This window comes from Littorina saxatilis, linkage group LG4, assembly GCF_037325665.1.
Source record: "Littorina saxatilis isolate snail1 linkage group LG4, US_GU_Lsax_2.0, whole genome shotgun sequence".
Taxonomy (NCBI): domain Eukaryota; kingdom Metazoa; phylum Mollusca; class Gastropoda; order Littorinimorpha; family Littorinidae; genus Littorina; species Littorina saxatilis.
Window position 1 is genome coordinate 41,376,158 of NC_090248.1, and position 72,089 is coordinate 41,448,246.

General features: G+C 41.3%; 1 protein-coding gene across 3 annotated transcripts; it reads left to right on the plus strand.

Moving 5' to 3' along the window:
- Window positions 1–1,159: 1,159 nt before the first annotated feature.
- On the plus strand, window positions 1,160–46,999 carry LOC138964754 (neuroglian-like). 3 transcript variants are annotated; one of them, XM_070336796.1, is made up of 26 exons: window positions 1,160–1,411; window positions 13,614–13,713; window positions 14,057–14,162; window positions 15,174–15,250; window positions 16,027–16,145; window positions 18,477–18,651; window positions 18,938–19,066; window positions 23,190–23,292; window positions 24,213–24,403; window positions 26,886–27,017; window positions 27,813–27,971; window positions 28,481–28,662; window positions 29,959–30,144; window positions 30,879–31,071; window positions 31,854–32,014; window positions 32,720–32,929; window positions 34,613–34,850; window positions 35,862–35,995; window positions 36,968–37,181; window positions 38,123–38,245; window positions 38,995–39,177; window positions 39,709–39,828; window positions 43,074–43,232; window positions 43,840–44,028; window positions 44,746–44,839; window positions 45,435–46,999. In XM_070336796.1, the coding sequence occupies exons 2-26, from the start codon at window positions 13,653–13,655 to the stop codon at window positions 46,027–46,029; spliced, it is 4,233 nt and encodes a 1,410-aa protein (XP_070192897.1). In that variant the 5' UTR covers window positions 1,160–1,411; window positions 13,614–13,652; the 3' UTR covers window positions 46,030–46,999. The 3 variants fall into 3 exon arrangements, with proteins under 3 accessions (XP_070192897.1, XP_070192900.1, XP_070192899.1); XM_070336799.1 differs by having other exon boundaries at window positions 43,840–44,013; XM_070336798.1 differs by lacking the exon at window positions 1,160–1,411 and adding an exon at window positions 11,921–12,053.
- Window positions 47,000–72,089: the final 25,090 nt, after the last annotated feature.

Here is a 72,089-nt window from a genome sequence, read left to right on the forward strand (position 1 = left end):
TGCCCCCCTCCTTGTGTGAAAGAAATGTTGTCGACAGAAGCCAAGATAAGAAATTCCAAATATGCAAGCATTGAGCAATGTGGGTTTTTGTCTTTTTTTTCCAAGCAAGCAATCAACCAAGTCTCTAAAACATTGTTGGTCGCGTCAGCAACTATAGCCGAAAAAGAGAAAAAGCCTATCCTTAACGCAGCGGATCCGACTGCGCGTGTAATGATTGACATTAAAACGTTGTGTTTACTGTTCATTCAGGCCTGACAAACGTATGTATGACGCCAAAAACTATATTTATTTTTCAAGGAATTTCCTGCTTCAGAAATACCTAAGCTATGCATACACATAAAAGAAGTAGCCCCCCCCCCCCCCCGCACCTGCTTGCCCACTCCTTCTCTCCCTTTCTTTAAGCCACTACTCCCCACTAAACTGACCACTCCCTCGAAAAATTGATAATAATAAAAATAAAAATAAAATTTTTAAAGGGGAAATAAAAGGAAGACAACACAAAAAAGTGCACGCACACATACGAACATACACACACACGATCATACACACACACACACACACACACACACACACACACACACACACACACACACACACACATGCAAGCACACACCCACAGACACACACACACACGCACGCACGCACGCACTCACACACACACACACACACACACACACACACACACACATTAAAAAAAACTCGACTGATTATCAAAACCCAAAGACAAGGCGCACGCACGCACACACACACACACACACACTGGCCGTCACACGCACACGCACACACACCGCCACACGCACACGCACACACAAACAGCACACATTGTGACACACACACACACACATACACCGTCACACACACACATACACACACACACACACACACACACAAACGGCACTGACAAACCCCAACCCCCTCTCACCCCCCCCCCCCCCCACACACACACACCAACATCCATAACCAGTAACCCAGTTCTACAGTGACACAGATTCATAAGAATAGCTTAATGGGCTTTACCAGTGAGTAACTTGTTTTCAATATGGCGACAACCGCAACGGTTTGCAATACAAAGTGAGCTGGTGCAGAGACATATCTTTGCCGCAGCGGGTGCGATAATGTACCTTATCTGCGCATGACCAGACGCCATGATTACATTTATCTCTCAGTTCTTTTCCAGCCCTGACCCGAGCAGGTGTGTTTCATTGGATATGCAACAAGTAAAAAGTGCGGAGACAAAATCGGTGTTTGACTTCTCTTGTTGTGGTAACGTTAATAATTATATAATTATTCGTTGAGTGATTTCACAAGCGAGTGAAGGTACTTGGATAATTGCTGGGAAATATTCTTCTGTCCTGCCGCTACCTGCAAAATATGACATGCAACGTTTTCCTTTTTGAAAACTTTAACTAAGGTAAGTTTGCAAAGTTAGAGAAAGAAACCAAAAAAAGCCGTAAATGGGTTTAAATATTGAAGAAAAACAAACAAACAAACAAACAAACAAACAAAACACACACACACACACACACACACACTAACACACACACACACACACACACACTAACACACACACACACACACACACACTCACACACACACACACACACACACACACACGCACACACACACACAAATACACACACACACTCACAAACAGGCAAACAAACACGCAAACAACCAGACTAACAAACGAACAATCAAGAAAATCCACCCTGCTTGCAAAATTCTTTTTTAAATTATTTTGACAGGTGTTTTCAATGTTGGTGAATTGATATTAATGAATATTTTTGTTCATATAATAATGTAATTTCTTTATATTTATGCATTGATCTATTCATACTATGTTTTGTTAATTGGCTTTTAATTTAAGTTATTTAATTTGATTCATTTTACATGTATTCTGTTTGACACTTTACTGAGTCGTTTGTATTAAAGTAACTAAAGTGCGTCTTAAACAGCGAGGAGAAAAAATCTCTCATTCCTAAGAATAATAAGATTATTTAGTTTGTATATTTGTGCAAAATAACTAACATTCTAAAAGGAGACAACATAACGTCATCACGACTTGCATTTTTCTCGGATTTTTTCTCTCCATTTAAATATTTAATCTATAAAAAGACCTAGACAGGTGTTTGTCAAAAGGAATAGCGGAAAGAACCTGCCTATCGACCACCAGACCGGCACGGTTGGCCTAGTGGTAAGGCGTCCGCCCCGTGATCGGGAGGTCGTGGGTTCGAACCCCGGCCGGGTCATACCTAAGACTTTAAAATTGGCAATCTAGTAGCTGCTCCGCCTGGTGTCTGGCATTATGGGGTTAGTGCTAGGACTGGTTGATCCGGTGTCAGAATAATGTGACTGGGTGAGACATGAACCCTGTGCTGCGACTTCTGTCTTGTGTGTGGCGCACGTTAAATGTCAAAGCAGCACCGCCCTGATATGGCCCTTCGTGGTCGGCTGGGCGTTAAGCAAACGTCCGCACTGATAGGCGTGTGTGTGTGTGTGTGTGTGTGTGTGTGTGTGTGTGTGTGTGTGTGTGTGTATGTGTGTGTGCGTGTATGTGTGTGTATGATTGTGTGTGTCTGTGTCTTACTGTGAGTGTCTGTCTCTCTCTGTGTTTGTGTATCTGTGTCTGTCCGTCCGTCCGTCCGTCCATCCGTCCGTCCGTCCGTCGGTCTGTCTGTCTGTCTGTCCGTCCGTCTGTCTGTCTGCCAGTCCGTCCGTCTGTCTGCCAGTCCGTCTCTCTCTCTCTCTCTCTCTCTCTCTCTCTCTCTCTCTCTCTCTCTCTCTCTCTCTCTCTCTCTCTCTCTCTCTCTCTCTCGTGCGTACGTGCGAGCATATGTACGTGTACGTGCGCGTGAGTCCGTGCGTATGTGTGCGTGTGCGTGTGTGTATGTATGTGTGCGTTGGCGTGCGTGCGTGAGCGAGCATAATATATATATGTGTGTGTGTGTGTGTGAGTGTGTGTGTGTGTGTGTGTGTGTGGTTTGGTACAGAGACTATTCACGTCAAAACAAAGGATGACCCGAGCAGATAAGATAAGCAGACCTGAACAGAGTGTGTCAGTCAACAGCAGATGATTGTTAAGCCGTGAAAATCGATTGTAAGCCTTGCACATTAATACAGGGCAAAAATATCACGTTGACAGTGATTTCAACATAGCAGCCGTGCATCCGTTATCAGTTATCCATTTGATCGTATATCACTTTTCAAGAACGAAAAACAAAGCACAAACACGTTTACCCTGAACAATAACATAGAAAAAAACAAGAGGCGAAGCCTTCAAGGCTCACGTAAGAAATCGACAAACAGTAACACAAACTCAATCACTCCGTCACACACACACACACACACACACACACACACACACACACACACACACACACACACACACACACAGGAAGCATAGGTGACACTGTGCAAGAAAGCGAGACACTAGATCTAGATCTGTCTGTCTGCATGACTACTTACAGGGACACGACTGCCAACTAGTCTCGGCCCGCTCAAAATAACAATGACCGAGACTTTCAGTAATTCCTTCGCGTGACGTCTAACCCTCTTACGCCATAATGTGACGTCTTCAAATGTTAAAGTTTCTATCACATACACACACACATACACACGCACAGACAGACAAAGTTTACCATCGCATAGGCTACACTTACGTGAGCCAAAAAAGAGAAAAAAAGAAGAAGATAAAGCAGAGTCAAACAGAACAAAAATAAAAGAGAATAACATAAGATAAGACAAAATGAAATGAAATTAAAGTAAAGGAAAGAAACAAAATTAACTAAATTAGAGTAAAATAAAAAATGAAAAATAAAAGAAAATGAAAGAAAGGAAAACAGGGCAAGGGCCCCGAACATGGATAACTTTTTGTTTCTTGCTGCTAAATAGCTTTTATCTCGCGAAGAAGTTGTGCCTGGCTGTTAGTCTCTCTTTATTTAACCGTTCTGCCTATTTAGAGCAAATGAACATTGGTAGACATTCAGCAAACATGTATAACAGAAAAATTCACAGCCGGCCTGACGCCTAATATGGCCAAATGAAGAAGCCATCACGAATCATTGTAAAAAGCCTACCATATTTCAAAATAACATAACTAACTCAGTCAAAATATTCCAAACATGAATCAGTTTTGGATTTTTGATGAGAACATCATTTGAAGCACAACAAGAAACAAAAGAAACTAATTAAAACAAAGTGCTTGACAGGTTGAATACTATTGTATTCAAATTAAATGTTCGTGGAAGAGGATGTACTCAAATACGAAAGCATTCAAAAAAATAAAAAAACGGCTGGACCCGAGTACTCTTCAGACTGGCTCGCTCCCCCAGTATGAAAGTTTTTGTCTTGTGCACGTGGATTAAAAAAAAAAAAAAAATTATTTATTTTACACAATTAAAAAAATTATTAGAGTAAAATAAAACATTAAGAAGTTCATAATAAACAATAGTAAACAAGAATATATAAAAAAAAAAAATAGACCACCCATGCCGGGAATCGAACCCGGATCACTTTGGCCATAGGCGGACGTGCTTTTGTCTTGTGCACGTGGATTTAAACCAAAAAAAAATTATTTTACACAATTAAAAAAATTATTAGAGCAAAATAAAACATTAAAACGTTCATAATAAACAATAGTAAACAAGAATTAAAAAAAAAATTATTTATTTATTTTATACAATTAAAAAAATTATTAGAGTGAAATAAAACATTAAAACGTTCATAATAAACAATAGTAAACAAGAATTAAAAAAAAACAAAAAAATAGACCGCCCATGCCGGGAATCGAACCCGGATCACTTTGGCCATAGGCGGACGTGATTCGCACCAGCTAGCTGGCTGTTCCATTAGCTGCACGGCAGTTGTACTCCCACCGCAAAAACTCCCCCCGTTAAGAGTCGCTTTTGTGATTTATTTGGCATTTAGGTCCCAGGTAACATTATGAAGTTTTAATACGATCAATCGGACCTATTATCAAGTTAGTGTATCAACTTTTGAACGAACTGCGCCCAGTAGTTTCCCAGCAATAAGCTGTTAAGTCGAGACAGACAGACACACACACACACACAGACACACAATTAAAGTCTGCAGGACCCTAATAATAATAATAATAAAGTGTATTTATATTGCGCCTATCCCTTACAAAAAACAAAAATATTTGGCTCTAAGCGCATTACAACATGTGAAGGACTTGGTACAATCAAGTCTGACAAATACAACAGCACAATATACAGTCGGTCTCTTAGGTAAAAGCAGCTTCGACAGTTAAACACTTCTACTAAAAGATCCTCTAACAATTTACAAACATAGTTAAAGAACATCGAGTTAATAGGAATTAAAAAAAAAAAAAAGGTTCTTATAATAAGACTATCTAGCGAACGACGAAGAAGAAGAAGAATAAAACTATCAATGTCAATGTATAACTGCGTACTCGGGGATAAAAAGAACGGTGCTGTGTAGTGAGTCGGCAATGTGCGGTATAAACATGATGAATATGCATGATTTGCAGACATTATTCGTACTCTGTTGGGCAAGCCAGGTTACAACAACCAAGTTTTGAAAACTGGAAATTGATACGGAATAACAATTTCAAGTCACTCACAACTGCGACAATGAAACAGTGTATTGGTCTTAACCTTTGCCGGATGCCGCTTTTGACTACACACGCCCGACGATGCGGGTTTGTCTGAACCCATACATTTGAAAGAGGGTTTTTACCGTTTATTTCTCTAACGACGGGGTGGGTTCAGGGAAACCCACAGCGCTACTTCAGTGGGTGCATCGAGTTTCTCCCTTCACCGACTTCTTGCAGGGGAGGGAGAGGGAGAGGGTGTTTGGGTGGCACCCACTTTCAGTTCGTGCCCCTCAGCACTGGAGTCAAAAGGCATTGCAAGGCTAAAGCCAATGGAAGAGCAAAAAGCTAAATTGTTCCCTCGGCCATTCAGCGAGAGAGTGAGGAAAAATATGTTCCAGAATTGGTTGAAAGCTTAACAGTGCTCAACTGGGGTTTCGAGTCGACCAAGTGTCGGTTGTGAAACGACGGGCGCAGTGGCGTGGTGGTAAGACGTCGGCCTTCTAATCGGGAGGTCGTGAGTTCGAATCCCGGTCGCTGCCGCCTGGTCGGTTAAGAGTGGAGATTTTTCCGATCTCCCAGGTCAACTTATGTGCAGACCTGCTGGTGACTTAACCCCCTTCGTGTGTACACGCAAGCACAAGACCAAGTGCGCACGGAAAAGATCCTGTAATCCATGTCAGAGTTCGGTGGGTTATAGAAACACGAAAATACCCAGCATGCTTCCTCCGAAAGCGGCGTATGGCTGCCTGAATGGCGGGGTAAAAACGGTCATACACTTAAATTTCCACTCGTGCAAAAACACGAGTGTACGTGGGAGTTTCAGCCCCTGAACGCAGAAGAAGAAGAAGGTTGTGAAATAACAAATCATCTTCTGACAATTTTGTCTCAACAACTTTAGACCGAAAGGTGAAAAAAATCGGGTTGAAGTCGTCTGCCTTATGAGTTGCATGGAAGATGTGGGATCAAAGACTGAAGTAAATCTATAACTCACGCGATGGCAGTAAATGCTGTGACAGAACAAAGATGAGACGCATTGTTTGAAGACCTTACCAAGCCGAGCTAGCATGAATATTCATTTTCAAACAAAGCTCAATTTCAAATCGAATCAATATTTATCAAACTTGAGTTTGAATATTATCAGCTAACGCAGCTAAAAGTTGGCTCAGGCTACACTTCACATAAATCCATTTATCTCAAAGGGCAAAGAGAGCGAGATATATAGAGAGAGAAGGAGTGAGAGAGAGGGAGAGAGAAAGAGAGAGAGGGGGGGGGGGGGGGGGGGGCAGAAACACGGACAGTGAGATAGAAGTCGAATTCGAATTCTTACTATAATTTAGTATTATAAGATTTCTGCGATGTTGTTCGGAGTTTTAAGTATTTTTGATATTGGTATAGAAAGTACTTATATATGACACTGATACAACTGTGCATCCTTTCTTATGCTATAACCTAAATATATATTGCTGATGTGATATTGCTTAAACCTAGATTCACTTTTAAGCAACTTTTAACGTGTATTAATTCCATGCGCCTATAAACCCGCGCGTCTGCTTGTGACGTTAACAGCTATTGTGTTTTCAGCGTAGCAATAGGGTCCGATATTTAGACGAGACAAGTATAATGCCGATGAGTCGAAGACGAGTCGCATTATACTTGTTCGAGTCTAAATATCGGACCCTATTGCTACGCTGAAAACACAATAGCGATTATATAGCTGTTATGACCTTGATTTGTTGTTCCAAACTTACAAAATGACAGTTTTTGCGTCGATGCGTTGATCTCAGGTTTTGATAGCAGACAAACTTACGCGCATCATGTTCGCGCAGACATGCACACCGCTACACGCTTTCTGACTTTGGAAGAAAAACTGACTCCAAGTGCATTCGACTTCACAACACAGTTGTTGAAACAGCTTTTTAAGTTGTCAGTGTATGCTGTTGTCAATAGAAACATCGCCGTGGTACAGATGGGTAAAGCGGAATCATGCGTCGGCCATTTTTCTCAATATGCTTTTGGATATTGAGTAAAATGGCCGACTTCCGCCGCATTATGCTTTGATGATCGGAAGAGACCATCCAATCACAGCCCCCGAATTCCCCCACGTGTTCATCAGAATAGCTATATAATGTGATATGAATGGAGCGAGAGAGGGAGAGAGAGTGATAAAGAGGGAGAGAGAGAGAGAGAGAGAGAGAGAGAGAGAGAGAGAGAGAGAGAGAGAGAGAGAGAGAGATTTGTCTTGATATTATCATCCTAATCTTAATTATTATGAGTTGAATATCTGCGCCTCGATAATTTAATTATGTTCTTACGTTGTATGTTGTATATTGTAATGCTGTGATACACCACACCTGAGTTTCTCGTTGAGATAAGTGTTCTATATTTATGTCTATGTCTAATAGTTTATCGTTTGTTGATTGTAGCGTTAGTTCCTGTGGAACCTTCTTCCAGCCACTCCTAATTTTTATAATAACATACATGGAAACAGCAACATCAAATCAAATCAAATCAAATCAAATCAAATTTTATTTTTCGAGGGTTGTGGCATAGGCAATACAACGAGTTTTTTTCAACCAGTCCTCGCCCAGAGAGGGGATTAATCTAATCACATATTTACACTGACAATCACGTAGAAAAAAAGGTAGAGAAAAACAACAACATATGAATATTTACACATTACAGATTATATACACATATCAAGCGTCATATATATGTAACGTAGTAAGAACAATGCTGAATAAACATGCATGAGTAAATGAGTTATCAAAACTGTGTGTTTTTGTGTGGATATAATGAACACTGATGCTTTGGACAAAATTAAATCTTTCTCTTAATGGGAGAATCTTAAATTTCTTATAATCATCAAATACAAGAGAGAGAGACAACGACACTGAAAGAGAGAGAGAGAGAGACAGAGAGACAGACAGAGAGAGAGAGACAGAGAGACAGACAGACAGACAGACTTACAGACAGAAACAGAGACAAAAACACTGAGAGAGAGAGAGAGAGAGAGAGAGAGAGAGAGAGAGAGAGAGAGAGAGAGAGAGAGAGAGAGAGAGAGAGAGAGAGAGAGAGAGAGAGAGAGAGAGAATGCGAATGCGAAAGTTTAATTGCTAGGCCATTGGCCCCTTGCAATGGGGAAGGAGGGGAAGGGAAATCGGTGTACATATATTTTCGAAACCATGAATCGTTTAACAATGCACCGATCATAGGGATGGTTCACAATGTTCATCCCTTTCCCGACATGGTAGTTTCCGCGTCAGTGTTCGTATTGTCCGTTTGTTCTGTGTAATGCAAATTACACTGTTCTCCCAAATGTCAACATGAGAACAAAAGTCCCGAATTACACCCACAAAATCGATACGATATCCGATATCAAAAAGCTTTGCTGTCAACCGAGGTAAAATTTAGTGACATCCCGGAGTGCAGACAGCTTGACTAAATGTAGTAATTTCGCCTTACGCGACTTGTTTTACCATTTGTTTTAGGCTAAGGAGGGGGGGGGGGGGGGCGGAAACCCCGGAAACCCCCCTGGATCCGCCCCTGAGTGAAACAGTCAGACAGACAGACTTATCAAAAGACAGTTGTGCAAGTCACACTACACCATGAAACATTGCACCACACCAAATTGCAAACTAAAGCCACTATCAATCCCTGATATCCGCCACAACGTCATCACCCCTCCCCCCTTACCCCCAACCTCGCTTCTCCCACAAGCGCTCACAATCCAGATAGTGTACACTGAATAGTTTTGCAACGTTAATCTATATCGACCAACAGTTACTTTAAAGGCGGTTTTGTTTTTTGTTTTTGATAGCTGGTAATCTGGTGCAACTGGAGTGGTTTCTGTTGTGTGCCCCAGGCTGATTGAATAATCAGTTTGCAGCCATTTTACATTGTCATTCCGCCAACAGGATACGAATTTCAGGTGCATTTTTTGGTGTCTTTCTTAGGGGCAGATCCATCGAGAACTTTGGCCGTGCATCGCGAAGTGACAGACAGACAGACAGACAGACAGACAGACAGACACACACACGCCCTATATAGATATAGATGATATGTTTGAATTAAAAACACGCTCAGAAAGTTAAAACGAAGCGTACAGAAAAGCGTGCTATGCAGCACAGCGCAACCACTACCGCACTAAACAGGCTCTTCAATTTCACTGCCTTTTGCACGAGCGGTGGACTACGGTCATTGTGAAATAATGCAGTGCGTTCAGTTTCATTCTGTGAGTTCCACAGCTTGACTAAATGTAGTAATTTCGCCTTACGCGACTTGTTTTAACTTTCCAAATGCCAAACTTTAGGGCAGTGTTTTTGACTCACCTATGTACTGGTGAGTATTAGGATTCACATGTGTCCATCCCCATGTCCGTAGACAAAAAATCTTAACGTTGGGGTTATCTCTGATGTTTTTCAAGCTAGACCTCTAAAACTGTGCACACTTTTAGGGTGTAATGATCTCATCTTGCTCTAAGTAGGGCCAACACTCTCGATGGTCTGCATCTCCTCAACTTGGATTTAAAAAAAAAAGATCAAAGTGTGCGCTGATGTTCAAGTGGAAATGGCAAGACTCAGAATCAGAGAACAGCCCTTGGTTGTTGTTAACCACCTTTTCACCATTGGCTAAGGTTACCTCTTCCTCTCTGATTCTTGTGCCAATTAAGGTTCAGTCTGCAGTGGGCTGGGACAGCGTCCAGGTACTATGCCACAGTTCAGTCTGTAGTAGATATAGTGACACAGCGTCCGATTACTATGCCACAGTTCAGCCTGTAGTGGATATATACTGGGACAGCGTCCAGGTACTATATCACAGTTCAGTCTGTAGTGGATATACTGGGACAGCGTCCAGGTACTATGTCACAGTTCAGTTTGTAGTGGATATACTGGGACTGCGTCCAGGTACTATGCCACAGTTCAGTCTGTAGTGGATATACTAGGACTGCGTTAAGGTACTCTGCCATAGTCTTTGAGGACATCTTTTCTGTTTTTGTGATAGTTGGGGCGGAACTGTCAAGTAATCTTTGGCTCAGTCGGGACTTTGATATTGCATTAGAGCTAGGTAGCTTGAAAATAAGCGAATAAGTTCGCTCATTAAATTGTCATCAATAACAAATATTTCATTACAGATTCAAACATTACTGCATTGTACTTCTTATCTTTTTCTGATTTAAAATATATATACATATGTAATGTTTACTTTAAAAACGCGTTCAGAATTAAAGAAAACAGGTGGAGTATGCTTCGCGGAGACGAGTGTGACCCGTGACGGTTTTCGGGTATGGTTAACCAAGACTATCTGAATTTAGTCTCGCCGATGACTGTTTTTTTGAGTTTATCCTTCAATTTGATGCCTATAGATTGACTACAGGTTGATATATCGCTTCACGCGACTTGTTTTACATTTCGTCAAGTTATGTAAGTTCAGAATTGTATTATTAAATTTGTTACATAACATTCTAAAAATTGCAAATAATAATAACACTTTTGATTACAGATTCAAAAGTCATTGTATTGTATCCTTTCGATTACCTGGATCCCAATGTATAAACAGATATGTCATGCTTAGTGTGAAAATCTGCTCAAATGAGAAAAATCGCCTTTTTTGTTCATATGCATCGCAGAGGCAACCCGTCTCGGTCTTCTGCTTTCGGCTAGCCAAATCTCACTAGCATTGTTAATGACTCGTCCCTGGTTCCAATGTTGATCTTTTAGTTTCAAATCAACTTAATGTTTTATTATCGCTTCACATGACTTGTTCGGTATTTTTTTCGCTGTCATGATGTCACCATTTAGAGGGTAGGGTTACATTTTCAGGTATTTATTTCTAAGAATATGCAACTTTTTTTCCAAGATCGTTTTATTTTCATTGGTCAATGATTCTACTTTAAAAAAAAAAAAAGAGAAATGGAGTGCAATTAACATTGTTACTTTTTGAAGGTATGCTCATGACGTGCATCACAGCGAAATAGCAGTTCAGAAGAACGGAATTCCCATAATTAGTCCTTATTTGCTGCTTTTTTCACTGAGCTCGGAAATGATATTTTGCTTGCATTGTTATTGCTTAATTTATTAAAGCCTCTGGACAATATTCTTTGAATAAATGGTTATCCAATTCTGTTTAAGTCTATCCCTTTGTTTGATAGAGTACTGTAACAAGATATCACATTATGTCGACAAGAATGCGTCTGCATACAAGTTTTTGTCTTGATTCCATCCAGGAGGATGTAAGGCTTTAATAAAAACAGTATTTCAAAGGTCTCTGTCGAGATTGATTTTGTTGAAAAAAAAGGAAGTCTGTGATTGAAGATTGTGAAACCTGCCTACAATTAGCTGGCTCTTGACACTTCAGTAATACATGTAGACGTTTTCCGGAAATGACTCTGTCAGCATTTGTGTGCGCTTTGGTGTGAGGAAACCAACGACAAGCCGACGACCAGCGAAGTCCATCGATGAAGCTGATTCAGGCGATTACGGTGAATACTTAGCTCCAATGTGTATGTTTTGCTGTTTTCGCTCAATATAAAGCAAATTGGGATCTCCCATGTTCATATTCTTTGGGGGAAAGAGAATCCTGTTGAGCGGACATTGCTTGGGACACATATTGGATAAATAGAGAATACTACATTGCTTGCTGTGTCGTACCAGATTTGCACGAGCTACTTTCTTAAATATTGAAATGCGAGCAAGCTGAAGACGCTTCTCATGGAACCTCGATCTCTCCCAAAGCTTCGTGCAATCTTTGACGTCAAAGCAAAGAGACGTCACTCTAGAAAGTAAAGCGTGACGTGTTAGTTCTACAAATGCTTCCAGGCGAAACAGTAAGCGCAAAAGTTGTCCAGAATGACGTTTGTCTCGGTGACTTTGGCATCATGAGCGGTGGAAAAGCAGGTCCCTGCCAGGCTAGTTTGGCACGACCTCATTTACATGACATACCAACGTGTGAATTAAAAGATATTGTTATCTCATGAGTGGTCACTCTCACATATGTAGGATAACTAATTATTTGCTGCGATGGCATTGATCACTCGTCTTCACTGGTAGGCGTTTGCCTCACTGTCAGGGGCGCAACTCTACACAGCAAACACAACCCCCGACAGAATTATTTCCGAATATTTTCTATTTAAAATGAAGCTTTGTTTCGTCATTTCACTATCTCATGTATCTAGACTATCCATACAGAAGAAAAATCGCACGGAATGACTCAAACCATTAGACACTATGTGTGAACAGAAATTCAAAAACAGATCTTCTTCTTCTTCTTCAGCGTTCTAGCGGACAAAAACCTCGAGAACAATGTTGCTTAGTTTCACCTTTTATCGCCCCTCTCTCTATCTTTCGCGGTCTGTCGGTCTGTCGTTACGTGTGAGGTCGTTTGCCCATTTGGGTTCCCCAAACTATACTCTGAGAGCATAGTCAGCTTCACTCCGCTTTAGTTGAGTAGGCATGCTGGGTAGTTACGTGTTTCCATAACCCACCGAACTCCGACATGGATTACAGGATCTTTTCCGTGCGTACTTGGTCTTGTGCTTGCGTGTACACACGAAGGGGGTTAAGTCACCAGCAGGTCTGCACATAAGTTGACCTGGGAGATCGGAAAAAATCTCCACTCTTAACCCACCAGGCGGCAGCGACCGGGATTCGAACTCACGACCTCCTGATTAGGAGGCCGACGTCTTACCACCACGCCACAGCGCCCGTCAAAAAACAGATCGAATGCCAACGTTTCAAAATTTTAAAAAAAAAATATATATATATATAATGGTATGCTATTGGAACGTTTAATTTATGACAAAACAAACCGTTACAATCACTGTACTTTGACCCAGCAGTATTTTAAGTGGAGAGACAGACAAACACGCATGATACAGATCTATTTGAGAACATTTTCTGATAAACTTGCTGGGCGGACGTAAGCGAGGCAATTTAAAAACAAACGCTGGGTCGAAACACAATAATTGTAACGTTTTGTTTTGCCACAAATGTAACGTTCCAATAACACACAATGTTTGTTTTTTGATTCTGTGTGTAAATAGGTTGACTTGTTGAGGATGGAGTGACCTGACCGCATCACAATGGAAAGATGCAGCAGCCCTTTAACATTTGTTCTTGCTGTCCTGGCTACAGTACAGGCAGGTGAGTGACATTCTTATCCTTAGCGGATTATGACTTTATTCAGTTATTCTGCAGAAAAGACAAATGCTGGAGAAAAACCGTTCTTTTCTGCAGCATTTCTGCATAATGTTATCTTTCGCCGAAGCAGCGTTTTTTTCTGCAGCAAAACATTTTACTGCAGTAAAATTGAAATCAAGAATGCTGCAGTAAAACGGTGTATGTGTGTGTGAGTGTTTGTATGTATGTGTGTGTGTGTGTGTGTGTGTGTGTGTGTGTGTGTGTGTGTGTGTATTTTTTTTTTTTACAAAAATGAGTTTTCTTTCCGCTTATGGCTGTGAGATCTGCTGAACCTTGTCTTTTACAGTTACCAGACCTCCAGGAATTGTTAAGCAGGCAGATTTCGATACGTACTACAAAGCTGGGGAGACAGTAAAAGTGGACTGTGAAGCAGTCGGGACACCAAACCCAACGTGAGTGAACATCATTACGCTTACTTTAGCTTATTTTAAGTAGAGAATTAGAAACTGATTTGTTGCTTGTGTGTAAAAGGTGGTGTTGGGTTTGGTTTTAATATATTAAGCGGGAGAGTGAGTGTGTGCGGGGGAGAGGGTGGTGGGAGATCATACATTTCCATTGTTTCTTTCACAATTTTGATATTTTCTAGATATACTGTGAATACGTCATAAGCGAGACTGCGGGAAAAACGTTGTCATAAGGAAGGGAGGTCACCCTTTTCTCTGTGTGTCTTAGCCACTTACAAATCGATGTGTGTGGGTTTGTTTTTTTAAGAAGCAAGCACACAAGAAGGAAAGGAAGAGGAGGGAGAGGGGGTGATGTAGAAAATATATTTATCCCCCCAAATAATGGTGAAAATAAAGAAAACAATAATGACAAGCCTATTTTGCATAATCTTTTTATTGAGTCACTTGAGAAAAAGTGACTCTATGTAATCGGTCAGTGTTAGTCTGTCCGGCCGGCCGTCCGTAGACACCACCTTAACGTTGGACTTTTCTCGGAAACTATCAAAGCGATCGGGCTCATATTTTGTTTAGTCGTGACCTCCAATGACCTCTACACTTTAACGATGGTTTCGTTGACCTTTGACCTTTTTCAAGGTCACAGGTCAGCGTCAAAGGAAAAATTAGACATTTTATATCTTTGACAAAGTTCATCGGATGTGATTGAAACTTTGTAGGATTATTCTTTACATCAAAGTATTTACATCTGTAGCCTTTTACGAACGTTATCAGAAAAACAAGGGAGATAACTAGCCTTTTCTGTTCGGCAACACACAACTTAACGTTGGGCTTTTCTCGGAAACTATAAAAGTGACCGGGCTCAAATTTTATGTGAACGTGACTCATTGTGTTGTGAATAGCAATTTCTTCCTGTCCATCTGATGCCTCATATAATATTCAGAACTGCGAAAGTGACTCGATCGAGCGTTTGCTCTTCTTGTTTTATTTGATATTCTCATACAGTTACAGATGGACAGTCAACAAGAAAGAGTTCAACCCGAGTGGCAACGACGCACGTGTTGTGCAGCTGGCCAACAAAGGTGAGACAGAACAAAACAAAATGGCGTGTTAACTGACTAATATGCAAAACAAGAGAAACAAAAGAAGAAAGAAAAAAAGAAGAAAAGAAGAACAAATACAGATGAAAATTAATGTTTGTGTGTGTGTGTGTGTGTGTGTGTGTGTGTGTGTGTGTGTGTGTGTGTGTGTGTGTGTGTGTGTGTAAAAATTAATGTAATACATTAACTAGCATTTTTCTTATCTCTCAGTATCTTTTGCAAACAATCAATCAATCAATCAATCAATCAATAAACTTTATTAATCTCTAAAAGAGAAATTGCATTGCTGAGCTTTTGTGTCCGTAATAAAACATACATAAAACATTCAAAAATAAACATTTGTTCTTTGTCATTCATACATTCTTGTGTTCTTATACATTTCTTCAATTCATGCATCATTATTCTATCATAATTATGTAATACATTTATTCTCTTTTAACAGTCTGAACAAACCATCAAGCTGATAACCAAATGCACAAATAACAGCTGCTGTTGCATCGAAAATTGTGTCGTGTATGACGCACTCACGAAAGGGCATGAAACTGGAGGAGGATAAGCCAAGACGTGTCCGTCTGCCTGTAGTTTTCGACGTCACTCACCCTTACGCGTTCAAGAGACTTGGTCCATATACACACGAAGTGTAGATTCTGTCAAACGTGTGACATAAAAAATATACTTTCGATGACGTCACACGTACACGCACAAACGTACACGTTCAGAAAAAAAACACCACTTACTGGACCTCTCTGTTGTCTCAGGTACCATTGTGTTTAGCAAGCCAGAGGACAAAGACGAGGGCATATATCAGTGCAAAGCCACCAATGACTACGGCACCTCACTCAGTATCAAGTTCAACTTGAGGGAAGCCAAGCTTAAAGTGAGTATACCCAAGGCGCCATTTTGGAAGTTTTCTGACGATTTGGGACTTACAAAGTTCAAGCAACATACGCTGTACTGTAATTTCGAAACACCTGCAATGATTTGCTCCAAACTGCTCCAAAACTATGCCAAATCATTAAATGAATTTTAACCAGCGAACGGTTTGCTTCGTCTAGGATTTTTCGCTAGATGATATCACTTTAAGATATAAAAAAAAAAGTGTGACTAAGGGGAAAGCGGTAAACGTTTTTTTTATTTACAACAACAACAACAACAACAACAACAACAACAACAACAACAACAACAACAACAACAAAGCAACTTTTATATAGTGCCCAGAACTCAAGTTGTTCGAGGCGATTAAAACTATATGTTGTTGGTCGGTTTTGCTCTGTCTTGGTAAACTTTTGATTGACACGACCAAAAATGGGTAAATAATAACCCAGGAGAAGCCTCAGTCAGTGATGCGCCACACTGACCTCTCTCGGAAGGCAGGTAAGAAGAAAGCACATCCATGTCCTATACAGGCTATTAATTAAGTTACGCCTCTTAAGGACTAGTATATAGGGACATGTTAAAAAAAAAAATTTAAGTACCTGCAAGCCTACCCTACCAGGGTAATGTTGAGGTTATGATTTGATAAGGCCAACAAAAAAAAATAGTCTGTTTACGGTAACCCGACCGACCCTATTTTTTTCGCGCGACCCTAGACTTTTTTTTGGCATTTGGGAAAAAAATAAAAAAATAACGTAAAAATATGGTTTTTTTGGGAAGAAAAAAAAATCCCGACCTACCGACCCTATTTTTTTGGCCTATGTTACCGTAAACAGACCTTTTTTGTGCCTAATAACCCAGGAGAAGCCTCAGTCAGTGATGCGCCACACTGACCTCTCTCGGAAGGCAGGTAAGAAGAAAGCACATCCATGTCCTATACAGGCTATTAATTAAGTTACGCCTCTTAAGGACTAGTATATAGGGACATGTTAACAAAAAATTTTTTTTAAAGTACCTGCAAGCCTACCCTACCAGGGTAATGTTGAGGTTATGATTTGATAAGCACATGGGTATACCCCTCCCCCCCCCCCCCCACCCCCACCACCCAACAAAAAAAGAAAAAAGAAATAAACGACAACACCACAAATAAAAACAAAAACAAAAACAAGCCCTTGAAATGAATAACACCTGCACCGTTTGGCATGGTCGAGCAACAATATGCTTGACGGCTCAAATAATGACCAAAGTGCACTGTTTTGTAAGATAATTAATTGTTCCTGTCTCTTATATGCAAATGTTATCGACGTTAATGAATCGAACTTACCTGTCCGTCCTCGTTTACCTCCTCTGATTCTTTTGTCCAATTCTTTATTTTTTTTAACATTTATAACAAGGGCATTAGTACTTTTTATTTTTTTATATTTTACCTTTGACAGCACATGAAAAAGCAATTCCTATTTAGATGTAAATATGTAACCACACTTAGTATAAGCTTAGCTTGTTGTGTGGTCCCAATTGTTTATGTTGTATTATATAATTATGCCACCCCATGTTTTCGGAATAAAATATTTGTTTTAACAAATGGAACTTACCTTTTTTTAATTTGACTTTTGTAAATGTCTCCGGTCTTCCTTCCACTGCATATACATTGTCTTGTGTAAAATTACGCTTTATGCTGTATACGATACGCGAAACATCACGAAGAAAACAAGTCGTTTTGTCCTGGTGTTAGGAAACGCTACCGTTGCTGAGCTTTGGTTCAGTTTTGTGTGTTGCATGTAGTTGACTTATTTGTACTTTGTGGGAAAGTACCGATATTATATTTTGTAAACACAATATTTATGCTTGGACGAGAATGCAGGTGAACTTTCTAGTCCTGTCAAAACAAGTTGTTTACCATGCTGTTTTAGTCGTGAGTTCGTGGCGTTCGTTCGGATTAAGTGCGTCGGCGCTTTTGATGTACGTCATAGAGAATGTCGCTAGTTTAGTCCATGCACGGCTCGTATAATGTAGTTGTATTATGTTCGGTCTGAAATATTCTCGAGATTGAGTATTTACTATATATGCCAGCGCGATTTGAATGTTAAAAAAGCTTCTATTTGAGTTCTGCTACGATGTGCAGTTGTATGTATGGAATGCTAAATAAATCCTCGAACTCAATTTGACGAGTTGTTTTCTGCTGCTGCGAAGACGGGCGACGTAGAATAAAAGAACACAACTATACGACGTTTGAGAACTTGTGGCAATCTCAAGTGTCGTGTAACACCTGGGCTTCGTCATGCACTGCCTTCAACATTTATCATTTAGACTTGTTTCGTCTGTTTCTTTCCTTAAGGATTTTGAAGTGCAACCACGAACACACGCCGATGCAATACTAGGTCGTAATTTGACCTTGAACTGTGTTCCCCCCGAAAGTGTCCCTCCTGCAAATGTGTTCTGGATCATCAAACAGCCATACGGTGGTTATGACGTAGTCAACTATGACGCAAGAGTGTCAATGGACCATGAAAGTAAGTTTATTTTTGTTTAAATGCGGTGGAGGTTGTGTGTGTGTGTGTGTGTGTGTGTGTGTGTGTGTGTGTGTGTGTGTGTGTGTGTGTGTGCGTGTGTGGGTGTGTGTGTGTGTGTGTGTGTGTGTGTGTGTGTGGTATTTATACATAATTTTTAATCCTGACGGTGATGTTGAAGATAATAATAATAACGACGCAACACCAAAGACGACGAAGAAGACAACGAAGACGACAATGACGACAACAACAACAGCAACAACAAGTACGATAACGCCTTCTCTTTCAGACCGTCTTCGCTTCACCAATGTGAAGCGTAGCGACCTCATGGGAGGTGCACCGTACGCCTGCATGGCAATGAACGGAATCATGAGAAAATCTACCCAAGGACCGGAACACGTGCTGAGACTAACAAGCGGTCAGAAGATAACTCTTTTCTTTGTTTGGTCATTTTTAAGGTTAATCAAGTTTTGACTGAATGCGTTAACACAGACGGGGGAATCAAGACAAGGGTGGTGGTGTATGTGTGTGTGTGTATGTGCAGAGCGATTCAGAAAAAAACCTACTAAACCGTCTTCTTAAAACTTTACATGAGAGCACCTGACATCTTTTTCATTTTTGTCATAACTGTCTTTGATGACGTCATATCCGGCTTTTTGTGGATGTTTAGGCGGCACTGTTACACCCTTATTTTTAGATAAAATTGATTGAAATTTTGGTCAAGCAATCTTCGACGAAGCCCGGTCTATGGAATTGATTTTCAGCTTTTAAGCTTAAAGGCACAGTAAGCCTCCCGTAAACCATCACAGAGCTCCCCGAGCGTCTACATACAGTACAAATATACTTCCATTTGAACGCTCACCGAACGGGAACATCCTGGCTGCTTTCTGTCGAGCGTGAGAAATTTTCAAAGAATTTATTTTCGTGGACTTGGTCCTCTACAACAATGGCGCCTCGTTTTGGTGCTCTTATGAATATTCAATACCGGAAATCACGCCCGGACACTAAGCCTCCCGTAAGCAGGGTCACGCAAGGGTCGTAGCAGACAACGGTTTATGCATATCGCCGTTCCTCTCAACAGTCAAAAGCCATCGCTAGAGTTCTTGTGAACCACAGCCGTTTGTTTCGTGCATAAAAACGTGCTATTGTAGATAAGCTCACATCGAGTCGCATTCAAATGACTAACTGACGACTACATTGTGAAAAAGGGAAACTGGATCAAACGGGTTCACGATGGCTCAGGGGTAAGATAAACCACGCAAAAATAAATTATTTGAAAATTGTTCGCTCTTTACGGAGGGCACCTAGGATGTTCTCAATCGGTGAGTGTTTAAATGAAAGGTGTTTGTACTGTGTGTAAAAGCCTGACCGTATCTGTGATGGTTTACGGGAGGCTTACTGTGCCTTTAAACATTAATTGATGAGTTTGGTCATTACAAATATGAAAACTCCAATTATAATTGAAATTGTAGTAATCGACAAAAAAGGATTCTATCTTATTTCTTACCATTTCCTGATTCCATACATATATAGATATGCTAGGTTTGAATTGTAAACAAGCTCAGGAAGTTGTAAAGAAAAAACAAGTCGCGTAAGGCGAAAATACAACATTTAGTCAAGTAGCTGTCGAACTCACAGAATGAAACTGAACGCAATGCAACGCAGCAAGACCGTATACTCGTAGCATCGTCAGTCCACCGCTCATGGCAAAGGCAGTGAAATTGACAAGAAGAGCGGGGTAGTAGTTGCGCTGAGAAGGATAGCACGCTTTTCTGTACCTCTCTTCGTTTTAACTTTCTGAGCGTGTTTTCAATCCAAACATATCATATCTATATGTTTTTGGAATCAGGAACCGACAAGGAATAAGATGAAAGTGTTTTTAAATTGATTTCGGAAATTTAATTTTGATCATATTTGTTATATTTTTTTATTTTCAGAGCTTGTTTTTCATCCAAATATAACATATTTATATGTTTTTGGAATCAGAAAATGATGGAGAATACGATGAACGTAAATTTGGATCGTTTTATAAAAAAAAAAAATTTTGTTACGATTTTCAGATTTTTAATGACCAAAGTCATTAATTAATTTTTAAGCCACCAAGCTGAAATGCAATACCGAAGTCCGGGCTTTGTCGGAGATTACTTGACCAAAATGTCAACCAATTTGGTTGAAAAATGAGAGCGTGACAGTGCCGCCTCAACTTTCACGAAAAGCCGGATATGACGTCATCAAAGACATTTATCGAAAAAAAGAAAAAAACGTCCGGGGATATCATACCCAGGAACTCTCATGTAAAATTTCATAAAGATCGGTCCAGTAGTTTAGTCTGAATCGCTCTACACACACACACACACACACACACACACGCACAGACACACACACATACACCACGACCCTCGTCTCGATTCCCCCCTCGATGTTAAAACATTTAGTCATAACTTGACTAAATGTAATGAAGGCGCGCTTTTCTGTGAAGCACTATTCATGCGCTACTACACGCTTTTTTCATGAACGTGTTCAGCGCTTTCTTGGAGCATGGCCGCGGGGAACAAAGCTTATAATGCTTTGGTAAAAACAAAAAAAAGTCCATCTGTGAATTCGGAAAGGCGATAGGCATTGCAATCATTTACTTCGTAATGCTATTGTTTTGTTTTGTTTTCTTTCTTTCTTCGTTCCCTTTCCTCTCTTCTTTTGGTTTTCTCTCCCTTATATTTAATATCCCTGTCTCTGTCTGTTTGTCCCTCTTCTCTTCTGTTGGAATGAGCTCATTATGAATTTTAAGCGTTGGAAGTGAATAAAGCATCTGGTAAGTTAGTTAGTTAGTTAGTTAGTTAATTAGTTAGTTAGTTAATACGTTAGTTAGTTAGTGAGTGAGTTAGTTAGTTAGTTATACAAAAAGTAGAAAAAATGAATAAGATGACGTCATATCCGGCTTTTTTGTGGAAGTTGAGGCGGCGCGGAACTGTTAAACCCTCATTTTTCGTTTAAATTGATTGAAATTATGGTCAAGTAATCTTCGACAAAGCCCGGACTATGGAATTGCATTTCAGCTTGCAAGCTTGCAAATTAATTGATGAGTTTGGTCATACAAATCTCAAAATTCTAATTAAAATCGAAATTGTGGTAATCGACTCAAAAGGTATTCCATCGTATTCCTTATAATTTCTTGATTCCAAGAACATAAATATAATAATATTATGTTTGAATTAAAAACAAGCTCAGAAAGTTGAAAGAATAGAGAAAGGCACGCTTTCCTGTGAAACACTATGCGCTACTGCGCTATACTGGCTTGTCACTTTCTGCACGCTTTTTGTGTGAACGTGTTCAGCGCTTTCTAGGCTGCGGGGTAAAAATATCACGTTTTGGTAAGCAAAATAAGCACTCTGTTAATTTCAATCTGCGAGTTCGTCAGATTGAATAAATGCAGTAAATTCGCTTCATGCGAACACATGTCTTAGCGTGTGATCCTACCGTTTTGGTCTGGTTCTGGAAAGGCGAGAGGCATTGCCATAATTTGCTTCGTAATGCTATTGTTTTGTGTTCTCGTTCTTTCTGCGTTCCCTTTCCTCTCTTCTTTTGCTTTTCTCTCCCTTATATCTTGTATCCCTGTGGAGTGAGCTCATTATGAATGTTAAGCGTTGGAAGTTTGTTTGTTTGTTTGTTTGTTTGTTTGTTTGCTTAACGGCCAGCCGACCACGAAGGGCCATATCAGGGCGGTGCTGCTTTGACATATAACGTGCGCCACACACAAGACAGAAGTCGCAGCACAGGCTTCATGTCTCACCCAGTCACATTATTCTGACACCGGACCAACCAGTCCTAGCACTAACCCCATAATGCCAGACGCCAGGCGGAGCAGCCACTAGATTGCCAATGTTAAAGTCTTAGGTATGACCCGGCCGGGGTTCGAACCCACGACCGGCCGGACGCCTTACCACTAGGCCAACCATGCCGGTAGCGTTGGAAATGTATACTCTTCTTCTTCTTTATGTTTGATATAAGCATAGCTTGTTGTGTAGTCCCACGTTTTATCTTTTGTTTTATATGCCACCTTATGTTTTCTACATGTTTAATGTAAGTATAGGTTTTTGTGTAGTTCCAAGTTAATCTTTTGTATTATACTTATGGTATGCCACCCTCTGTTATCTACCTAAAATCATGTTTAATATAAGCATAGCTTTTTGTGTAGTTCCAAGTTAATCTTTTGTATTATATGCCACCCTCTGTTATCTACCTAAAATCATGTTTAATATCAGCATAGCTTGTTGTGTGGTTCCAAGTTAATCCTTTGTATTATACGTATGCCACCCTCTGTTATCTACCTAAAATCATGTTTAATATCAGCATAGCTTGTTGTGTGGTTCCAAGTTAATCCTTTGTATTATAAGTATGCCACCCTCTGTTATCTACCTAAAATCATGTTTAATATCAGCATAGCTTGTTGTGTGGTTCCAAGTTAATCCTTTGTATTATACGTATGCCACCCTCTGTTATCTACCTAAAATAATGTTTAAACCAACCACATTGCCACACTGCAGGGAATGAAGAGATGCGCACAGTCGGCTACATGTGGGCTTCACCAGAGGACCATTTGTCTCTGCGTGGCGACGACGCTCGTTTTAAATGTATCTTTGCTGGAAAGTGAGTACGCATCTAAAATAAAAATAAAATGTAATTTGATTTTGTTTTAATATACTGTGTGTGGATGTTTTTTTAGTGTTTTTTTTTTAGCGATGCTTGACGAGCAATAGCAAAATGGTGAGAGAGAGAGAGAGAGAGAGAGAGAGAGAGAGAGAGAGAGAGAGAGAGAGAGAGAGAGAGAGAGAGAGAGAGAGAGAGAGAGAGAGAGAGAGAGAGAGAATGACAATGACAATGACAATTCTTTATTTAACGAGGGTAGTAGATTAAGCAGTGGTCTGCTTTTTTACATCCAGCCCTCGCCCTAAAGAGGGACTAACTACAAAAATGAAATAAAAATACAAGATAAAAAATAGAAAATAGAAAAACTAAATATCTACATTTTAACAGATAACTAAAGTGAAAACACATTATACATATGTACACAAAATGCATTGCATTGAGGTAAATTGCGAGTTAATTGATGTGAATTAAGTGGTATAGTGCAGCTTGCACTTTCTCAACATCATGCTCTAATCCATACATTACATTTTAAAGAAAATCAATCAAACAAGCAAGACATTGCTAAGATCATCACACATCTAAATAGTGGTTGGTTTTTAAGTCCCTTCATTCGAAAAGGGTTTGTGTACATTATACCAATAGAGAGAGAGAGAGAGAGAGAGAGAGAGAGAGAGAGAGAGAGAGAGAGAGAGAAAGAGAGAGAGAGAGAAAGAGAGAGAGAGATAGAGAGAGAGAGAGAAAGAGAGAGAGAGAGAGAGAGAGAGAGAGAGAGAGAGAGAGAGAGAGAGAGAGCATCCACAAAAGATCAGTTAAATGTCAACAACAAAAACGCGTGCTTTCTAATATAAACCCATGAACCTGATAGAACAACACTATACTATACTTTATAAAAATCTGAATTTCCTCGTTGTCTTGTTCAGCCCTACTCCTGACGTACACTGGGTGAGAACTGATGGGGCCCCGCTGTCGGATCGGGCCCAGATCCGTAGTTTCGGACAGGAGCTCTTAATAGAGAACGTAGACTTTGGAGACGTCGGTACCTATGAATGTTGGGGTACCAATTCCATCACGCACACGCGTGTTCAGAGAACAATCTCCCTTCGTGTTCAGTGTAAGTATGTGACTCTTCGAGTGTTTTTTACATTTAGTCAAGTTATGACTAAATGTTTTAACATCGAGGGGGGAATCGAGACGAGGGTCGTGGTGTATGTGTGTGTGTGTGTGTGTGTGTGCGTGCGTGTAGAGCGATTCAGACCAAACTACTGGACCGATCTTTATGAAATTTGACATGAGAGTTCCTGGGTGTAATATCCTCAGACGTTTTTTTCATTTTTTTGATAAATGTCTTTGATGACGTCATATCCGGCTTTTTGTGAAAGTTGAGGCGGCACTGTCACGCCCTCATTTTTCAACCAAATTGGTTGAAATTTTGGTCAAGTAATGTTCGACGAAGCCCGGACTTCGGTATTGCATTTCAGCGTGGTGGCTTAAAAATTAATTAATGACTTTGGTCATTAAAAATCTGAAAATTGTAAAAAAAAAAATTTTTTATAAAACGATCCAAATTTACGTTCATCTTATTTTCCATCATTTGCTGATTCCAAAAACATATAAATATGTTATATTTGGATTAAAAACAAGCTCTGAAAATTAAATATATAAAAATTATTATCAAAATTAAATTTTCCAAATCAATTTAAAAACACTTTCATCATATTTCTTGTCGGTTCCTGATTCCAAAAACATATAGATATGATATGTTTGGATTAAAAACACGCTCAGAAAGTTAAAACGAAGAGAGGTACAGAAAAGCGTGCTATCCTTCCCAGTCCAACTACTACCCCGCTCTTCTTGTCAATTTCACTGCCTATGCCGTGAGCGGTGGACTGACGATGCTACGAGTATACGGTCTTGCTGCGTTGCATTGCGTTCAGTTTCATTCTGTGAGTTCGACAGCTACTTGACTAAATGTTGTATTTTCGCCTTACGCGACTTGTTGTTTATTACTTCTTTCTACATTTAGTCAAGTTTTGACTAAATGTTTTAACATAGAGGGGGAATCGAGACGAGGGTCGTGGTGTATGTGTGTGTGTGTGTGTGTGTGTGTGTGTGTGTGTGTGTGTGTGTGTGTGTGTGTGTGTGTGTGTGTGTGTGAGTGTGTGTGTGTGTGTGTGTGTGTGTGTGTGTGTGTGTGCGTGTGTGTGTGTGTATAGCGATTCAGAGTAAACTACTAGACCGATCTTTATGAAAATTTACATGAGAGTTTCTGGGTATGATATCCCCGGACGTTTTTTTCATTTTTTTGATAAATGTATCTGATGACGTCATATCCGGCTTTTTGTAAAAGTTGAGGCGGCACTGTCACACCCTCATTTTTCAATAACATTGATTGAAATTTTGGCCAAGCAATCTTCGACGAAGGCCGGACTTTGGTATTGCATTTCAGCTTGGTGGCTTAAAAATTAATTAATGACTTTGGTCATTAAAAATCAAAAAATTGTAATTAAAATTATTTTTTTATAAAATGATCCAAAATTACGTTAATCGTATTCTTCATCATTTTCTGATTCCAAAAACATATAAATATGTTATATTTGGATTAAAAACAAGCTCTGAAAATTAAAAATATAAAAATTATGATTAAAATAAAATTTCCGAAATCGATTTTAAAACAATTTCATCTTATTTCCTTGTCGGTTCCTGATTCCCAAAACATATAGATATGATATGTTTGGATTAAAAACACGCTCAGAAAGTTAAAACGAAGAGAGGTACAGAAAAGCGTGCTATGCAGCACAGCGCAACCACTACCGCGCTAAACAGGCTCGTTAATTTCACCTTTTGCACGAGCGGCGGACTACGGTCATTGTGAAAAAATGCAGTGCGTTCAGTTTCATTCTGTGAGTTCCACAGCTTGACTAAATGTAGTAATTTCGCCTTACGCGACTTGTTTGTTTGTAATCTGGTGTGGTAATTTCTAATGACTGAGCGGCAAGAAAAGTACGTATATTGCACGTATATTGTATACGGTATTGTAATTTCTAATGACTGAGCTGCATGGAAAGTACGTATACACTCTGCCGACACAAAATGTACTAAGACATGTTTCGTTCCCCAACTAACACATTCATCTCCTGTCATTTAATTTGAATTTTCTAAGCTGTTAAAGACACACCGTTCGGATAAAAGATTTATTGTACATGGGCACAAGTGAATGAGAACTATAAGTTGGTAGCCCTCTAGTTTAATCCACTTCTGACATGGGTCACGTGACTATACCCCCAAAATCCGATAATCGGCCATGAAAAACACGTAAAGTGCCATTTCTGTTGTTGTTTTTGATCGAAACTTTTCATTCAAAACAGCTGCGTTTTTAATGATTATGAGTAGACTTGTAATACATCTCTCCCTTACTGGCTTAAAGGAGCCCAAAGCGGTTGTCTTTGTTGTTGTTGTTGTTGTTGTTGTTGTTGTTGTTGTTGTTGTTGTTGTTGTTGTTGTTGTTGCTGTTGCTGATCAGATGTTGTTGTTGTTCGAAATTTGACTATATCACTAGATGCGTTTTAATGATGAATACTATGATCTCATGACAGCTCGCCCTTACTGGCTTAGGGAGCCGAAAGATGTGGAGGTGGTTGTGGGCGGAACAGCTGAGTTTACCTGTATGGCCAAAGCTGTCCCCGAACCTAGGTATTTTTGGTTCATCAACGGAGTTCCATTGGAGGGTGAGTGAATGAATGACAGATCTGTTGTTGTTGTTGCTGTGTGTGTGTGTGTGTGTGTGTGTGTGTGTGTGTGTGTGTGTGTGTGTGTATGTGTGTGTGTGTGTGAGTTTTGTGTGTGTGTATGTGTGTGTGTAGTTTTTGTGTGTGTGTGTGTACGGTGTGGTGTGTGTGTGTGTGTGTGTGTGTGTGTGTGTGTGTGTGTGTGTGTGTGTGTGTGTGTATGTAGGTGTGTGGGTGTGTGCACAGCGATTCCCCGTTAAATACTAGACAGAAGCTTATGATGTCTTTACATGTTATTTCTTTCAGATGATACCCCTCTGTGTTTTTTTCTTTCTTTTATTTTTTCGATCTAATTCCTAAATGACGTCATATCCATTCCTGAAGAAAAGTGGATGCGACATGTTGGTGGCCGCATTTTTCAATCAATATTGATGAAAGTTTGGTCACATTTTCCAGACCTAAACAGATACAAATGTTGTTTAATTACATTCTTCTTCTTTTTTTCGGAATCCGAAAAAATAGAAATATGGTACATTGTTTATTGAAATTGTTATTGTCCTATAAAATTAAACAAAACACGAAACTCTGCTCTATGCAAATAAGGTTCCCCCCTGGCCTTACGTGATACCGAGACAGCGCGCTTTAGGTCGACGGGTTTCGGTCAGCCAAGACTCAGTTTCGGCGATGACTTTTCAGTTCAGTTTTAATATTCAGGTCGAACAAAATATTCAGGTCCACAGAATGACCGAATGTTTTGATATCGCTTTACGCAAATCGTTTGCTTTTTTTCCACAGAAATATCGGACGACAGAATCACGCCTGACCGCTTCAAGAGACAGAGACCCGACCACCTGTTGTTCTCCAACCTGAACAGAGAGGATTCTATGGTGATACAGTGTAACGCCACCAACAAGCATGGTTACATCTGGGGCGATGTCTACCTCAATGTTCTTTGTAAGTCTGTTACAGTGTAACACTGCTGATTAACATGGTTAAATTTGGAACGATTTCTACCTGAACCTATTTTTATGAATGTTTTATTATCATGTAACTCTACACACAAAACACACGCAAACACACGCGCGCGCGCACGCACGTGCACGCACACACGCACGCACGCACTCACGCACGCACTCACGCACACACGCACGCACGCACTCACGCACGCACTCACGCACACGCACGCACACACACACACACATGTTAAAATCTAGGCGATGTCTACTTTTTCTGTAAGCGGGTTGTAATAGTGAAGCGTCCCCACTAATCATGGTTTTATCTGGGAGCATGTCTTCCTCAATGTGTCTGCAAGTGTATTATAATTGTGTAACGCAACCTATTAACATGATCACATATAGGGCGGTGTCTACCTCAATATTCTCTGTAAGTGTCATATATCATATTGTAACACCACAAATGACATAGTTACACTTATATTTCGATCTTTGTTTTTTCTCATCCAGCCGAGGCGCCGACCATTATCCAGCCCCCAGACAACAGGAAGGTGGTGGCGGAGGGGACGTCACTCAACATGACGTGTCGCGTGACCGGCAAGCCTGACCCCATCATCACCTGGTTCAAGGATGACCAGCAGATCACTGGGGGCAGGTACAGGACACAGCCCAACGGGGACCTGTACACAGAGGTATTGTTCATTTCATTGTTTTCATCAATCAGCATTTAGTCAAGTTATGATTTCATTTTGTACCCCATTGCTTGAAAATTCGGGTCGCTTTCCAGTAACAAGAGTCGTGCTACCCAGGTGTGTGCGTTTTTAGGTGTAATCAGCCACCAGGACGTATGGCAGAATAACCGAGGACTTTTACGTGCCAATTTGGTGACACGGGGTGGGACATGGATACCGTCTCTGAGCCAGCTGCACGTGAAGTTGAGCCGTATCCGTCCCGGCTGGGATTCGAACCCGTGACCCAAGGATCACAAGTCCAGTGCTCAACCAACTAAGCTAGAATAGAATAGCGCTATAAAAGTTTGCATTATTATTATTAAGCTACAAGGACCCCATTATGCACCATGGTACCGGCACGGTTGGCCTAGTGGTAAGGCGTCCGCCCCGTGATCGGGAGGTCGTGGGTTCGAACCCCGGCCGGGTCATACCTGAGACTTTAACAAATTGGCAATCTAGTGGCTGCTCCGCCTGGCGTCTGGCATTATGGGGTTAGTGCTAAGACTGGTTGGTCCGGTGTCAGAATAATGTGACTGGGTGAGACATGAAGCCTGTGCTGCGACTTCTGTCTTGTGTGTGGCGTTATATGTCAAAGCAGCACCGCCCTGATCGGCTGGGCGTTAAGCAAACAAACAAACAAAATGCACCATGGTCAGTAGATGAATCCTGGGGGCAATATTTCCAAGGGTCGGAAGGTCCGAGGTTCGATGAATACGTAGTCGGGGTCCTTGTGGCCCAGTTAGTAGAACATTGGGCTTGTGAACCTCGGGTATCTGGTTCTATTCCAGGCCGGAACGGACACTGGTCAATTTTGTGTGCAGACTCAGAGACTGTATCCATGTCCCATTCTCATTTCACCGCTTGAGCACGTACAATACCTCGGACACCTACCAGAAATGGGTGCATGTTTACACCTACCAGGGCTGGACCTAAGGGTTGAGAGGAATGAGTTTTCAAAATGGGGAAGGGGTATTTGGGTTCTCTTTTTTGTTAGAAAAAAAGTGCATTTGCTGGGTAAGGAGGTGGGGGGGGGGACTTTTCCGGTTCCCAGGACCACCATCCCCTCCCCCCCCCCAAGACTCAGATCTGCCTAAACACTCATACACCTGGAATAAGCGTGGAAACGTGGACGACCTAACACAGTCCTTTTACCAAAGCATATCAAATACCATTTTGTCAAAACGATTGTTCATAACTTTGATCTCATTGCTTTAACAGTATTCCTTCTGACTAACACAAACAACTTTTACACTCTAGCACGTGGTGCTGTCTGATGCTGGGTTGTATCGCTGCGAAGCGGAGAACAAGTTCAACAAGACCAGCAGGAGTGGTCTTCTCCTGGTTCGCCGGAAGACGCAGATTGAGCAAGCGCCCATGGATCTGGAGATCACCTCTGGTTACAACGCCAAGTTCACGTGCTCTGCCACTACTGACCCCGAAGAGGTGGATATAATTTGATATCGCGCGATTAATGTAGAATATATAGAATATCGACGTCGTTGTAGAATTTTGGCGCATGGCGCAACTCGATTCTTGGCGATTTTGAAGCTTTTGTGCTTTAGACTTAGTAAATCATTCTCCATTTTTAAAAACGGTGAACAATACACGATTTAACTTTCTTATAATATTTCCACCCAAGTCAGGTACAAATATAATCACTATTTTTTATTAAAAAAATCAGTTCTGACCTTCTCCTGGAAAGCTGTCCAAGACAAGTTACGCAAAAATTCTATGACGACGTCGATAGATATACATCTCAACGAACCCTCACTTGCATCCCCCCAGATCTATCAATCCATGTTCCATCATTCATGGGGAGAAGCTCCAGATCAAGTGTCTGAATGACAATTAACAGATATCCTTCAGGTTCAGTGCTGCATATAAATGCTCCAGAGAGAAATGTTTCATGACTTAAGTAGAGAAGCTTGAGATCGAGCAGCACAGGTACCCCATTCAATTACCCAACCCTGTTTTATCTGATTCGTGGCATGTCCTCATATTCTTAATTCTGTATCATAAAGTCTCTCCGATTGATTTATATATTTTTTCTTACTTGTTTCAACACGCTCTGAAAATATTACAGGCAAAATATAAGCGAAATCAATGATTTATTTGTCAATCGGTGTCGGATCACTTTAAGTGACCTTACCTTTATACATCTATTTATCCTCACGTAGGTGGGAACTCTTGAGATCAAGTGGCTGAAGGACAACAAGGAGATCTCCACAGTGGTGCAGCGCATGTTCACCAACATCCAGGACAACTCCCTCACCATCTCTGGCACCATCGTCAGGGACTCTGGCTCCTACACCTGCATCGCCACCAACGGTCTGGACGCGGCCAAAGCCTCCGCTATGCTCACCGTCAGGGGTGGGTTTGAACTTGACCATGTTGTAATACATTCGCCCTGAATTTACTTGTACTCTTCTGGACTTCTCTGCCGTGGAAGCTTATAAGCAAAGGTAGTCCCACAACCTTTGATTCATAATAGAGCGAGATGTTGTGCGAGGTCAATGTTACAGGAGAGAAACTGTCCTTGTAAAGTCTGCACAAAAAATGTTCTTCTTTGTTTTTGCTTTATATTTTTGGGAAGTTCAAAAAAGGTTGTAGGGTCAGGGGGAAAAACCAGGGACGGTTGGGGAATCGGAAACATTGTTATTTTATTTCTATTTTGGCCTTACCTGCAGGGCTCCCCACGAATGCCCGTCCTAGAGGGTCCATGGACCCCCTTAGCAGAGCTTTAGAGGGTCCCAAGAGTCCCGGGTCCCCAAACCCCCTATTTACATATAACGCATTGTGATCGCGAATAATGTGATATGAACTGGGTTTTTTGTATTACCAGAATATTCGAGGAGGGCACTTCAACTATACCAAGTCAAATGCAACACACACGAACACTTTGTTTCCGCGTGAAAATGGGATAATGTGTGTTTGCACTTTGGCTTAGCTGACGACTAAAGTCTGAATAGAGTTTCCCGGACGCACGACAGAGGAAGGTGAGTGCGTCCCGGACCCGCTCTTTCAGGTTTAGTGCGTCCCGGGACCCCCTCTATGAATTTTTATTACGTGATTTCGGCTTCTAGTGCGTATAGGACGCAGGGACGCGCTCTATGGGGAGCCCTGATAATTCTGGGAATATTTGTTTTGGGCAGACAAGCCGGATGCCCCCAGCAACGTGAGGATCGATACGTGTCGGGGGAGAACGGCTATCGTTGTGTGGACTCCGGGGAGCTACAACAATGCTCCTGTCCAGTACTTCCTCGTCCAGTACAACACTACCTTCAACCCAGATACCTGGACTTTTGCTGAACGGGTCAGTTGAGTCCCTTTTCTCAGATCCTATAATAAGTATGCTTGTTTATTGAGGGTAGGCATAACTGTCGAGAGAGTAAATAAATTCAGATTGCTTGAGAGTTGCACACTCTTTTGCGAGAGTATGGACCACACATCTACGAAGGGGCGCTTGCCTTTTTGTTGAACTAGCAAAAGTAATCGAACTGAGAGCTTTGTGGGTTATTTTTTGTCAGTAACATTTGTGCAGAGATTTTTGGCAAGGCTATGGCTCGTCAGTCTTTCATACGTTTATTGTTGCATTGCTAGGACATTTTAATCGCTTCCTCCGAGTGGAGAGCTAAGAGCAACAAGAGTCGTACGTGCGTGTTTAGATGTAACCAGCCGCCCCCGCTTCTGGCAGAAGTGACTGAAGTCTTTTACGTGCCACGAAGTTGGAAGTGGAAGGCTAGCAACAAGAAAAGACGTGCTACCCAGATGACATTGTGTGTGTGTGTGTGTGTGTGTGTGTGTGTGTGTGTGTGTGTGTGTGTGTGTGTGCGTGTGTGCGTGCGTGCGTGCGTACGTGCGTGCGTGCGTGAGTGAGTGCGCGTGTGTATCGATGTTATCAGCCACCTGCACTTCTGCCAGAAAATGACCAAAATCTTTTTACTTGCAACAACGGTGACACGGGGATGGGACATGGATACCGCATCTGATTGTTGTTTTGTTGGTGTCATTGCTACAGGTGGACTCCATCTATAGCACCGCCAACATAAGCCTGTCCCCCTGGGTGAACTACACGTTCCGGGTGATCGCCTACAACAAGATCGGGGAGAGCGACCCAAGCTTCCCCACCCCTACAGTGTGCAAAACCATGGATACTGTGCCGGGCTACAACCCTCGCAACCTGCGCACCATCGGGGACGAGAACGGCAAGCTGCACGTCGAGTGGACGGTGAGCAATAATGTATCATGTAATACGGTATGAGACGATGCGATTCGATGCGATGCGATACGATACGACACGACACAACACGACGCAATGCGACGCAATACAATGCAATGCAAATGCAATGCAATGCAAGGCAATGCAATGCAATGCAACGCAACGCAACGCAACGCAACGCAACGCAACGCAACGCAACGCAACGCAACACAACACAACACAACACAACACAACACAATACATATTAGTAACACCTCCGTTCAGCCTTATTTCGCTTGTAATCATGATGAGACTGGGCGCATTCATATGATAATGTTTAATCGAGGCTCTTCCGAGGTTGAACGCTATCATAATACATCCACCCTTTCGAACCTTTGTGCAAGAATGCCAGGCTGCATTTTTGGTTACACACTCAGGTTCCATTCAAATCAACCCCACATCCTCTACTTTTGCATCATCCCATAAGGCCAAATAAAAATATATGTTGGTTAAGGGTAACCCGACCGAACCTATTTAGTTAAGCCGACCCTTAAACTTGTTTTTCATTTCTAAAAATAAAAAATAAAAAAATGGGCACATTTTGCGAACCATACCGAGACTAAGGGAAGTAACCTCCTTTAAAATCGACTAAATTTAAGGGACAAAAATATTTTTTAAAAATATAAAACAAGTCGCGTAAGGCGAAAATACAATATTTAGTCAAGTAGCTGTCGAACTCACAGAATGAAACTGAACGCAATGCCATTTTTCAGCAAGACCGTATACTCGTAGTCCACCGCTCATGGCAAAGGCAGTGAAATTGACAAGAAGAGCGGGGTAGTAGTTGCGCTAAGAAGGATAGCACGCTTTTCTGTACCTCTCTTCGTTTTAACTTTCTGAGCGTGTTTTTAATCCAAACATATCATATCTATATGTTTTTGGAATCAGGAACCGACAAGGAATAAGATGAAAGTGTTTTTAAATTGATTTCGACAATTTAATTTTGATAATAATTTTTATATATTTAATTTTCAGAGCTTGTTTTTAATCCGAATATAACATATTTATATGTTTTTGGAATCAGCAAATGATGGAGAATAAGATAAACGTAAATTTGGATCGTTTTATAAATTTTTATTTTTTTTTACAATTTTCAGATTTTTAATGACCAAAGTCATTAATTAATTTTTAAGCCAAAAAGCTGAAATGCAATACCGAAGTCCGGGCTGCGTCGAAGATTACTTGACCAAAATTTCAACCAATTTGGTTGAAAAATGAGAGCGTGACAGTGCCGCCTCAACTTTCACGAAAAGCCGGATATGACGTCATCAAAGACATTTATCAAAAAAATGAAAAAAACGTTCGGGGATTTCATACCCAGGAACTCTCATGTCAAATTTCATAAAGATCGGTCCAATAGTTTAGTCTGAATCGCTCTACACACACACACACACAGACACACACACAGACACACGCACCACGACCCTCGTTTCGATTCCCCCTCGATGTTAAAATATTTAGTCAAAACTTGACTAAATATAAAAAAGCCGACCTACCGACCCTATCTTGTTTGGTCACGTTATCCTAAGCCAACATATATTTTTTATTTGGCCTGACTAATGAAATCGCTGATGTTATTAACACATCCCTTTATTGTCCTGGTATTCTAGTTATTCGCCTAATTCTAATGATCCCACGATTATTTGTGTGCAGCCGATGCCTCCGATAGAGCATAATGGTGAGGGCTTTGTTTACGAGCTCCAGACATGGCAAGAAGGGTACGAGGACAAGGTGATAACCCAAAACATACAGAACTGGACGATCCATGATGCCTATCAGAGCACAGGAGGGCAGGTGTACGAGCCTTATTACATACTGCTACGAGCTCAGAACAGTAGGGGTTATGCTCAGGAGGACCCTACAATTCTTCGAGGATTTACATATGAGGACAGTGAGTATTGAAGTATTGGTTCAAATCCCAATAATCACACCCCATTCATCCCTGTTTTGTGTGGCTATTGTCTATTATTGTTGTTGTAGTTGTTGTTGTTGTTGTTGTTGTTGTTGTTGTTGTTGTTGTTGTTGTTGTTGTTTACGATTTAAAGATCCCACACTCTTCTTTTTGTTCAACATTTTCTTTTCTGTTTATTTGTGTTAAACGTTTTTCACATTTTGCTTTTCTTTGCAGTCATTGTCAAGTTAAAGGCACAGTAAGCCTCCCGTAAACCATCACAGATACTGTCAGGCTTTTACTCACAGTACAAACACCCTTTCATTTAAACACTCCCCGCTTGAGAACATCCTATATAGGTGCCCTCCGTAAAGAGCGAGCAATTTTCATAGAATTTATTTTTGCGTGGTTTATCTTACCACTGAGCCATCGTGAACCCGTGTGATCCAGTTTCCCTTTTTCACAATGCAGTCGTCAGTTAGTAATTTGAATGCGACTCGCTGTGAGCTTATCTGCAATAGCACGTTATTATGTACCTCTGACTATGCACGAAACAAACGGCTGTGGTTCACAAGAACTCTCGCGATGGCTTTTGACTGTTCAGAGGAACTGGCGATAGGCATAAACCGTCGTCTGCTACGAGAACCACGACCTTGTGTGACCCTGCTTTCGGGCGGTTTTTTTTCAAACTTTCAAAACTTCGAATTGTACTGATCTTGTCTTGATGAAAAAAGAATTTTTTTAAGATCTAAGAATGTTTGTGTAACAAGCTGTCAATTTATTATTTAGATTTTAAAAGTTAGGTCCAGCGCCAAAACGCACCACGGTCCGATTGTGTGAGGAGACAATCCACAAAATTATTTCTTTGAAAATTGCTCGCTCTTTACGTAGGGCACCTAGGATGTTACCGTTCGGTGAGCATTCAAATGGAAGGGTGTTTGTACTGTGTGTAAAAGCCTGACAGTCTTAACGCAGCCTGATTCTTTATGTTTCACTGACTTTCCTTTTCAGTCCCAAGCGTCACTTGCAGCCAGCCTTCAACAGTGGAGGTGGGCGACACATACGCTGAGCTGAAGTGGGAGTTTGACTACAACCAGATCAACACTACCAGAACAGCCCTAAACGGCGAGTTCCGTGGATTCAAGGTGAGCAGAAAGGGGAGAGTATCCATATTTCTTGTCAAATCCAAAAACCAATAGACCGCCAACGTTCCAAAATATACAACATACATACATACCTTTCTCTTTTTTTTTTTTTTTTTTTATATATTTCATTTTCATTTTCATTTTCATTACTTTATTGTCCCATCGCTGGGAAATTCGGGTCGCTTCCTCCCAGTGGAAAGCTAGCAGCAACGGAGTCGCGCTACCCAGGTGTCTGCGTGTTTAGGTGTATTCAGCCACCTGCACTTATGGCAGAATGACCAAGGTCTTTTACGTGCCATTGTGATGGCACGGGGGTGGGACATGGCTTCCGTCTCTGGGTCTGCACATAAAGTTGACCCGTGTCCGTCCCGGCCCGAATTCGAACCTGCGACCTTCCGATCACAAGTCCAGTGCTCTACCAACTGAGCTATATCTAGTAGGTAATGATTGCAAAGGTGGGTAGATCAGGGGAGGCAATACAGTACAGAAAATGAGGGAAGAATGCCCAATTCACACCGCGTGAAGCCAAGGGCGTCAGTGAAGATGGACGTCAAAAAGGAGTTGAGGTTGTCCAGGTAAAATAAACAAGACAACATGGACACGCTTGGCTTGAGGACTTTTTCACAAGGACAAAACAATTACCACACCTTACACGTGTAATTATTATACATGATAATAATATAATATAATATACACAGCTTATACGATTATTGACTGCCATAATAAGTATCAGGTACGTACATTTGTATCATCAAATATTCAATACCATGACAAGGGAAACAACCGCTGTGTGTTGCCCGTAAGTATTACAGCAAGATGATTGCCTCCCCTGGATACGATTTTCTCCGTTTTGGCCTAAAAAACCTTTTACCTTGTATTGCTTTTTCATTGATTTAAAACTAAATTCTTCCAGCGGTCAAGGGGTTACACAATAAGTAATCAGCGTGCATTCTACACCTTTTCTTGGAACAGGTTCAGTTCTGGCAGAACGGGAACAGACCAGACACGCTGCGAGAATGGGACGTAACCCGCGAAGAAGCTCTAGCGTCGCGCGTTGGGACAACCTTCAGGGCCAGAGTGGAGCATTTGCTTCCCTTCACGAATATGAGGGCCACAGTCGCTGTCAAGAACAACTTCTTCGTCTCTCAGCCCTCCGATAGTGTGGAGTTTAAAACATTGCCTGGATGTGAGTTCATCTGGAGTCATGCTCCAAGTGTTTTTGTTTAGTTTTCTTCCTGTATGCGAGTTCAATTGGAGTCATGTTTCAAGTGTTTCAGGTTTGTTTTATTCATCTAGATCTATGCCTGGATGTGACTTTATTTAAAGTCATGTTTCAAGTATTTTCTGTTTTGTTCTATTACTCTAGTATTTCACCATTGGTGTTGTTGTATACAGGTTACACACCAAGTCTTAGTGCATATTCAAAATATTGGTCGAAGTTCGAGGATCATGATAATTGAGAGCTTCAGCAAACTGTTTCAGGAGCGCGAACTGAGACCAATATTTTGAATATCCACTGAGACGAGTTGTGCAACCTATTTGTTCCACCTTAAGTCAGGGTGTTTTTATTTTAACACTAAAGTACTTTTTATGTCACAGTTTGGTCAAATCCCAATGTATCAGTTGTCAACCTTCGCAGTTGGGCGCTTGATTATTGCTGATGCGCGGCGGTATAGTTCTGTCGAAATAATTGGATTCTGTTAGCAAGTTGCTGCAGTTACTTGGGGTTGAATGAAAGTGAAGGTTACTCACTTGAGTGCTCGATCTTATTTGTTGTTTTCTTCAGCAAAGCAAATACGATGTTTTCTTTATACTTAAAAAACGGTTAGGGTGGTGCAATTTGTAATGGTATATCCTGGCCTTTATTATCGACTGACTGTTGCAAATGGCACGCCATGTGCTTTTTTGAGGGTAGAATGCCCAAACTACACAAAGAAGGGCTTTATTTATTTTTATATTTATGTATTTATTTGTTTATTTTGTGTGTGTTGTTGTCGCTATCAGCACACAAAACACATGCTTTCATCCACTCACAACATTTTTGGTCGTTCTGCACAGGTTATAATTCTACCTCATCGTTTACGCGTTATATATTCTATTAGTACACAAACTATTTTCCTTTTTTAGTCCCAGGGCCAGTGGAACTACTGAGACCGATCAACATCGGAGACAACCATGTTAACCTAGAGTGGAAGCCCCCAGTGGAAATCAGAGGAGACATCTTGGGTTACGACATTGGTTATCAGACTGGTAAGCAGGCGTGGACACCGAAGAGGCCAAATTGGATTGCGACATTGGCTTCCAGACTTATAAACAGGGATGAATACTGAACAAGCAAATTGGACGTTAGCTAGAAGACTGGTACGCAAACATGAGTACTTTTCGCACTTTTTACGACAGGACAAGCCAGTTGACTATCAAACTGGTAAGCAGTTGCAGACATTGAACAGGCCAATTTGATTGTGACATTGGCATCCAGACTTGTAAACAGGGGTGTATACTGAACACGCGCTAGCAAATCTGACGTTTTTGGATTGCGACATTGACTATCAGACTGGTTGTGAAGACTAAATAGGCCAATTTGATTGCGATGGATGAAAACTTAAAAGGCCAATTGGACATTGGCTTGTAGATTGGTATGCAAGCGTAGCTATTTGTCGCACTTTTTGCGACTATACAAGCTAGTTGGAATACGACATTACCTTAAGACTATCAAGCAGGAGTTTGCACTTGTTATATGTTTGTGACAGGACAAGCCAATTGAGTTATGAGGTTGGCTATAAGACATGAAAGCAGGGGCACGACATTTAAAGTTGCTGTTCATTCATATCTTGATATTTTTTTCAGTGTCTGTGCGTGTCGGTGTGAGTTGCATTAATACATGTTTCTGGTCTTCCAAGGCTTGCCCTCATTCACCTTCTTGGGTTCAACAGACATAAAAAGTCAAGGGTCAACAAATATTGCATGTTAAGGTATTCATGTAACGTTTTGTTGTGCAGTAAAAGGCCTGGATCTAGGAGAAATGCAAGAAAGAGACCCTCAGGTCAACGACCCCTACGCCACCACGGCCATCCTTAGTGGACTGCTGACCAACACCAGATACCGAGTACATATTTGGGCACGAACGGACAAAGGCAGAGGCGAGAGTTACTTCATTGAACTCATCACTTCGGAGGCAGGAGGTAGGATTATTAACATGTTATTACTTCATTGAACTCACCACTTAGGAAGCAGGAGGTAAGACTGTATCCGGGGTATTACTCATTGAACTCGTCACTTCGGAAGAAGGAGGTAGGATTATATATGTGTTATTGATTCATTGAACTCGTCACTTCGGAAGCAGGATGTAGGATTATATGATTATGTGTTATTACTTCATTGAGCTCATAAGCTTCATTTATATTCATTTGTAAGTGAAAGAAAGTTTGACAAATTCAAGATTCAATTTAAAAAAAAAGGACTTTTAGTTGTTAAAAGTAATTTGTAAAGTTTAGTGCTTAGTATGCTTTCATGAGACTTGCTCCGCATAACTTTCACTAACTGTTATATATTAAAGATCGCTTAAGGTTCCTTTGTTTCGTGGATCTTGTCATAATAGATCTGTGCCTCATTTGATCATGATTGTTGGCAGCATTTTGAATTTGGTGAATAATTCTGATATCGCTGCTTTTATGCAAGCTCATAAACACAACATATGACTTGGCTGTGTTCAGATCCCCAGGCTCCTAGGTTCAGCATCACAGACGTAGGACAGCATCACATCAACGTGTCATGGTGGATCAACCCTTATGCCCGCTCTGGTACTGTTGTCTACGTGGAGTACCGCAAAGAGGGTGAGTTTAGTACTATGATACAATACAATGCCATGCAATACACTACACTACACTACAATACAATACAGTACAATACAGTACAGCACAGTACAATACAACACAACACAGCATCACATCAACGTGTCATGGTGGATCAACCCTTATGCAAGCTCTGGTACTGTTGTCTACGTGGAGTACCTTAAAAGAGGGTGAGTTAAGAACTATGCCAGACATGTTTCTCAGACTATTAAGTTGTGCTTGTCCAAAAGAGAACGTGAGATTCACTGTTTTTTTTCTTCAAACCAGTGTCATGTACTTGTATAGGCATCCAGGTTGTACGACACTTCGAAGCCAAAGTAACCTAGCTATCCTGATCTTGACTACCAACACGTGCACTGCCACAATCAACCTGGCCGACTGGGTCTCCACAACCACTTGATGTTTAAGTCGAGGTGCACGCGCGAGAAAGTTACCAATCGGATTGGAGCCAGCTGCGGTGTCGGATTGGTTGAAATTGAAATTTTTTGTGATTTCAACGAATCAGACCCTGCGGTTTGTTCTCCCCCGTCTGGGTGGCACCCACTTCCGGTTCGTGTGCCTCAGCCCTGGTTTGACTTTCGAGTTTGGTTAACGTTTGGTTTGATATGCCCAACGGCCTTGTCAGTGGTAATGAGACCAAGGCTCTATCAGTAGACCTTCACCTTTACTTTTTATATTTAGTCAAGTTTTGACTAAATATTTTAACATCGAGGGGGAATCGAAACGAGGGTCGTGGTGTATGTGCGTATGTGTGTGCGTGCGTGCGTGCGTGCGTGTGTGTGTGTGTGTGTGTAGAGCGATTCAGACTAAACTACTGGACCGATCTTTATGAAATTTGACATGAGAGTTCCTGGGTATGAAATCCCCGAACGTTTTTTTCATTTTTTTGATAAATGTCTTTGATGACGTCATATCCGGCTTTTCGTGAAAGTTGAGGCGGCACTGTCACGCCCTCATTTTTCAACCAAATTGGTTGAAATTTTGGTCAAGTAATCTTCGACGAAGCCCGGGGTTCGGTATTGCATTTCAGCTTGGTGGCTTAAAAATTAATTAATGACTTTGGTCATTAAAAATCTGAAAATTGTAAAAAAAATAAAAATTTATAAAACGATCCAAATTTACGTTTATCTTATTCTCCATCATTTGCTGATTCCAAAAACATATAAATATGTTATATTCGGATTAAAAACAAGCTCTGAAAATTAAATATATAAAAATTATTATCAAAATTAAATTTCCGAAATCAATTTAAAAACACTTTCATCTTATTCCTTGTCGGTTCCTGATTCCAAAAACATATAGATATGATATGTTTGGATTAAAAACACGCTCAGAAAGTTAAAACAAAGAGAGGTACAGAAAAGCGTGCTATCCTTCTTAGCGCAACTACTACCCCGCTCTTCTTGTCAATTTCACTGCCTTTGCCATGAGCGGTGGCCTGACGATGCTACGAGTAAAATGGCATTGCGTTTCATTCTGTGAGTTCGACAGCTACTTGACTAAATATTGTATTTTCGCCTTACGCGACTTGTTACATTTAGTCAAGTTTTGACTAAATGTTTTAACGTAGAGGGGGGAATCGAGACGAGGGTTGTGGTGTATGTGTGTGTGTGTGTGTGTGTGTGTGTGTGTGTGTGTGTGTGTGTGTGTGTGTGTGTGTGTGTGTGTGTGTGTGTCTGTCTGTCTGTGTGTGTGTGTAGAGCGATTCAGATCAAACTACTGGACCGATCTTTATGAAATTTGACATGAGAGTTCCTGGGAATGATATCCCCGGACGTGTTTTTCTTTTTTTCGATAAATACCTTTGATGACGTCATATCCGGCTTTTTGTAAAAGTTGAGGCGGCACTGTCACACCCTCATTTTTCAATTAAATTGATTGAAATTTTGGCCCAGCAATCTTCGACGAAGGCCGGACTTCGGTATTGCATTTCAGCTTGGTGGCTTAAAAATTAATTTATGACTGTGGTCATTAAAAATCTGAAAATGTTAAAAAGAATAAAAAAATTTAAAACGATCCAAATTTACGTTCATCTTATTCTTCATCATTTTCTGATTCCAAAAACATATAGATATGTTATATTCGGATTAAAAACAAGCTCTGAAAATTAAAAATATAAAAATTATGATTAAAATTAAATTTCCGAAATCGTTTCAAAAACTATTTCATCTTATTCCTTGTCGGTTCCTGATTCCAAAAACATATAGATATGATATGTTTGGATTAAAAACACGCTCAGAAAGTTAAAACGAAGAGAGGTACAGTAAAGCGTGCTATGAAGCACAGCGCAACCGCTGCCGCGCCAAACAGGCTCGTCACTTTCACTGCCTTTTGCACTAGCGGCGGACTACGTTCAGTTTCATTCTGTGAGTTCCAAAGCTTGACTAAATGTAGTAATTTCGCCTTACGCGACTTGTTTTTTCTCCAAACAATGTAATGCAAATAACAACATAAAACAATAATATACAATGAATTAAACTAGCTTAACTTATAAACGTATTCTTTTTTTTATCGAACATGCACACAAAAATGCTTCTAATCTGTAACTGCCTATAAAAATACTTTTCAACGGTAAAAAGGAATTTGATTTTTTTTATATACTAACGCACATCTTTCCAATCAAGATAATGTGGTTCGATTTATACATAAGTGTCTTTTTCACTATTACAAAATTCATACCAAATAAAACATCACTAACTTAACTATCTTAATTTCCAAAGTACAAAAAATAACTTCTTCAATTAAACTTCCAAAATATGTATACAACCGGGCATTCAAAAAAGAAGTGTTCAATGAAATCTATTACGTCAAAACAATTATAACACTAATTATTAGTTTCTGTTACTTTCATTTTACACAGGAGAATGTTGGTCGGATAAACGTTGTGCATAATTTTCCAGTGTAAAACTCTTAATATCGTTTCTTGTGTAGATTGATAGGCAACTATCCACAACCGTTCAACAATTTCTACATTAAACTTTCTTTTCCAAAATCCTCCAGAACATGGTACATCTGTTTTCATATTAATGATCTCTGTCCTATATTCTCTGGCACTTGACACATGTTTGCAGTTAAACAGTAGTAATTAGGCATTACAAACATCATCATTGATATTTACAACATTTGTTCTCATAAATAATCATACAGCAGCTTTCACAACATTATATTCAAGAATTCGGTTTGGCGAATTTCCGATCAAATCACATTTTACTTACTTGGTGTTTCAGACGCAGCGGAGTGGCAGAGGACGGTAGATGAGGTGATCTCGTCCTGGAAAAACATCACGGACCTGGAGGCGGGCACGACGTACGAGTTGCGTGTTGTGGCCACAACTGGAGGGGTCCGTCGAGCATCTTCAATAGAGGATGTGACCACCGATGGAATAGGTATACTGCCAGTTGAATTGTTGTCTGAGGAATGTGTGTGTGAGTACGGGGAGGAGGGGGGGATTCAGTGTCTGTGTGTGTGTTTGGAGGGGGGGGGGATTCACTGTGTGTGTGTGTATTTGCTTGCTTGCTTGAGTGTGTGTGTGTGTGTGTGAGAGTGTATGTGTGTATGTGTGGGTGTTTGTGTGTATGTGTGGGTGTTTGTGTGTACTTCCTTGCGTGCGTGCGCGCGTGCGTGTGTGTGTGTGTGTGTGTGTGTGTGTGTGTGTGTGAGTGTGTGTGTGAGAGAGAGAGTTTATGTTTGGGGCTGTGTTTTCGCTTGAAACAGTTGTGCAAATGGACATAGTATTGTTGTTGTTATTATTGTTGTTGTTATTATCGTTATTGTCGTTGTTGTTATTGCTTTTACTTCAGGTTACAATTATTTTCCCAGCCTAATTTTGTGAACATCTTTAATCGCCTGGGTTTTTTTCCATGGACGTACCCAAACGTGATTTGTTTTGCACGAATGCATAGTTGAACCAACGTATCAGGTAGGCATCAGTCTGCGTCTGTTATTTTTGCCCATGTACTAAAGAACTTCCATTGTGGGAATTGTTCATTTCAGCGTTGGCCTCAGCGTTGGTTGGCAACTATGGCTGGTTCGTGGGAATGCTGTTGGTGGTGCTTCTCGTCATCGGGCTTATCGTCTTCTTCGTCGTCATCTACAAGCGAGGAACACGATTTAAGGAACGGGACACGGATTGGAATGTAATCTCGTTCGACAAAGGCTCATATTCGGGTACATACGGTCATAGTAAGCACTTTAAAGCTCCTATCCTTTTAAGTCACTCTGCTTGGCGCTGTGGTTCTGTAAACATAATATGCGTGATAAGTAATACACAAGTAAGTTTTTTTGAAGAAGGTGTATTTTCTCCCTGTGCACGGTGTGTAATGTCGAGCACCCCTGCTTTTTGCTATTAATTGAATTAAACTTGACAGAGGCAAAAGTACGCACACAAGAATATGCGCCAAGCGAAAATCACACACAGGCAAAGCTATTCATCAACCGCCTGGAATACAACAAAGACATTTAAGGAAATAAAACACAACAATTTGTGAGTAGGAATTCACCCGCCCGCGTATGAACGGATAAGCACATAGAAGCATACATATTAAGACGAACGCACGCTCAAACACACGCACGCCATCGAACACGCACACACCTACAAACATACACCCGAACACCCCCCCAACACACACACACACACACACACATACACACCAAAACTCACACTCATGGGCAACCTCGCGTAAACGCGATTGCATTTAAAATAGGTCTTCCGACGGTTATTCAGTGCTGCACGAAATATGCTATTGTGAAGATGAACAGACTTGCTGGGTTTGTTTGTCTACTTTTGCTTTATTTGTCGCAGACCTTATTTTTGCTAGTGCATGTACACGTGTTTTAGGTCATGTTAGGGCTAAGGATATGAACAGAAATGATAAAGACTGTGTCGATTTTTTTCTCCAGATACAGCTCCCATCCCAAAAAGCTCTTCTGGCTTCGGATCGGAGTCTAAAGGTCAAGGCTTCCTCAACAGGATATATGACGATGACGACAAAGAGTAAGCCTTTTTTTTCTTTTTCTTATTTTACATGGTTCTCTTGTGAGGGTCTAATTCCCTGTGTGTTGTTGTTGAATCAGTTTGTATAATTTGTGAATACATGTTTCTCTCTCTCTCTCTCTCTCTCTCTCTCTCTCTCTCTCTCTCTCTCTCTCTCTCTCTCTCTCTCTCTCTCTCTCTCTCTCTCTCTCTCTAGCCCCCGCCGCCCCCCCCCTGTCTCTCTCTCCCTGTCTCTTTCTCTCTCTCCCTTCCTACCTTCCTCCTTCTCTTTCTTTTTCCCTCCTCTCTTATTCTCTCTTTCTCTCTCCCTCTCTCTCTCTCCCTCTCTCTTTTTCCCTCTCTCTCTCTCTCTCTCTCTCTCCCTCTCTCTCTCTCCCTCTCTCTCCCCTCTCTCTCTCTCTCTCTCTCTCTCTCTCTCTCTCTCTCTCTCTCTCTCTCTCTCTCTCTCTCTCTCTCTCTCTTCCTTCTTCTCTCTCTCTATCTATCTCTGTGTCGATCTGTATGTTCATCCGCCTGTCTGTCTGTCTTTCTGTCTGTCCTTCTGTCTGCCTGTACATCGAGGCATGTCTCTGAATCTGTATATCAATTGTCACAGGTACTACGATGACGAACATGACGTCGATCACCACCAAGGCGCCGGAAAGAACTACGACGACGAACAGGAATCAGACGATGAAGGAGGCTTCGGGGGCCGACACTACGATCACAACAAGCACTACGACGATCGACGGAACTACGATGACAGACACCATGACGATCAACACGATGACAGACGCCATGACGATAGACAGAACTACGATGACAGACACCACGACGACCGACGCGATCACGACGATGAGCGAAACTACGATAGAGATGGTCGCAATGACGATAAGCACTACGACGATCGACGGGACTTCGACGACGACCGCCGACACCACGACGACAGAGAGGAATACGATGACGACGATGATCGCTACACTCCGATGCGCCACGGCCAAGGAAGAGACGGACGACACCCAGACACCAGCGAGGATCCCTATGAAGAGTACGAACGAAAACCTTCTGGAAGCTACGATCCGGAGTACGAAGGTCGCGACTACCGCGAACCTCACCGATTCGATCGCCTCGGCGTTCCCGTCAACGTTCGCGAACGCGTCTCTTCCTCAAAGTCCTCCAAGAACGCTGGTGCTGCTTCCACTAACGTGTAGATTTGTTTTAAACTTTGTTTGCTTTTGTTTTTGCGAACCTCAAGGGTAGCTGTTTTCGATTTGTTTGTTTGTTTATATTTTTTGGGGTGTGTTTTGGTTATTTTTAATTTTAATTTTTATTTTATTTATTTCCATTACACATTGCCTTTTTATTGTGTAAATTAATGATGTATTTGTGCGATCTTAAAAGATACCTGAGTATTCCTGGTACTCTTTTGCAAAGCTATGTTTGCCACAACAAAACTTGCGTTAGAACCTTAGCAGAGGTAATGTTGTGCGTTGTTTTGGTGTCTTTTTAATGATGTTTTTACATTATTTGTCTCCTTCCTCCCTTGCCGCCCGGCCTGCTGTAAATATTTCGCAGGCTGCGAACAGGCAATTGTCGGTGCTGCCCAGCCCCGTTGATCCGGTTAGAGGTTGTTTCGACCGCAACAGCTCGCCTCTCGTTTGTTAAGGCCACATTGGCGAGGTGCTTACAATGAGTGTCTTTCGTTAATCGTCTTTTGTATCCATTGTACAACCACGATCCCTTCCATTCGGTTAAGTGTTTGCATGCTTGTGTAGCCCTTTGCTATAACTCACTGACGATGTTTTTTCTACGATTCATGTTATTTCCAAGTATGTATAAAGCAGACTTCTCACTTATAAACGTAATTGAACAAATGTGCGTGTTTGAAACATGATTATGGTTGGAACGGATCATTTAAAAAGTATTCGTTTATCTTCAAAATAAGTCGGTTTGTTGATAGTGCCCTTAGTCTTACTTGCACGCACTGTTCTTATTTGTGCGTGTCCCCATGTATTGGTTGGTAATGAGCCGTAACGTATTTCTTTTTCAGATGGTTATTAGCTGCAACACCCATTGATTAATACGTCAATAACAGTCCTTAGAAGCATTTAAATCTGGCCTTAAGACTTTTCTTTTCCCTAAATAATCCTCAGACTACAGTGCCCCGCTACACCCACCCACCCACCCACCTCACCCGAAGCCTAAAGTCAGAGCAGTTGTAAATAGCCATGTACATAATTATTATTTGAAATTTTCTTTTCTTGTTCATGCTTACTTTTGAGTGCCGTGTCTCTGTTTGTGTTGTTGCCTTGTCATCTTCATGTAATGTATGCGAAAGTGTATATGAGTGTGCTTGAGTTGTTAATGCGAAAGAATGTGTATGAGTGCGCCTTGAGTCGCCTTGTGGTGAGATATGTGCGCGTTATAAATTCTCGTATTATTATTATTAAAACTGGGAACGATTTGTTTTTACGGATGTTATGTAATTGACTAGCCCAGCGACCATTTAGAAAATCTTCGTACGTCTAGCGGGGTGACGCGGTACGCTGAAACAGAGATTTCTTCCTCCCCTCTCCCAAGCCAGCTTCGAAATGGTCCATAGATTATTACGGCGTGCGCGCATCTGCTAGGAATGTTCCGTGCAAAAATGTCAAACTTAATCTGACATTTAATCTAATTGCTGATAGTACCCTTACTTTAACGAAGTGTTCCTATTCGTGCTAGTACTTATATATTGGTCGGTTATGAGCCACAATGGCTTTCTTTTTTCAGATGGTTATTAGCCGCAACCTCCTTCGCTTATTAGCCGCAACGATTTGCTATTTTGTGTGATTCGTAACTGCAGCACTGTTTGGTAAGTTGCTGCAACGATTTGCTTTTATACATGTAATGTAATTTACGGCGTGCGCGTGCATCTGCTAGGAATGTTTCATGCCAAAATGTAAAACTTCACCTGCCTGCCTGACATTTAATCAAATAATTAAGTGCCTCCTTCACGATGGTATTGATGTTCAATATTGTGTGTGTGTGTGTGTGTGTGTCAGTGTGTGTGTGTGTGTGTGTGTGTGTGTGTGTGTGTGTGTCTGTCTGTCTGTCTGTCTGTGTGTCTGTGTGTCTGTGAGTGGATCTCTTTCTTAACCGTGAAGGTATCAACATTAGTTATAAGTTACTGAAGACATGATAATTCGTTATTATAGTTCTTTCTTCATTCATCCGTAACATACTGCTGAAGGCTCTTGGAAACACGACTGCATTAACTCACATTCGAGCGCCGGCGACACCCTTAACCGGTTTTATATTGTAATAACGGATTACGACAAGTGTGGCTTACATTCTCTGGAACCTGCATTGGTCCTCATTGTACTCTGCGGAACGTCTATGTGTGTGTGTGTAAGGTGTGCGTGCGTTGTTTAATCGGCACACTCGTGTGGTCAGTGTTCGCAGTATAGTACAGGGCTAGCTTGGTAAAGGTAAGGACAAAGAGAGAGTTAGTGTTGTCTACATGTGAGTGTGTAAGTGGGATTAAGCTTGTTAGACAATGATCAGTTTGCCGTCAACCAGTCAGATGGATAGATAGCTGGATAAATAGAGATAGAAAGAGAGACTTTGTTTGTGTGTGTGTGTGTGTGTGTGTGTGTGTGTGTGTGTGTGTGTGTGTGTGTGTGTGTGTGTGTATGTGTGTGTCACGGCGTGTGTGTGTGTGTGTTTGTGTGTGTGTGTGTATGTGTTGGCCTACTTCTACGGACTATTTCTACGTTACACACCCGTGTTCCGCGGACCCAAGAATTCAGCGGACGTCCGCTGAATTTGCTATGGCTGAATCACGTTCACACAGCCAATCTGGAGACCCCCTCAAAAGGCCCGCCAAAACTGCGATTTGTCCGCAAAACACGTAATTTTCAATCTTCGTGTGTTAACCTTCATACAAATCAAGCTTTGGCCTCTCAGCTGTGAAGTGTTGTTTATTGGTTTTCACATCTACTTATTATCACTAGTTAAATGAACAATCAGGGCACTCTGCTAATTACAAATCTGCTTTACTTTTTCAGTCTTCTAAACCGATTAGTAAACGAGTCCTCAAAAGTGGGGTCTTTTGGTGCTAGTCCTTGGAAGTGCCTGTAAACAACACTGTGTGCGTGTGTGTGTGTGTGTGTGTGTGTGTTTTAAGAGTGTTTTTAAGACTGTACAAGATTGAGCGCGTGGGGGTACGCACGCTTTTGTGAATGAGTGAATATGCACAATTCAAAAACAAACCTCAACCAGAATGAAATTATCATCGAGAACGACAATCCTTGCAACCCGCCCTCACCCCCTTCGTTGACGAGTTTTCTCCCTTGAACCAGGCTAGCGGAAACCAACACGCCTAAACTTCTTTGCGTGAAAAAAAGGAGAAAAAGAAAGAAACAAAATAAATACCTATTCGGCTGTGCGTGCCAAAACAGACACTGTTCGCACGATCCCCGGGGACATTTACCGTCACCTATTATCACTCGTAATGTAGCATCGCTTCGCTTTTCCCAAATGAATGATGAATATTTGATTACTGTTCCGCCGGTTCACCAGTCCCCCCTTACTCCCCCGTGTACGTTGTTTGTCTCCCCTGAAGAAAAAAATAAGCATGCTTGCAGAGATGATGGCTAGTGTTGGCAATGCCATGTATTTTTTGAGAGAAAAAAAAAGATGAAGAAAAAAGGAGAGAGAGGCGTCACAAAAAAAAAAAAAAAAAAAAAATAGGCAACCCAGGACCGTGTCGGATGGAGAATTGTCGTCGATGGCCTATGCTCCCCCGGGGGTTCATAATGGCCTAAGTAAGTAAGTAAGTGAAGAAAAAATAAGCATGCTTGCAGAGATGATGGCCAGTGTTGGCAATGCCATGTATTTTTTGAGAGAAAAAAAGATGAAAGAAAAAAGGAGAGAGAGGCGTCACAAAATGGGATTTGGGTGTGTGTGTGTGGGGAGGGGGGGGGGGGAGGGGGGTCGGAATCACATAAACAAAGGAACGGAAATAAAACTAAAACTGAGACGATTCAAGAAAAAAACTGTCTAAATCTGAGCAACATTTATTCAATCATTCAGTTATTTATTTATGTATTCATTAATTTAATAAATCCCCTATTTATTTATTTATTGATTTACTTATTAATTATTATTGTAGTTTTTATTGTTTATAATGGTGGTTTTTTTATATCTATTTACGGATTAACTTATCAAATCCTTTATTCCCTGACTGAAACCGGCATGAATAATGCAGAAAAAGCGTGTGTATGAATTTCAACTGGTTTAAACTAATGTTGTGCTCAGCGTCTAAGAAAAAAGGAAGACTAAAGATTAATAATAACAGGAAAATGATATATCAATTATTTATTCATAGAATAAAAGGAAGGAATCTAACACTTTGTTGGTAAAGGGAAGATTCTAGCGGTATCAGTTGCTATCGCTTTGCTCTCATCCAGAACATTACTTCTGTGTGGACAGTCCGAGCCTAATTCAATTATTTAATTACACGTTTGTCCTTTCTTCCTGCCAGTCTAATAATTAGTTCTACACAGTCTTATTATTAGTTTAACACATGTATGTGTGTGTGTGTGTGTGTGTTTGTGTGTGTGTGTGTGTGTGTGTGTAGATGTGTGCGTGGTGTGTGTGTGTGTGTGTGCGTGTGTGTGCGTGGTGTGTGTGTGTGTGTGTGCGTGTGTGTGTGTGTTTCAGTATTTCTTCTTTTTGCATTTAGGGAATATTTGACGAATTGTATTCCGGTAGACTTAAAATCAAGACGAGGGTCAGTGTGATGGTGTGTGTGTGTTTGGGGGGGGGGGGGAGGCGTGTGCGTGCGTACGTGTTTGTGTAGGTTCGTTTGTCCGTGCGTGCGTAGGTGCGTGCTCGCTTGCGTGCCTGCATGCGCGCGGCACAGTGCGTGTGTGTTTATTGTTCTACAGCGTTTCACATGAAACTACAGGATAGATGTTCATAAAACTGTATATGTGAATTCTTCCAAGTAATCCCCTCTCTCTCTCTCTTTCTCTCTCTCTCTCTCTCTCTCTCTCTCTCTCTCTCTCTTTCTCTCTCTCTCTCTCTCTCTCTCTCTTTCTCTCTCTCTCTCTCTCTCTCTCTCTCTTTCTCTCTCTCTCTCTCTCTCTCTCTCTCTTTTTCTCTCTCTCTCTCCATTAATACATCAACCATACACTGCACACAGAGACAGACAGACAGAAACAGACAGACAGAAACAGACAGACAGAAACAGACAGGCAAACAGACAGACAGAAACAGACAGACAGACAGACAGACAGACAGAGACATAGACAAAGACAGACAGAGACAGAGACAGAGACAGAGAGATGTAAGGAAGTAAGTGTAAGATGTGATGTATAGCAAGATGTGTGTGCATCTAACTCGGATCGATGTGTCTCTGACATCAGCACGCCCCAAGGGCGGAGGGTATCAAGAAAAATGAGCTGTGCATCGTACCATGGGGAAGGTCCCAGACGAAGGAACCTAGCGGTCAAGCGTTTGGGGGGGTTGGAGAGGGGAGGGAGAGTGGAGCCGCTGTGCATCGTACCATGGGGAAGGTCCGAGGAATCTGACGAAGAAACCTAGCGGTCAAGCGTTTGAGGGTGGTGGTGAGGGGGAGGGAGAGTCTAAGGGAGGGAGAGTCTGAGGGAGGGAGAGAGGGGCTGCTGTGCCGCCTGCTTTGGGGGAAGGTTTGAGGATTTAGACTAAAGGAACCTAGCGGTCATCGTTTGAGGGGGGTGGTGAGGGGGAGGGCCGAGAGTCTAAGGGAAGGAGAGTTTGAGGGAGGGAGAGAGGGGCTGCTGTGCATCGTACCATGGGGAAGGTCCGAGGAGTCTGACGAAGAAACCTAGCGGTCAAGCGTTTGAGGGTGGTGGTGAGGGGGAAGGAGAGTCTAAGGGAGGGAGAGTCTAAGGGAGGGAGAGTCTAAGGTGGGAGAGTTTGAGGGAGGGAGAGAGGGGCTGCTGTGCCGCCTGCTTTGGGGGAAGGTCTGAGGATTCAGACGAAGGAACCTGGCGGTCAAGCGTTTCAGGGGGTGGCAGAGGGGGGTAGCGGGGGAGGGTTTGTGGAGAGGGAGGGAGGGTGGGGATGCTTGATAGACTGTGTGTGCAGTCTGCTATTGGGGAAGGTCCAGGAAATAAGACGAAGGTGGACGTGAGAGGGTGGTGGAGGGATGGATGGTGGGGCTGCTTGATAAATTCATGTCCTGAGAGTAAAGAACAAGTCGCGTAAGGCGAAATTACTACATTTAGTCAAGCTGTGGAACTCACAGAATGAAACTGAACGCGGCACTGCATTTTTTCACAATGACCGTAGTCCGCCGCTTGTGCAAAACGGAGTGAAACTGACGAGCCTGTTTAGCGCGGTAGTGGTTTCGCTGTGCTGCATAGCACGCTTTTCTGTGCCTCTCTTCGTTTTAACTTTCTGAGCGTGTTTCTAAACATATCATATCTATATGATTTTGGAATCAGGAACCGACAAGGAATAAGATGAAATTGTTTTTAAATCGATTTCGGAAATTTAGTTTTGATCATAAATTTTATATTTTTAATTTTCAGAGATTGTTTTTAATCCAAATATAACATATTTATATATGTTTTTGGAATCAGGAAATGATATAGAATAAGATGAACGTAAATTTGGATCGTTTTATATAAAAACAAATTTATTCCAATTTTCAGATTTTTAATGACCAAAGTCATGAATTAATTTTTAAGCCACCAAGCTGAAATGCAATACCGAAGTCCGGCCTTCGTCGAAGATTGCTTTACCAAAAATGTCAATCAATTTGATTGAAAAATGAGGGTGTGACAGTGCTGCCTCAACTTTTACAAAAAGCCGGATATGACGTCATCAAAGACATTTATCGAAAAAATGAAAAAAACGTCTGGGGATATGATACCCAGGAACTCTCATGTAAAATGTCATACAGATCGGTCCAGTAGTTTACTCTGAATCGCTCTACACACACACACACAGACACACACACACACACACACAGACAGACACACACACACACACACAGACAGACACACATACACCACGACCCAGTATGCCGTGTGAGATGGAATTGTTTACACAATACATCACGCATTCACATCGACCATCAGGGTGGTGGATGGGGTGGGAGAGGGAGGGTGGGTGGGGCTGCTTGATAGTTTCGTGTTCTGAGAGAGAAAACTGAGCTGTGCAGCCTGCTGCGGCGAAGCAGGGTGTGGTGGGAGAGGGCGGAGATCTATTGTCCTTATGACTTCAAATATGTGGTCATTTAAATCTGAGTTATAAACGCAAGTCCACCTTATGGTGATTGTTTACAACAACCACAACAACGTCAAACTAACTATGATTTGTAGGTTTTTATGGAGATTAATTGATTGGTTGATTGATTGATTGATTGATTGATTGATTGAGTGAGTGATTGGTTGGTTGATTGATTGATTGATTGATTATTTTGTTTATCCCTTCCTTCTTTTCTCTCTTCTCCTTCCTTTCTTCTTTCCTTCCTGTTTTCCTTCATTTAAATAATGGATCCACTCACTCACTCACTAATTAATACGTTAGTTTATTTATCGATTCTCTTGCTTCCCTTCGCAGAAATTCAGAAACCTTGACACTTTGAATTAAATGTGATATGCAAGAATATACAAACTCGGACTTGAGGCATGATATTAATTTTGTTATAACACAGTTTTTATTTTCTGCTGCTAATTGTGTATACCTGTCAAAGGGAAAATAATAATGCTCTTCTCTGATTTACAAGCCTGTGCCGTACCTTTCCTATCTGCAGGATCTTTGACTTGGGAAGGAAACTGTCTCTAAGAAAGGACAGGACTGGGCAAAAAGTGAAGATGTACTAACTGTTGTGGACACTAGCAACCACATATGAGTATGAATTACAAAGAGGGAGGGCATTAACACACATGGGAGTTAATACCTACCGGGATACGTCTGAAGTGGATAAAGAGGGCTGAAGAAGGATGAACCGTGCAGTCTATAGAAAGGTCAGAGATTGTATATGGTGTGCTGACGATGGCTCTCTCTCTCTCTCTCTCTCTCTCTCTCTCTCTCTCTCTCTCTCTCTCTCTCTCTCTCTCTCTCTCTCTCTCTCTCTCTCTCTCTCTCTCTCTCTCTCTCTCTCTCTCTCTCTCTCTCTCTCTCTCTCTCTCTTGCTTATGCCACAACCCTCGTAAAATAAAGTTTTCGAGTTCGAGTTCTCTCTCTCTCTTTCTCTCTCTCTCTCTCTCTCTCTCTCTGTCTCTCTCTGTTTCTCTCTCTCTCTCTCTCTCTCTCTCTCTCTCTCTCTCTCTCTCTCTCTCTCTCTCTCTTTCTCTCGTTTCTCTGGAACTCCTTCCCCCAACAGATAAGAAATGCAACTTCAGTGAAAATGTTTAAGAGACAGTCACGTTCACACATCATTCGTGAATGAAATGTCTTGTTCGATTGTTATTTTGTTAAACATTTTGTACTAGTGTTAACGGATGTGTAGCTGATCGGAGCAACTTTATTCCCAAATGAAAGGTATAACTATGTCAATGTAATTTTGTAATTTTTGAGTTCTCCTTATGTAATTCCTTAAATGCACATTGTGTTGCATTCCATACAATGTATTTCTGTATTTTATATGATTGAATTTATATTTTTATGTGCGTCTGTCTTTATGTGTTGTATAAAGGACAGGTTGGAAGAATAGGCTTTGCCTAAAACCTTTATCCTTTTGTAATAAAGTTCTGAGTCTGAGTCTCTCTCTCTCTCTCTCTCTCTCTCTCTCTCTCTCTCTCTCTCTCTCTCTCTCTCTCTCTCTCTCTCTCTCTCTCAGACATACAGACAGACAGACAGACAGGCAGACAGACAGACAGACAGGCAAACAGACAGACAGACAGACAGACAGACAGACAGACAGACATACAGACATATAGACAAACAGAGAGAAGTAGAGAGAGACAAGACATGACAAGACAAGACAAGACAAGACAAGACAAATTCTTATGCCATTACCCTCGTTAATAAAGAATTTGCGGACTTACACACAGTCCCGTGCAAAGAGGAACTAATTAAATCATGTGTACTTCCACGGTGATATGTGATATGTTTGAGTGTTTTTTATTGCAATTCTTAATTCTTAGTAAATATGATGTATTTTATGTCTGTAACCGCCCGACACTGCATGCCAATTGTCTTTGTTTTCATAAGGACAGTAACATTTTGAGTCTTGAGTCTTGAGTCTCGAGTCTTGGTTTCTTTTGAATATTTAGGCGATGTGAGGCACTAAAATCAAAAAAATTAAACTTGGAGAACTTAGTTTTCTGGGTAGTTATTTAAATGACTTATGAAAAGAAATGAAAAATATGTGAATACCACAGGCACAGGACACAGACTGCCGTTGCTATGGAAACTGGATTTAATAGCGCCATATTGGATTTCTAGGAAACGGTTTTACAGCAACATCATACACCAGAAATGCTTAATATTTGGCACAAAGATACACATGACCTTTATCTATAATCATACAGAAAGATTTAAAAGACTACAGTTGAATTTATATAAATGTTTGAAGTAAGGATTAATGAATATAAATATATATAGACCCCCCCGCGGGTTAGGGGGAAGAATTTACCCGATGGTCCCCAGCATGTCGTAAGAGGCGACTAACGGATTCTGTTTCTCCTTTTACCCTTGTTAAGTGTTTCTTGTATAGAATATAGTCAATTTTTGTAAAGATTTTAGTCAAGCAGTATGTAAGAAATGTTAAGTCCTTTGTACTGGAAACTTGCATTCTCCCAGTAAGGTAATATATTGTACTACGTTGCAAGCCCCTGGAGCAAATTTTTGATTAGTGCTTTTGAGAACAAGAAACAATTGACAAGTGGCTCTATCCCATCTCCCCCCTTTCCCCGTCGCGATATAACCTTGAATGGTTGAAAACGACGTTAAACACCAAATAAAGAAAGAAATAAAGAAAGAAAGAAAGAAAGATTAATGAATATGCGGTTAGAAATTCATTTAATCCTTATTACAAAAATTAATATAAAATTCAACTAGTCTTTAGTTAAAATATCGTTCTATATGATTGTAGATAAAGGTCATGTGTATCTTTGAGCCAAATATCATGCATTTCTGATGTATGATGTCGCTGTAAAACCGTTTCCTAGAAATCCAATATGGCGGCTGTTTCCAAAGAAACGGCGATCTGTGTCCATTGATATTTACAAATTGTTCATTCATTGTTATAAGTCACTTCAATAACTACCAAGAAAACTAGGTCATTCCTTGACTATTCTCCAAGTTTAATTTTAGTGCCACATATGCTCATCACGCAGACTTGCTCTGAGAAACCCGCGATGGTCGCTTAAATTGATGAACGTGTGCGTCAGTTGGGCTTGCACCTCCGATGAGACTTTCTTGAGGGCGTCAAGACAAATTTCCCTTTGGATGTTTCACGGCCGTTGTCTCGACACTTACGCTGATTGCTTTTCTGCACCTGTGTCTGTCTGGAACTAATGTACACCGCCTACATTTTGGTCGGGAAAAATATATTTTTATGTTCTTCTCGTATATATATATACAAGCAACCTTATTTATAAACATACTCTATTAAAAGGTAGGAAAAAACAGTTCCGCACACTATAAACAGATCAGGTTTTTTGTTCTAAAAACATATTGATTGCCTAACCAGCATCTTGCAAGCGAGTTTCGTCGAAAATGTTGAGATTCATTATCTGTATCATAAATGTTTGTCTGTCTGTCTGTCTGTCTGTCTGTCTGTCTGTCTGTCTGTCTGGTTAAAAGACCACATTGTAAATGTAACGTTTAGTTTTGACGAATCAAATGTTCAAATGACCTAATTTTTTTCTTCTTTTGTAGTTTTTATTAAATCACTAAGTTTTTTTTTCTCGTATAATTTGTCGTTAAGTACAAAGAGGCAGCATCAAAAAGAAAAATGTGAAGTAAGGTAGGAAGGGCATTCTGATATTTGTTCGGTCTGTTCAAAAGTTCAACTTATGGTTTTTAGTCATCTTTGAAGTGCGTTACAAAGGTTGGATGATATGCAGAGCAAAAACAAAACTGTGAATCTATTGATCGACATGCAAACTGGCACATAACATACAACTTAAAAGCACAGTCATGCAGGTCTTCATCTATATCTTTTGCACGCCAAGAAAATCAATAGATTACATTTGACGGGCGCAGTGGCCTATTTGATAAGACATCGATCGGCCTCTTGATCGGATGGTCGTGAGTTCAAATCCAGGCCGCTACCTCTTGGTGGGTTAAGGGTGGAGATTTTTCCGATCTCCAAGGTCAAAATATGTGCAGAACTGCTAGTGCCTTTTCCCCCTTCGTGTGTACACGCGAGCACAAGATCAAGTCCGCACGGAAAATATCCTGTAATCCATGTCAGAGTTCGTTAGGTTATAGAAACACGAAAATACCAAGCATGCATCCTCCGAAAGCGGCGTGTGGCTGCCTAAATGGCGGTCATACACGTAATAACCCACTCGGGAACAAACACATGAGAGTACGTGGGAGTTTCAGCCCGTGAATGCAGGTGAAAAAGAAAAAGAAGACAATAGATTACACAGAAGGACAGAAAGAGAAAGAAAGAGAGAGAGAGAGAGAGAGAGAGAGAGAGAGAGAGAGAGAGAGAGAGAGAGAGAGAGAGAGAGAGAGAGAGAGAGAGACAGTGATGAGGGAGAAAGAAGGTGATCCTTGACAGACGGAAAGGTAGACAGTCAGACACAGACAGACACACACAGACACACACAGACACACACAGACACACACAGACACACACAGACACACACAGACAGAGACAGAAAGACATAGCGACATAGAGAGACAGATACATATAAAAAGACTAAGCAGACGTCAAGAGGAAAATGTCGATAAAACCCTTCTGTCCAAACTGAGCATTTGAAACAATGTCTGTGTTCACTGCACGGGCACTATATTACATCAATCTGGGGTGACAGTTCCAAAAATATCACAAAATATCATTCCACGTAAAGGGGTATGCAGCTGCTGCGTTCACATAATATGATAGCAAATTTAAACAAAACACACAGACACGCGCAACGCAGGCACATACACACGAACATATGTCCACGCGCGCACTCGCACCCAAACACGCACACCCAAATACACACGCACGCACACACACACACACATGGACGCACCTTCCTCAGCACACACACCCTCACACACACACACACACACACACACACACACACACACACACACACACACACACATACAACCTCACGCACAGCCTCACACACAAAATCCGATCGGAATAGGTCGGGCAAGGGAGTGGAAGGGGGAGGCAGAAATGTGGAACCTGCTTACATTTCAACTGCATCAATACCATTTGTGTGTGTGTGTGTGTGTGTGTGTGTGTGTGTGTGTGTGTGTGTGTGTGTGTGTGACAGATAATCTTCCATGAAAGTTTCATTCCTGCGACCAAGAAGCACGTAATGCTCGAGCTTGCCAACGAAAAAGGACGACAAAAACCACAACTAGCAATGAATTTGAATTGTGCTGTTTCAAAATGTAATTATGCTATTTCTTGAGTTTCTTGGTTTCAATCTGCGATTTTACTCCTGTTTTCCATCAGTTCTACGACAACCCTATTCCATCCGTTTTTAAAAACACTCCCGCTCTCTTGCCATCAGCCTGGAGTCCTTTCTGTCATTTCTGCCGTAATCAGTCTCCCTTTCGCAAAACGCTGTCAAATATTCCCGATCCCATTTTGTATCTAAACGAACATGTAAGCAGTCAATGAGATTGAAATTTCTGCAGTCCATGTCCCCCCTCATTTGACCCCGTCCCCCCCCCCCCCCCCAAAAAAAAAAAAAACCCGGCCAAACAGGGTATTCCCACACCCACAACTTCCCACCCAATTCCCACCCCCGCCAAACGAATTCCCACCCCCTCCAACCACCCACCCCAACAACCACCACCACAACCACCAACCAAATTCCCACCCCCACCAACCCCACCACAACTACCACCAAGACACTGGCAATTGACACGGGGTTGGGAGGAGGTGGAAGAGGGGTATAACCTGCCTAATTTCACCATATCATACCCCACCCCAGCCCCTACTTTGTCGAAACTTTGTCGACGATTGCCTCAACCATTTTTTTCTTAGCATGCAAAGTCACGATTTTTTGTCCTTAAACCCTGAATTAATACGAATATTTGTTTAGGTCTTTCGGAAACGTTGCGTAATAAGACACGCTTAGTATACACGTTCACCAAAATCAACACATATTTTGGTCAGCCTTTTGGTCATAACCGTTCTGTAATTTCTAAAGCAATTCATTGATAACTTGAGCAGATATGGCTCTTTGAGTGGAGGACCCCCTCAAAAATGGCCGCAAAACGTGCCTTTTTTGGCCTCTGAAACGGTTGACCCCTACCGCCTTTGTCAAAAGGCTACACAAAGACTAGAGAAGTAAGGTGCATCAAACAAAATGCTCTGAACTGGAAATTGAATGGCGTTTCTAACGGTAGTCAGAAATATTTGGTATGTCCACATTCTGATTTTTTGCAGATTTTAAAACACGGGGCTATGGGTTTTTTCAGGTCGATTTTAGGGGTGACCTTGTTTGACAGGCTGTAACGGGATGCCCATACAAATTACCACCGATCGGACAAATGATATGAACGGTGGACATATAATTACCTTTTCCAGCATATAAAGTTGAACTAAAATGGATTGCGTTTTACCGCTTTTGTTAGCGTGCGAAAGTTGTTGCAATAATTTGTTGGCCAAGTTTACTTGGTTTTACTATAACTGGCCGCATCACAAAGTTCTACAGCTACATATATGTGTAAAGTTTTTTTAATGACGATTAGTGTAGAAGGCAAAGCCAAACTGAACACACACACACACAATCACACACACACAATCACACATACACAATCACTCACACACACACACACACACACACACACACACACACACACACAACAGAGCGAACGAGAGAGAGAGAGAGAGAGAGAGAGAGAGAGAGAGAGAGAGAGAGAGAGAGAGAGAGAGAGAGAGAGAGAGAGAGAAAGAGGGGGAGACAGAGACAGAGAGAGGAGTTGCACATAATTAAAAAAAATACTTCAATGAATGAAACATTCAAATGTCACTTTTTATTTTGAAAGGACTTCAAGAAGAATAAAACATTCCGCCAAATAGTATATGTTAATTGTATTTTTGACCAAAATATGACATTTTTACACAGATCGAGACAGTCAGTGTTCCCCCTAGACCGCGCTAGAGGTCGAGGTGAACAATGACTGTCGAGATCTGTGTAAAATGTGATTTTGGTCAAAAATACAAATAACATTTTCATTTATGTATTGATCGATTCTGGTCGGAATTCATTTTAGCTTTTTTGATTGAACGCACACAAACATGCACTATTTGGTAGTCTCGACTGGCCGACTACCCCCCGCGGGTTAGGGGGAGTCCCATATTGGTTGGGACTAGAAAGAATTTACCCGATGCTACCCAGCATGTCGTAAGAGGCGACTAACAGTTCTGTTTCTTCTCTTCTTTTGTCTTATTTCTGCCTTACCAGTCCTTTCACCTATATTTCCTTCCAAGAAAACTCTCCCTACTATTTCCTGCAGTTTTCCAATTCTTTTCTTGTTGTCTTATTTCTACCTGACTGGATCCATCACCTTTATTTCACTTACCAAAAGTCTTCTTTTCCACATCCTTATTTCTCTGCACCCCGCATGTCGTATGAGGCGACTAACGGATTCTGTTTCTCCTTCGTACTGTCACTAAATCTACCTCTGTTTTTAATATCCCTCTATGATAAAAACCTACATACTTCTAATTTTTCGATGTTTAAATGTACTATATTGGCATTTCCCCAATGAGCAAACCTGTTTATTTAATTGACATACACATTTGTTGTTTCAAATCACTGAACTGAGTAAATGTAATATCACAAACTATGACTTGTGCAAATTTGGATGTTTTGCTGCATGTCTAAAAAAGTGATTCTTAAAAGTACAGGCTATTCCCAACAAGACAACGTATATCTTTTCTCTCCTGTGTGTACTAACATGAGTTGCTTCAAATTATTAGACAGTGTGAACCTAACACCAAACTATGTACACGCATTGTTTTTCAGTCCTGAATGAGTTAACATGTCATGTTTCTTAAAAATAACCAGACACTGTCATCACTCTCTGGGAATAAATATTTTTTCACTTCTGTATGTGTTAGCATGTGTCGAAGTAATTCTTAAAAGAACGCGCTATTCCCAACAAGACATTTATATCTATTCTCTCCTGTGTGTGTTAACATGTGTTGCTTCAAATTACCAGACAGTTACAAATCACTGACCTGAGATAATTAAATATCACAAACTGTGACTTGTGCTAATTCGGAGTTTTTGCTGCATGTCAGTGATTCTGAAAAGTACGGGCTATTTCCAACAATTAAGACATGTATATCTTTTCTCTCCTGCATGTGCTAACATGAGATGCTTCAAATAACCAGACAGTTTGAATCTAACCACACACTCTGTACACGTATACTTTTTGTAACTCTTGTATATGTTAGCATGTGTCGCTTCAAAGCACCCGACAGTGTGAACATAGCATCGCACTCTGTGCACGTTGCTTCAGTGTGTGTGTGTGTGTGTGTGTGTGTGTACGCTGTTGCTATTGTACATCGCCATGAGCTCTGGTGAGAAGGGGCGATTAATAAGTGTCCATTATTATTATTATTATCAATTCTTTTTCACTCATGAATGAGTTAACATTTGTCAAATTGTCAGACCGTGTGAATCTAGCATTGCACTCTGTGCATGAATACGTTTTCACTCCTGTATGTGTGAGCATGTGTCGCTTCAAAGCACCAGACCGTGCAAATCTAGCATCGCACTCTGTGCATGAATACTTTTTCACTCCTGTATGTGTTAACATGTGTTGCCTCAAAGTACCAGACCGTGTGAACCTTGCATCACACTGCACATGCATACTTTTTCACTACGGTATGTTTGAACATGTGTTGCCTGAAAGTACCAGACCGTGTGAACCTAGCACCGCACTGTGCATGAATACTGTTTCACTCCTGTATGTGTTAGCATATCTGTGTTGCTTCAAACCACCAGACAGTCTGAACCTAGCATCGCACTCTGTGCATGAATACTTTTTCACACCTGTATGTGTTAACATGGGTTGCCTCAAATTGCTAGACCATGTGAGCCAAACATCACTCTGCACATGCATACTTGTTCACTCCTGTATGTTTGACTAACATGTGTTGCCTCAAAGTACCAGACCGTGTGAACCTTGCAACACACTCTGTGCATGAATACTTGTTCACTCCTGTATGTGTTAACATGTGTCGCTTCAAAGCACCAGACCGTGTAAATCTAGCATCGCACGCTGTGCATGAATACTTTTTCACTCTTGTATGTGTTAACATGTGTTGCCTCATAATGCTAGACCGTGTGAACCTTGCATCACACTGCACATGCATACTTTTTCACTACGGTATATTTGAACATGTGTTGCCTTAAAGTACCAGACCGTGTGAGCCTTGCAAGTCAAGTCAAGTCAAGTCAATATTTATGTTTAAAAAACCCTAGGGTTACATGAATAAAATAAATAAAAATTGCAATAAACACGACAAAAAAGATATATGTAATAATGAGACACAACACTTCTAATTAACCGAAAATAAATCAAGCTTAATTCATAACAAAATAATTGTAATCATACATTTTTTTTTTTTACAGGAAAGTATATGTTTCTGTGTTTGTTAATGTTTTAATAAGAAAAAAACCCGTGATCAAATAATCAGAACTCTTTCAATATACTCTTAATAAAATATATTAAATGCAATAACTTTCGTTTCTTTGTTAATTCAGCCTGGTACCAAATTCAGTACTGGAATGTTCCCCTTGTTTCAGCCAGGTACCACATTCAGTACTTGGATGTTCATCTTGTTTCAGCCTGGTACCAAATTCAGTACTGGAATGTTTCTCTTGTTTCAGCCAGGTACCACATTCAGTACTTGGATCTTCATCTTGTTTCCGCCTGGTACCACACATAGTACTTGAATGTTTCTCTTGTTTCAGCCAGGTACCACATTCAGTACTTGGATGTTCATCTTGTTTCAGCCTGGTACCACATTCAGTACTTGAATATTCCTCTTGTTTCAGCCTGGTACCACACTCAGTACTGGAATGTTCCCCTTCTTTCAGCCTGGTACCACACTCAGTACTTGTTATATGAAGACTTATATCGCGCGCGTATCTCCAGACTCGGACTCAAGGCGCAGGGATCTATTTATGCCGTGTGAGATGGAATTTTTTTACACAATACATCACGCATTCACATCGACCAGCAGATCGCAGCCATTTCGGCGCATATCCTACTTTTCACGGCCTATTATTCCAAGTCACACGGGTATTTTGGTGGACATTTTTCATCTATGCCTATACAATTTTGCCAGGAAAGACCCTTTTGTCAATCGTGGGATCTTTAACGTGCACACCCCAATGTAGTGTACACGAAGGGACCTCGGTTTTTCGTCTCATCCGAAAGACTAGCACTTGAACCCACCACCTAGCTTAGGGAAGGGGGGAAAAATTGCTAACGCCCTGACCCAGGGTCGAACTCCCAACCTCTCGCTTCCGAGCGCAAGTGCGTTACCACTCGGCCACCCAGTACTTGGATGTTCATCTTGTTTCAACCTGGTACCACACATAGTACTTGAATGTTTCTCTTGTTTCAGCCTGGTACCACACTCAGTACTTGGATGTTCATCTTGTTTCAGCCTGGTACCACACTCAGTACTTGAATGTTCCTCTTGTTTCAGCCTGGTACCACATTCAGTACTTGAATATTCCTCTTGTTTCAGCCTGGTACCAAATTCAGTACTGGAATGTTCATCTTGTTTCTGCCTGGTACCACACATAGTACTTGAATGTTTCTCTTGTTTCAGCCTGGTACCACACTCAGTACTTGAATGTTGCTCTTGTTTCAGCCAGGTATCACACTCAGTACTTGAATGTTCCTCTTGTTTCAGCCAGGTACCACATTCAGTACTGGAATGTTCCCCTTCTTTCAGCCTGGTACCACACTCAGTACTTGGATGTTCATCATAATAATAATAATAATAATAATAACGGGCATTTATAAAGCGCCTTATCAGAAGTTCAAAGCGCGTGACAACAATACATGTATACAAAAATCATACAATCACTGTCAGATTCAAACAACACATCATGCACATCTCACATCCCCAGACTCTATACTAAGGAACTATCCGTAGTGTTGTTGGAACAGGTGAGTTTTCAAATTGGACTTAAAAGATGAAATGGATGGAGAGTGACGTAATTGAAAGGGGAGTGAATTCCATAACTGAGGTCCATAGTACGAAAACGTGCGGAAGCCATGAGCCTTGCGTTTAAAGCGACCTTGACGGAGAAGTCGAGCATCATCAGAAGAACGAAGGGTGCGAGAGGGAGTGTAGAGGGAGACCAGTTCAGAAAGATAGGCAGGTGCCGATTCAGAGATGATATTGTAGCAGAAGCAGGCAGCTTTATACCTAATACGTTCAGATACAGGAAGCCAGTGAAGTTCTTTCATGAGAGGAGTGCAGGGTTGTCGATGCTGTGCTCTGAAAATGAGACGTGCAGCAGAGTGTTGTACTTTTTGCAAGGGTTGGAGAGTGGAGTCAGGGCAGCCTATGAGAAGGGAGTTGCAGTAATCTAATCTGGACAGAATGCAGGATGTAACGAGAGTTTTAGTGGCATCAACAGTGAGAAATTTTCTTATGGAACCTATTCTTCTGATCTCAAAGTAGCATGTCTGACAGACTTTTTTGATGTGTTGTTTCATTGAGAGGTGGGAGTCCATGATGAACCCAAGATTCCTAGCACTATCAGAGAGAGAAATGTCACTAGAACCTACTGTAATGGAGGCTGGAAGAGAAGTGGTCGAAGAGGAAGCTCCAGAGAAAAGAAGAAATTCAGTCTTGTCATCATTTAACTTGAGCATATTGTTTGTCATCCATGATTTAATATCTGAAGTGCATTTTTGAAGAGTGTGCGTCACCGCTTGGATTTCTGTAGGCTTGCATGCTTGTTGGAGTTGTGTGTCGTCTGCAAAGAGGTAGTGATTGACTGCGTGTTGCTTGATGACGGCAGAGAGAGGAGTGGTGTATAGTACAAATAAAACTGGGCCTAGAACTGATCCCTGGGGAACGCCGAAACAGAGAGGAGATGGAGGAGATGAGAGATTATTGACAGACACATACTGACTACGGCCCTGTAGATATGAACTAAACCAGTGAAGAGCGGTAGAGTGAATGCCAAAAACAGATTCGAGACGAGAGAGCAGAACAGAGTGATCGATCGTATCGAACGCAGCTGAGTTATCCAAGAGAAGCAGAACTAATAGGTCATCATTATCCAGAGCAGAAAGAATGTCATTCACAACACGAAGCAAAACAGTCTCGGTGCTGTGGCCAGCCCTATACGCTGACTGAAGAGGGTTGCAGAGGTTGTTGGTTTCAAGGTGGGAGAGAAGCTGACTAAGCACTACTTTTTCCAGAATTTTAGAAATGAATGGCAAGTTGGAAACAGGCCTATAGTTTTTCAACTGATTTTTATCCAGAGATGGTTTCTTGATCAAAGGTTTAACTACTGCAGTTTTCAAGTCCATTGGCACAGTGCCAGAAGTGAGAGAAGAGTTGATTATGTTGGTTATGATGGGAAGAAAAAGGTCTAGGTTTTCATAAAACAAGTTGGTGGGGATGGGGTCTAGCTCACAAGACTTTGGCACTGTGTTCTTCAAGATCTTCAATACAAACTGCTCAGATACAGGAGTGAAGCTATCCAACAAAGAACCAGAGAATTGTGAAGCCGGAGGCGAAGCCACTGGTGGAGGAAAGCTATTTCTGATGGTTTCGATCTTCTCAGTGAAGTAGTCAGAAAATACAGTTGGCAGGTCCTTAGAGTCATGGGTGGTGGGGAGGCTGGAAACCGTCTGTTTGCCAAGCAGAGAATTGAAATTTTGAAAAAGTTCTTTGCATGTTCTACTACCTATAATCTGGGCAGAGAAGAAAGCAGTTTTAGCGCCTTCAACTAAGTCATTTACTTTGCGTTTGATGGTTTCAAAACCATATAACCATTTGTAGTTGTACACCATGCGCGCTACATTTGCTAGTAGAATGACATAGTAATTCACACACTGTCCACAAACATTGTAGTTGAGTGTTCAATTAGCAAAACCACAAACCTGCAAACTATGATGTAGTATATTCATTTATCACCCCATCTACCCCAGTTACAGTCTACATCACTTCTAAAACTATTCACTGACATTCTGCCATCCGACTGATGACAATTATCAACTACAGCGATTAACTGGATGTAGATTTGTTTCCATGAGCCTGTTTGGATAACTAACAAACAACATACAATCCCCCACCCCCTCCGCCTCCTCGTCCCCACGTTCTGCATCTCTGCGCTCAGCATCTGTTATTGTCAAACTGAAAATTGTCAGTAATACTCTTCTTCCTCTTCTTTGGCCCATAACCGTCGTATGTTGCTGGCATTTTCATTTGGGCAAGGTCCAGTGGCCTCTTCACCTGCAAGCCGAGGTGGGTGTATCTCGCAGTTGCAACCTGCCAGCAACGCTTACACATCTGTCAAATGAAAAAGGCAGCAAAAGTGAAACATTTTATTGACCCTCCTTCACATCATCCTTTTCCTCTCCCGCGCACATCACCTCCCCCCCCCCCCTCCGGGCTACTATAATGACAAACGATTACTGCTGCTGCTGATGATACTAATACTACTGCAACGAAAATGATGTAAAGATGTTGCTCGTTTTAAAATATACCTCTTCAGCCCGAGAAAAGAAAGGAATCAAAAACTGTTGCACGCTATTTTTGGCTGTGTCAGTGAAACATACCTTGTTTTGGGCCCTTGAACATACAAAAGGGGCAGTGGTGGAGAGTATCCCTCAGACTGTGTGCTGCAGCTGTCGTCGCTGCCTGTCCCACTTCGAATCACATTTCTGTCAAATACAATAGGACATAATACTTATTCCGATGGTTGGAAGCACAAAGAGACCGGAGAACAATCCTCCAGTATAATGTCATACTGTTCCAGATCTAACACGCTGTCAGTGCTCAAGACCACAAGTCACTCATTCTAGATCAAAACAACTATCTCTTTGTATTAGAAACATGCTAAATGCATCCATAAATATCATGATGAAAATAGCAGAAGTGAATAGTCAAGAAGTCACGGTGGAAGTAGCGTACAACAACAAAACTATAATAAATGGGCATTTGAACTATGGCATTTTACTTGCTAGCTCCGTAATGCAAGTGCACATTGTAATACCCAAATCAGTCAGAAAATCAGTGTTGTCGTTGTAAATTCCCATACACCTATTGAGAGAAAGAGTCATTTCAGACCGGAACGCAAAACTGCCAACAACAAAAATGAAACAAACAAACCAACTTACTGTTGCTTCGGATAGTTGAACACGTCGGCAGCTCTCATCGCCATTTTCCCCGACAAAGGCCAGGGAAATAATGATACAATAAGCTTAGTTCTGATTGGTTAACCGCAGTCAAGATTACAAAAGGGTGAACGCGATTGGCTAATGGACATTGAGCACTAAGCCATGCAAACTCGTTTTGAGGCTTGCAAGGAAGTAAGTCCAGTGCAAACCTGAAAACCAAAAGTCCTTGGACTTGCTTCCATTTGTCGATTTTTATCCTTCGATTACATTTTTTTAGTGGACTTACTTCTTCAAAAAGTCCATAAATATTGATCGCACATCTTAGAAATTTTGACACAAGATGCGCCTTTTTCCCCTCTGCATTATGATATGAAAATCTCATTTTTACCAAATTTGGACTTACTGCCTTCTGCCAATACACGGCAGATCTATTCTGGATTCATCCAATCCGTTACTACACCACTTAGCTGGTTATCTTCACTTGCCAACTCACAATACAGTGGTTACAAGTTTATTCTGGATTCTCACAATCCGTTACTACACCACTTAGCTGGTTATCTTCACTTGCCAACTCACAATACAGTGGTTACAAGTTTATTCTGGATTCTCACAATCCTATTTCACATACAAAGTTCTGTGGGTGCGCACACTCTTTCAGGTCGCACATGTATGTTTACTCACGAACCAGCGGGTCCGACACTTGCACCATATTCATACATAATATGGGGTACACACGAGCTGCAAGTTCTCCAGCGCTGCGTTACACTTTACGTTTACTCACAAATCAGCAGGTCCGACACTTGCACCATATTCATACATAATATGGGGTACACACCAGCTGCAAGTTCTCCAGCGCTGCGTTACACTCCTGCGCCGACACTACTGGTCCTGGCCGCAAGGAGGGGACGCTCCTCTTCTCACCCCTCTACCCTTCCAGTCGGGCGCGTCCTTGCTCCCACCGGGATGCTGTATTCTCACAGCATTTGAATCATACCAGATTCATGCTCAGTAGCCACTAAACAGTCGGCTCACTGCTACTTGAGCAACATCTGACAACAGCGTAGAGTGAACACCCAGTTTCCAGAGCTGCCAGCGTGGAGGCGCAAGGTCGGTCTTGAGACAAGCAGTACGTATCTAGTCCGGAGGGATTACACCAGAATGGATACCTCGCTTAGACTGCAGCTAATGTCATAACAGCCGTCACATACAACACAGACAAGCGCAGGCAGAGCAGCAAGCAGGTACAGGCTATATGCAACCAACCACCATGACACGGACTACAACCCTAGACTAGGGTGGTCCAAGGGAGGGCATCCTATTGATACCGCACACACCAAGCACACATTCGTCCCCTAGAGTCTATATCCTTGAGGTGGATAGAGGCTCCTTAATGCCCCAGCTGTCAATTTATTATTTAGATTTTAAATATTAGGTCTAGCGCCAAAACGCACCGTCCGATTGTCTGATCAGACGATCCGGCTGGCCACACAAAAATAAATTCTTTGACACTAGGTAGTTTTAGAGAGATGAACAAAGCCCACCACTTTCCTTTCGCCACCTCATTTTCTCTTGCCCGCTCGAATGCGCGCGCACAGCGAAACTCTACAGTGCGTCTTGTACATTTCGCGGTTTAGACGTTACGGCAGAGAAATTCTGTTCGCAGCAGAAGCGCTGACAACACATATGCGATTAATTTGCAACCCGAAGCTCTACTCATAAAATGTATTACTGTTCAAAGTGAGACAGTTCACAAATTAAGGTCTGCCCTATAAATATAAGTATTCTATTGATATTAGGGAAGAAATAGAACTCTAAAGTCGTGAAGCGGCAATCAGCTCCTGGCCGCCATCTTTGATTTTCCCCAGCGCAACCTAGGGAAATGTATGCTACAGAAATCCAGTAAAAGATTGACTTGAGCGTCCTCTCCAGGCCTTAAAGTAGAAAGATATGAACAGTTGAAATTACAATCAGGTAACCTATATCCAATAAATTAAAGGTTTCAATACAAAAATAACCAAAACATGATTACAAAGTTAACGAACGTAGATTCGCAGAATCGCCCAAATCAACGAAAGCCGTTTGTGTTTTTGGTGTGAATTTCGTTTCACCGATGACCGGAAGTGACGTGTACGCAACATTTGTGATGCAGCATTTCCTTATATGGCACGAAAGGAATGTGGTTGGTTAAAATGAGATCGTTCTAAATCAAGCTAATTGCTCGCTCTTTACGTAGGGCACCTAGGATGTTCTTAAGGGGTGAGTGTTTAAACGAAAGGGTGTTTGTACGTACTGTGTGTAAATGCCTCACAGTGTCTGTGGTGGTTTACGGGAGGCTGACTGTGCCTTTAAGTAATATATCTTTCGGTTTGATTGCAAGCATCACTCAGGATTGCCCAGTTACACACGTGTGCACGTTTATATTAAATTGCCCAATTTTAATTCGAAACAGATAGAATATTTGCATTTCTAAGACTGTCACGAAACGTCGTTGTGAACCTGGAAATTGTGCTCAATAGCTAAAACAGCGCTTCACTAACATAACAACAAGTCGCGTAAGGCGAAAATACAAACATTTAGTCAAGTAGCTGTCGAACTCACAGAATGAAACTGAACGCAATGCCATTTTTCAAGCAAGACCGTATACTCGTAGCATCGTCAGTCCACCGCTCATGGCAAAGGCAGTGAAATTGACAAGAAGAGCGGGGTAGTAAGTTGCGCTAAGAAGGATAGCACGCTTTTCTGTACCTCTCTTTGTTTTAACTGTCTGAGCGTGTTTTTAATCCAAACATATCATCTCTATATGTTTTTGGAATCAGGAACCGACAAGGAATAAGATGAAAGTGTTTTTTAAATTGATTTGGACCATTTAATTTTGATAATAATTTTTATATATTTAATTTTCAGAGCTTGGTTTTTAATCCGAATATAACATGTTTTTGGAATCAGCAAATGATGGAGAATAAGATAAACGTAAATTTGGATCGTTTTATAAATTTTTATTTTTTTTTACAATTTTCAGATTTTTAATGACCAAAGTCATTAATTAATTTTTAAGCCACCAAGCTGAAATGCAATACCGAAGTCCGGGCTTCGTCGAAGATTACTTGACCAAAATTTGAACCAATTTGGTTGAAAAATGACGGCGTGACAGTGCCGCCTCAACTTTCACGAAAGCCGGATATGACGTCATCAAAGACATTTATCAAAAAATGAAAAAAACGTTCGGGGATTTCATACCCAGGAACTCTCATGTCAAATTTCATAAAGATCGGTCCAGTAGTTTAGTCTGAATCGCTCTACACACACACACAGACACACACACACACGCACACACGCACACACGCACATACACCACGACCCTCGTTTCGACTCCCCCTCGATGTTAAAATATTTAGTCAAAACTTGACTAAATATAAAAAGCACGCTGATTATTAACGGAGCAAACAGCATAACACCACGGTTCCTTCAAAAAAGTGCTTGCCAGGTCAGAGTCGAATTTGTCGGTCTTTCATTGTACATCTAAAAACAAAAATGGTAAGTTATTGGAACATTTCAATCACAGGTACTACGACCCAAATGTTTTTAAAGTGGACTGACAGACAAACACTTATGATACAGACAATGAATTTAGCTTCGAGTGTGTTTCTGTTTCCTCAAGAGACTGTGATTGTAATGCAGTATTGTGTCTTGAAATGAATAACTTAGCAGTCTACCTTTTTTTTTTCTTTCTGTCCTTGGATAAAAAAAACCACCGTATTGATATAATAACAATGTAAACGTCTTGTTGAGGCCAGTTATGTTCAATAACATGTGTTCGTCTGTTTGTAATATTCCTGTGTCTCCGTTTCAGGCTACCAAAACCGCTTTCGGCAGAATTTCATGTATCGATGCCCGACCAACCACTACCTTGGGGGAATTTATAGTTATCACGTCGATTCTCAGGAAGACAGACGGTGGAAGTACATGTGTTGCTATAACCCAGGTAATCCCGGTACTGTACGATTATAGACATTGCCTAGTCTCCCAATTAGTTTTAATCCCGATACTGCACGATTATAGACATTGTCTAGTCTACCAATTAGTTTCAATCCCGGTACTGAACAATTATAGACATTGCCTAGTCTCCCAATTAGTTTCAATCCCGATAATGTACGATTATCGACAGTGTCAAGTCTACCAATTAGCTTCAATCCCGGTACTGCACGAGTATAGACAGTGCCAAGTCTACTAATTAGCTTCAATCCCGGTAGTGCACGATTATAGACAGTGTCTAGTCTACCAATTAGCTTCAATCCCGGTACTGCACGATTATAGACATTGCCTAGTCTCCCAATTAGCTTCAATCCCGATACTGTACGATTATAGACATTGCCTAGTCTCCCAATTAGCTTCAATCCCGATACTGCACGATTATAGACAGTGTCAAGTCTACCAATAAGCTTCAATACCGCTACTGTACGATCATAGACAGTGTCTAGTCTACTAAATCGCTTCAATCCCGGTACTGTACGATTATAGACAGTGTCTAGTCTACCAATTAGCTTCAATCCCAGTACTGAACGATTATAGACAGTGTCTAGTCTACCAATTAGCTTTAATCCCAGTACTAAACGAATATAGACAGTGTCTAGTCTACCAATTAGCTTTAATCCCGATACTGCACGATTATAGACAGTATCTAGTCTACCAATTAGCTTCAATCCCGGTACTGTACGATTATAGACAGTGTCTAGTCTACCAATTAGCTTTAATCCCAGTACTG

What these genes read in the sequence shown, in the direction of transcription:
- LOC138964754 (XM_070336796.1), top strand. Translation starts at nt 13,653, where the DNA reads ATGGAAAGATGCAGCAGCCCTTTAACATTTGTTCTTGCTGTCCTGGCT. An exon ending in AAATGTATCTTTGCTGGAAA is followed by an intron (nt 23,293 to 24,212) that starts GTGAGTACGCAT and finishes TGTCTTGTTCAG; the next exon opens with CCCTACTCCTGACGTACACT. An exon ending in TGTGACCACCGATGGAATAG is followed by an intron (nt 43,233 to 43,839) that starts GTATACTGCCAG and finishes TGTTCATTTCAG; the next exon opens with CGTTGGCCTCAGCGTTGGTT.